We start from the raw sequence: 72089 nt of genomic DNA on the forward strand, positions 1-72089 counted from the left end.
TGGCAGGTAAGCGCCCGGCCCGGATCACATTAACAACAAGGCTCTCAGAAACCTAGAGGACGCATCGATCGAGTTTCTCACAGATGAGATAAATCGGATTTGGGAGGAGGGAATTGTACCGGAAGAATGGAAGTTGGCGAAGGTCATACTAATCCCAAAGCCTGGTAAACCGCCGAGATTGGACAACCTCCGCCCCATCTCACTGACGTCATGTGTAGGGAAGGTGGCCGAGCACGCCGTCCATAACAGAATTGCCGAGTATATCGAGACCAACGACCTTTTCCCTCACAACATGATAGGCTTCAGGACAGGCCTCTCCACCCAGGACGCCATGAAGCTTATCAAGATACAAATCCTGGAACGCTGCACCTGGGACACGAGAGCCATCCTTGGTTTGGACCTGGAGAAGGCCTTTGATAACATCCGTCACGAGTTCGTTCTCGACGCCATCTACAAACTCGACCTAGGCTCGTCCTTCCATGCCTTCGTCAGTTCTTTCTTGAGCAAACGATGCGCCATCCTCAAGGCTGGAGATTTGGAATCGGAGAAAATGGAGCTGAGCAGAAGAGGCACCCCCTCAGGGTTCAGTCATCTCACCGCTCCTCTTTAACATCGCAATGGTCGACCTCTCAAGATACCCAGGCAAGGTCCAGGGCATCGGTCACACGATCTACGCAGACGACATCACTGTCTGGTGCGCGGGTGGCAGTGACGGACAAGTCGAAGCCGCTCTCCAGGAAGCTGTCGAAACTACAGAGCGCTTTCTAACCGACACGGGACTCCGGTGCTCCCCAAAGAAATCGGAGCTCCTTCTCTACAGCCCAACTAGAAAGCGCCGCAAGCCACATAACTGGGAACCCCCCCACTGAAATTGACATTAATCTCTACACCAAGTGCGGAGATCCCATTCCCAAAGTCGCGTCCATTTGAATCTTGGGAATGACACTCGAAGGGGCGGGCACGAATAGCATCACCATTCACAAACTAGCAAAGAAGACGGATAGCGTCATCGGTCTAATCAGGCGGGTGGCTAACAGAAGGAGAGGCCTGAGCGAAGAGAATCTGATAAGACTAGTCCACGCTTTCTTGTTATGCCATTTCACGTACGTAGCGGCCATGCACGTCTGGAAGAGGGCCGAGCGAGACAAGCTAAATGCCATGATAAGGAGGGGGATCAAGAGCGCGCTCGGACTACCAAACTACACACGCACCGGCCGACTCCTGCAGTTTGGTATTCATAATACCCTGGAAGAAAATTGCAGAAGCACAAGAAAGGGCACAGATTCTCAGGCTCTCCGGCACCAGGGCAGGCAGACGACTCCTAACAGAGATGGGCGTCCCCCCCGGCCACTGTCGAAGACGCCTATCAGGGCCTTCCGAAAGAGCAGAAAGATAACATCATCATATCGCCCGCCCCGCGCAATATGCATCCCAAGCGCAGCGTAGAAAGAAGGAAGGCCAGGGCGGTGGCGCTCCTACGCCGCGCGACAGACCTCCCTGGCGGCAGCTGCTTCGTTACGCGGCCCAGTATGGCAACAGCCACAATTTCACGGTAGTGTCGATCAACCACAGGGGTTCGACCGTTAACGCCGCTTCGGTACGAAGCACGTCGTCGCGTGCGGCCGAGCAAGTGGCCATTGCCTTGGCCCTCCTGGACGACAAACATGCCCATATCTTAAGCGACTCCAGGGCAGCCATCCGCGCCTTCAGCGTTGGCGCTGTGTGTAAGGAAGCCTGTCGCATCCTCGACGGCAAAAGCATCGCTACCCACACCCTCACGTGGTTCCCCACTCACATGGGATCGATCGTGGGAGGCCCCACAAACCTCAACGAGCTGGCCCACTCCAAGGCGCGAGGTCTCGCTTTCCGCGACCATGGAGAACTCCAACGCCGGCCCGCAGTGGTGGAGAACAGAGATCAACCGACCAAATCCAATGAAATTGCGCAGCACCTTCATCTCGGCAGGAGAGACTTTCCCCTTCCACACAAGAAGTTAAATAGAGCGCAGGCATTGACCCTCAGATTATTGCAAACAGACTCGTATCCCAGCCCAGCTTTATTCCACAAGCTTTATCCCGACACCTATGCCACTGATTCTTGCAGGCACTGCAATGGCATCGCTAGCCTAGACCATATGCTCTGGCGTTGCCCCTCGTTACGAGGCACAGAACAAATTAATGAGGACAAGTGGCTCTCCGCTATAAAGAGCCCCGATGCCGGGGCGCAACTATGGGCTGTCCAGAGGGCCCACGATGCGGCGGTCGGGTATGGCCTGACTGTCCCAACGTGGGAGCGGCCCGCAGCGCGCTGAGTCCCGTACCTCAGGACCTTCATTAAAGTTTTGCATCCATCCATCCCATTACTACCATTTGTGTAAATTACTACTACTACCATTGCTACCATTACCTTAAAGCAATAAAGTATTGTAAAACCCCCTCAGCATTATAGTGGTGGTTTTCAGCAGCTTCGCTGGACATCCACTTTGGTGAGTCATACTTTCTTTCTCGCCTCGAACAAAATTTACTCCAATTTAAGTTTCTAGATCACAAGCTCAGAAGTTGGTGCGTAGAATTAGCTATCTCATGTATTCTTTAACTAGGGAGTCTTAATTCCTAATTCAGGCCTGAACAACGTCGAAAAGTGACTTTCTGCCAAGTTTGGACTTTCCTGGAAATCTACCTGATTTCATGGTCGAACATTGTTTTTAGCATAAAATATAGTACTGGCATAAACATTAGCATAATCTATAGCAAGAATCGATAAAGATTCTTTTGCGAAAACTGTCTGAAAAAACATCCTGTTTTGCTTTTTCACTGATCGAAATAAGCGCGGAAAATTCATAAATGTTTCATCTATTACATCAAAAATGAAATTTAGATTATCAGCTTCCTGCGAAAACCACGACCTGATTATGACTCACGACGTAGTGGGAGACTCCGGAAATTTCGACCACCCGGGATTCTTTAACGTGCACCTAAATTTAAGTACACGAGCGTGTTCGCCCCCTATCGGAATGAGGCCGCCGTGGCCGCGATTCGATCCCGTGACCTTGTGCTTAGCAGCCTAACAACATAGCCACTAAGCAACGACGGCGGGTATCTAGCACATCAAATAATAGAAGGACAAACAAGATTTGTCATTGTACTTAGTTGCAAACAATATTAGAAATAAAGATCCAACCAACTTTTGTTACTTTCAGTAAAGCTCAAAGAGGGCCTATGTCACCAAAAAAATTTTTTTTTCGAAAGATATACCTTGGTGATACGACACTCACGAATTCACCAACTAGCCTTTTCTTTTTTCCGAGAGAATCGGCGATTTTTTTTCGAGAGAGAATCGGAGTGCTGCGACTCACTAAGAAGACGGACAATGCCATCAGGCTAATCAGAAGAGTGGCCAACCGGCAGCAAGGCCTCGGAGAAGATAACCTCGTGAGATTGGTACATGCGTTCGTAATGTGTCATTTCACTTACGTCGCGGCTATGCACAACTGGCAAAGATCGGAGCGGGATAAGCTCAACGCATTAATCAGAAAAGGAATAAAGAGAGCTCTTGGCCTCCCCATATACACTCACACAGAACGCTTACTTCAACTTGGCATGCATAACACGCTAGAGGAAATAGCGGAAGCACAGGAGAGGGCCCAGTTCGTCAGGCTATCTACCACACAAGCTGGAAGACACATCTTACAGGAGCTGGGCGTTTCCCCCACAGTAATCAAAACAAAATTCTGTAGCATCCCTCGAGAGCAGCGGGACCGCATCATTGTCGCCCCGATCCCACGAAACGTCCATCCAGAGCACAACGTGGGAAGACGTCGGGCGCGCGCGAAGGCTCTCCTGGAAAAGGCTCGTGAACGGGCTTCGGAGAACAGTTTCGTAGACGCAGCGCGCTACGTCGACGGACAGGCCTTCGCTGTAGTTAGCGTAGATCATGAAAGGCAAATAACAAACGCAATCTCGATTCGGACGACGTCCTCTGAGATCGCAGAGCAGGCTGCAATAGCGATGGCCTTATTGGACGACAAGAGGACATCAATCTACAGTGACTCCATATCAGCTGTTAGGGCGTTTGCCAAAGGAACCATATCCGAGCTGGCCCTAAGGATACTAGGAAGCAAGGAGATCAAGCCACACACATTGATATGGTTTCCAGCCCACATGGGACAGATCGAGGGTGCCCCGCCCAACCTCAACGAGTCGGCACACGGAGCTGCGCGAGGGATCATCAACCGCGTAGCTACCGGGCAGCGTGACGCTGGGGCTACTGACAATCGGGACTCTCCTTCCTCCTACACGGAAATTACTAAGCACTTTTATTTGGCTCGGAGGATCTACCCCCTCCCACATTGCAAACTCAATAGACCTCAAGCTTTGACACTAAGGCTTCTACAGACGGGGGCTTACCCAAACCCCCTACTTCTTCACAAGGTGTACCCCGAAATTCAGACAACAAATGCATGTGCACTATGCAATGATTTAGCGAATTTACCTCACATGCTCTGGCGATGTCCCGCGTTACACAGCGATAAAAACAACACTTCTTCACGTCGGGATGCGGTCCTACACAGCCCCAACCTCGAAGAACAGTTATGGGCTGTCCAACGGGCCCGCGACGCGGCGGAGAGACTCGGCCTCTCTGTCCCGACGTGGGAGCGGCCCGCTGCGCGCTAGTGCGCGCCCTAAAGGACCCTAATAAAGTTTTTCATCCATCCATCCATCCATCGGCGATAGTCACTTTCGGGGTCTAGAACGTTGTAAGACAGCAGATCAAATGATTTCATTTAGTTTTACTTGGGAAAGCATTTAGAACACCTGCAGTTACCACAACAGTTAGCTTCAGAATAAAGCAGCTAGTACAGTTGCCACAACAATTAACTATATCATATAGTTAGTGCAGAAAGCAAGCAGACCACTACAGTTGCCGCAAAGAGTAATGAATTAAGACTAATCAAGATTAATTAAACATACTTAATATTAATTAATCCTAATTTCAGTTTAGTAACATTCCATTGATTAATGTTACTCGGAATTAAGTAAGGGTAAGACGAATTAAGCCTAATGCTAATCGGGATTAATTGAAGCTAAGTAGGATGGCCTGCGCCTAATTAATTACAATTACATTATTTATACCCAATCAAGGTTAATGAGGCTTATGAACATTAATTCCCATTACATTACATGACCCAATCAAGGTTAATAAGGCTTATGAAAATTAATTTCCATTACATTACTTGACCCCAAATCAGATTAGTTACGTACGTTAATTTCGTCGAGTGAGATGAATTCCGACTAATTAGGTTCACTAATTAGATAATTGCGACAGGTCATTGCAATAACTGCAGCACATTGCGTCATCCTTGGCGCAATGAGCCGCGGCGTGCGTAACTATCGGCTATTCAATTCATCATTTGTTGCATCAGTGCACAATAAGCGAGTGTAAATCATGCTTACGCATTATCGACGAGTGCAGCTATAGGGAATTTCCGTAAGTATTTCTCGTTCGTTTTTTTTTATTTGACGAATATTGTCATCCTCAAACAGGCTATTGCAGGAAGTGGGTTTCGAAGTGCACACGGAAGTGCAGGTGCTATAATCATTTACACACTACAAAAGAAGTACAAGAAACAATCCATTCTGCTTCGTGAACAGAAAATTTTACGCCAAACGGCTACAAAATACAAACGGTCACAGTCACGCTTTAACAAGCAGACAAGTAAAACGGTGCATATCAGCACTCTTAGAGTATGGGCGAGGATGCACTACTTTACGTTGGCCGCAAAGTTATCTACACAGTCCGTTTCGATAACTTCCGTGTAGATAACTACCCGCAACAACGCGTTTCATACCTCTGTGGACTTAAGAAAAAAAAAGAATTTTTTAATGTGGCTCAGTGTGTGGAGTAAGCCCTGAGGTACTTGACACATCTTTACAGTCATTGTATCTTGTCAAGATGTCAGTGTCGAAACCCGCTGTATCTTGACAGCTATCATTGTCATGGTGCACAAGATAATTGAAAGCTCAGTTGTTCATCATTCACGTAGCGCTTAGGTTACCGGACTTCCACTTGTGAACAGCATCACATTAATGTATCAAATAGTGCTAATACGCGCGTTGATTTTATTTTTTATTTTTTTGCTAGACGGACTCCACGCAATATTTAGTGTACGTCACTTTGTTTATAAATGAGAAAATATCCAGTGTACGCGTTACGACCGGATACCGAATACGCACACGGTCGATGCAGTCGTATGCAATGTGGAGAAATATAAACACTGTGATTCGTCGTTCTAGTGGAAATCAGCACATTGACAATAACTTATATAACGGAGAAAGTTTCTTTGTGTGTGTGTGTGTGTGTGTGTGTGTGTGTGTGTGTGTGTGTGTGTGTGTGTGTGTGTGTGTGTGTGTGTGTGTGTGTGTGTGTGTGTGTGTGTGTGTGTGTGTGTGTGTGTGTGTGTGTGCGTGTGTGTGTGTGTGTGTGTGTGTGTGTGTGTGTTTGCGTGTGTGTGTGTGTGTGTGTATGGCAGGATAATTTAGTCAACTTCTTCAATAAATCTGTCTCATCATAATTTCCATGTTCACAAAATAATGTTATTAAACACGTACTGGCAAACATAATCTAATCCCAATTCTATATTTTTTGTGGTCCAAGACAAACAAGAAGTATCTTCCTCAATTTTAAACCTAAAAAGGAGCAACGTCTGCGATATCACTAACACACAAGTTAAGCCTATTAAATATGTTGTTGATCTGATTGCAACTCCTCTTGCCCACACATTTAATGTAATCTTATCCACTGGAATATTTCCAGCGAACTTGACAGTTGCAGAAGTGATTTCCTTCTATAAAAGTGGCGATAAAGCGAATTAAAGGTATTATAGACCGATATCTATTTAACCAACGTATTCTAACACGAGTGAAAAAAAAAATGTGCTTTCCAAGATGTCTGCTTTTTTTTTTTTTTTCAGAACCTCGCTACTAAAGAATTTTCACCAAGGGTTGCGGAGACATTGTTCCACAGGAACGTCATTGTGAATTAATGTGTATTTCATTGTCATAAATTGTGCCTGAGAGCTCTGTATAGACCGCGAGTGTACAGGAGAGCAGTTATTCATTTTTTTGGTAATATCTTTGAAAAATACGTAGTAATTATCTTCTTTTTCATTGTGCATAATTTATATCCTTATTCTCAATCTTGATGTTCCTCGTTGTTACCAACGAAACCTTTATTCTTTATGTGCACGTTGTACACTTACTTTCTTTATCCATAAGTTGTGCTCTTACATTCCATTTTGCTACTTGTTAAAACATTATTTCTTATTACGTTCTCTGCCCACCCACTGTTCCCATTTAGGGGACGGCTGCCACGTCAAGCTAATCGGGGTAGCAGTTTTCTGTGCGCGCGCCTATTCTTGTATTGAAGGCAAATAAATATTCATTTGATTCGATATTCAAAGGTCGTTTTTCTCGAAAATTCGTATTCGATTCCGAAGTTGCAGCCCTATTCGAAGACCCCCCCCCCCTTTCTCCTAATTATTTTTTATCATCTTTTGCCCACGCTTAATTGTCATTGCAACACCGGCTTAGACCTAAAGTTTTTCCTTACTGTATTTGCCCGGTCGACACGAGTGATTGCGAGTGATGCGCATGACTAAGCTCGTTCACTAAATGACTTACTAGATGGACTAATCGAATCCTAATTGTCGTGTGCCAGCATCGCTCCGACATCGCTAACAGCTAGAGGAAGCTTCCCTAGTAGCAATTGTGTGTCGCTCACAACAACACTATTTTCACGCCGTCTATAAAAGAGGCAGGAAGGCCGTCACATACGTTAATTATGCTGAATGGAAATTCGCACTATATCGCAGGAAAACAAAGAATAAATTGTAAAAGAATTCCTTCGCAGATGTTTGCTAATCTGAGCAATTAGCTGACGCATCAAAGACAGCGAAGACATATGAGCGGCTTCTCGTACGTACTTTATTATTATTATTATTTTAACTCCTAGGGGTCTGCTCGCTGGCTGCGATGATCCATCCCCGACGCTACTTCATCGCTAGCTTTCGCCGCCGCTGACATACAAATTAGTTGTTCACTGACCTCCAACGCGGAGCCGCCAGAACGTGACGTGAGAAATAAAAATTACGGGTTTCTGGCCAAAACAACAGCTCACAAAATTGTTGTCTATGTTATTGATTTAGAGGCAACGTAACTTTTATTTTACGATCACTCATAATTAAGTTCCAAAGCGATCTTTTGGGACTCGGATGGAGGTTGCATTGCTGGCTGTTTTGCGCCGAGCCCGCAGCCTCACACCGGCCCTCGGCGACGAACGAAAATGACTGCGAAGCTCCGCGTGACTGCAAAGGACCTTTCGAGTGCGCCGCTGTCGAAAGGTCTTTTGTTCGCCCGGTCACGTGGCAGCGAGAGACTTGAGTGACGGCACCAAAGCTGTGCAATGTGGAAGAACTGGCACCGAGCCACACGATGGCAACGTGATTTGGTAACGTGTCGATCAACTTCCTTGCGAAACAAACTTCTGTGTTACTGAGATACCCGGAGAAGAAAACTGAGAGTTAGTCACAGAGATGCCCACAGAAAAAGAATGCACGCGCGTCTTTGTTTAAAAGACATACGTAACTGTTGCCTGCAGGCACACTTATGCGAATCGCAATGGGAGCATGCACTTTATTGAAGGCTGCCCGCTACACATGACATATGAAAACTATCGACGTGTGGTAAGTAACTGAAACAAATAAATAAATGTAAACGAATAAATAAACCTCGAAATAAGGATTAATGGGACGACTGACTTCGTTCGGGTGTTTTTCTCGTTCTTCTTACAGATATTGGTTCAGTGCTGTCATAGAAAGACAAAAGAAAGAGAGCGCTTTTTGGAAGTCTCACTTGTACGCCTACATGTCTTAAAATAAAGATCACGTTGTCGATACGTTCCAGCGTACGCGAAAGGAGCGGCCGCGTGCGAGCTTTCGTGCTGTGCATTTGTGCCCAGTCTTCGCGTACGTTGTTGCAAACGAGTTCCGAGCCGATCGCGCAGTCTCTCCCACAACGAGGCGGAAAGTGGCGCCGACAAAAACAAACTCGTTCGCTTTCACGCCACATTGGCCGTGCTGGCCATGCGTTGCTATCGCCGCGTTGCGCTTCATTAGCGATGCGCGCGCCCCCGCTGCATGTTTCGATCGTTCGAAAGTGCAGGCGCACGCTGTTTTGATCAACGGCGGCCGAGCAAGCGAAGCCTTGAAACGTCAATAAAGACGCACGCAAAAAGAAAAAAAAAAAAAGGAAGCCTTGCAACCAACGTTTCGACAAGGGGACCTGACGAAGGCAAGAAGCCTCGTCGCAACGTTGGTGCCGTGTGGCAACAACGTTGGCTCGGCCAGTGTTATCTGCCCGCGACCGTTTCGGGTGTGTGTTACTGTTCTTTCTTAATGTGTTTCAGTCTAGCAACGTTGGCGCTTTTAATTGGCGCCGGCTACTTCTTTTCACATAGAAGTGCAAATGGGAAAAGTTGAGAGTATGAAAAAAGGAAATCGTAAACACACACTCCAGCTTAAAGTCAAGCACACGTAAACTATAACGATCGAGCCATACAAATAAGCGAAACACGCTCAGTCCCAGTCACATAAATACACCAATGTTACGGCGCATAGAAAAACACGGAACAAGTTAACAACAAGTCAGGCACACAAAGTCAGAAAAGTAGGGCCAAATAAAACGCGCACAGTGGGCTTACAGTAGATGACGTATACTCGACTCAATACTTTTAAAGAGTATCGCTCGCTTCCAGAAATATTTGGCATACATATCACCCGCAGAGCCTGCGGTATATCACACAGACAATCGATTTCGAAGTCGGTTTCTAATGCCAACTCGTATGAATTACCAACGTTAAAATACATTTTTGTTTTGTTTACTGACACATATTTTCAAAGTTGTACAAACGCCTCGATGCGTTTCTATAACCTATGGTCGGATACAACTCAAGTCTGCAGTGAAGCCCCGCCCACGCCCTCATAACCCCCAGCCACTGTTCCTCCGCGAGGCTGCAAATAGTTCGCACTTCAAACATTCCCTGTTACATAAGTAAGATGGTAACCACAAAATTAAAAGCGATTAATGTGATATATGATGGCGTTGCTCATCAAAAAATTAATAACTAGACGGATTCTTGCGTTTCTTCAGACAGAGCTCGCTTGTAGCAGCTGCATCAATCATGGGAAGGAGCCAGTGCATGGTGACTTCATGACGCATCCACCTCTTCTGTGCGGACACCGGAACTGCTTCATAGAAACAACTATCCTAGTAAATTATTTACGGCGCTCGGGCGTTTACCAGTGTAATATTTCGATCGCTTAGAGAGCTTCGAATCGTTACTGATTGACAAAGGATTCTTTTCAAAGCTCTGGTTTCGTCGACTTAGCGGTAAAACGTTGGTTGTTAGAAGAGAAAATCGAGGTCAATGTTTCCATTTTTTTTTACTTCGAGCCGAAACCGCAGTGACGATACGTCAATGGGACGTCATGAATTTCAATGCACTTTTTTTTTCTTAATTGGGCGCCTTCTGTCTCAGTCAATTAATTATTGAAGATCGGTAGGTTCAGAATCTGGCTCCTTTAGAATGAAACGTACTACTCATTTGCCGACAAATAAACCGGAAGCCCCAGAAAACGTCCTCGAAATCAATGACGTCACAGCGCGCGCTGCTTGGTGCGAGAACTTCAAGACGGTGTTTACGTTCGTGTTTACGTTCTTTCTGGCTTATACCACGCGTCTTCTCGCGGTAATTAGAGTGTCCTTTTTTTGGCATTAATCGTAGAAGGGTAATTTACTAATATAGCTATAATATTCCCTTTCTTATTGTCATTTTAGGTTACGCAGTTAAATGCGGAAGGCGACAACTCCACGTACGTGGAGAAAGTGACCATCTCCTCGCTATTCTAGTCGTTAAGACCAATTTTCCTTACTTAATCAGGAAGACGTACGAATATGCAACATCGTGCTGATGCTACACGCAATGTGCCTCGAGCAGCGGTTGCGTGCATTTGCGGGCTACTTTCACGCTCGGAAAAACACATTTATTTAGCACGTATTGAGCAACAGAAAACTGTATCGGAAGTTTTTCATGTCGCTCTACAATTTTCTCATTTGCACTTTTCATCTATTAAAGATATTTTAGAAAATGATGAATTAATTAACACTAGTAATGTAATTAGGCGAAATGAACAAAATAATTTGAGTATCTTCAACGGACGGTAAACAACATTACGTTGCTTCTTTCGAGGTGCGTGGCATTCGCGTATTTTTTTTAAAACTCTGGCTAAAGTTAGCTGGGACAGCCTGTATAGTATACAGTGTTGGTGCCCGTCGAAAGATCTACACGAAGAAATCATAGAGCCATCCAAACGTGGTGTGATATTGGCCAAATAATAGAACTGCTTCGTCTGAATAGAGACAGCAGCGAATCAGCAGGCTATAATCTATGAGACGAGACGTGGCTTGACGAGACGCGCGGGTTGACTAAAAGCCTCCCTGTCGACAGAAGAGCCGTGCTGGACAGCAGGGCTCAGCAAGATCGAGATGTCGTCGGGCGCGCTGCGCTTCCCCGAATATTGCGCGCCTGGCCACCGTTGCTCAGCCACGGCGACGATGCGGCCTTCGCTGACGCCTTTTTCCGAGGAAGCAGCGCAAGTGGCGACGCTCATCCTTTTTTTCATATTTAAAACAGCGCCAAAAAACACGGACAACGGAGGACACAGGACGAGCGCTGTCCTGTGTCCTCCCTTGTCCGTGTTTTTTGGCGCTGTTTTAAATATGAATGATCCGTACCAACTAGCTCGCACCCAAACCCTTCTGAGTCATCCTTTTTGGTTTGAACACAGCGGTCGCGCAGGTGGAGAGTAGCGATCGGCACAACGTCACGAGGCGCGGCGGCGCATGCGCGATGCGGGATGGGTGTGACGTCACATCACTATTACTCGCAGGTTCGTTTTGTCTGGGATTTTTTTTTTTTTAGCCGCTGTCACTGCGAAACTTTAGAGAGTATTAGTTTAGGGGACGCAAGCGGCTTGCGTACGCAAGAACTAGGGGCGATGGCACTGCACATGCGCAGACGCCGACGTAAAGGTCTGCGCATGCGCAGTACCGTCGCCCCTAGTTCTTGCGTACGCAAGCCGTTTGCGTCCCCTAAACTAAACCTCTCTTTTAACCCCGCCGCGTCGACGTCTCACGCTGTGCATGCACCTGTGGATTTGATGCTTCCATTTCGGCATCGCCTGTGAACGTTGTTGGGCTTTATTAAGAAAGAACGCTGCACGAGGTTGCACGTTGTATATGAGACGAAAATTAAGCACGACTGTACATATTGCACTTATAGCTGCTTGTAATGACATTTAAGTCACGGCTTCACTAAAGCTTCGCTTAACATGGATTCCAGCATGTGCGCACGGTCATAATACTACTACTACTACTACTACTACTACTACTACTACTACTAATAATAATAATAATAATAATAATAATAATAGTAATAATAATAATAAGGAAATGGCCTGCGACTGTAGATTGCATTTCCCGCCTTCCCACATGAATTCCTGGATGAATCAGAAACTACCTTCGTGAGAAATTCCAATTTGTGGATAGCTAAATTAAAAAGATTTGCCGATAAACTTTTCTTCTTTCTAATTATTCACCTTAAAGCACACGTTTCAATTGCGCACTCATCTCTTCATTGTTAGTAGAAGTATTTCGAGTAGTGTACTTTCATTATATGGTATCCGTGCTTGAAATGGGCCCCGAACACGTCGGCGTTCCAATTAACGGTTACCCACAAAGCACATCCTTGTATAGCAGTTTGGAACTTAGCTGGAACGCCAATGTATCTTTTTTTTTTTTAGTATACGAAATTTCTGCGCACAGATATCTCGAAGTTGCTTGGTTGTCTGCGTGCCAAGCTATGACTTAAATTCTGCTCGGTTTCAATTTCACCATCGCAACATGTCCCCGAAGGGAACTCACTTAGTGAATTTAGGTTAATCAATCCTAACAGGCGGAATTACGCCGTGCGCGGCCTGCATTTTTTTTTTTAGTATCGATTATTTCTAGTGACGAAAAACGCGAAGGATATGCGTCTTAAATATTTGTTCGAATAAAAAAAAAATTCAAGTCAGCAAAACAAATCTGAAAGAGTGCGCTTGAGGCAGAATATATACTATAAGTATGATAGTCATTAGCAGTTCCACGTGCGACAAATTGCCTTTTGTAGGGAGAAAATGAGCTGCGTTCTTCGATGCGTTAGACGTATATACGAAATTTCGGATATATCTGCGTAGTCCACCTCGATCACGATAAGGAGGTAATATCGTAGCCTGGCTTGCGTTATGTGCACTACAAGCTGCGGTCACATCAAATTCCAGATAAGGATTTTTAATTTTATGCGGATCTACTTGCACACAGCTGTGTGTCGCGCAGCTTCACCTCCACATACAAGTGACTAAATGCTGTTGTTTCGCGTGGGAGATTCCATATTTCAAAAGGGTGTATATCGCTGGCTTACCTTTTCTTCAGAAATGTCGTATATGGCACCTCTACACACCACCGCCTCTTCACGTAAATTGCTTGATCAGCGAACATATTACTTGTATCATGTAGTAATTGGTTGTTTACTGAAATAAATAAATAGGTAACGTAAGTAACTAAATAAAGACAAAGGAAGCAAATTACGGCTGACCGCACTGTAACTGTCTACATTGGTTGGCAAATCGCAGATGCAGGGCTTCCTGGGGCTAAAAAGAAACTCCGAATTGACTTAGATAACCTGGGGTTATTCAACGTGCACCTAAATCAAAGTGCACGTGCAAGCGATTTTGCATTTCGCCCCCATCAAAATGCGGCCGCCAAAGCCAGCATCGAGCCCACACGACAAGCCTCTCTCGCGGAGGAAAGCGAAGCGGAACGCCAGTATTCTTTTGCGGGAGATTTTGTGGATCGATATGTATCTCGTAATGGTAGCTATAGTCCCCAGGATTTAAGCTAAATGGACATGGCATCAACCAAAACGGTCCCGACGTCAGTGTAGCAATTGCTGCACGTGCCCTGAATAATTAAATGACATCTTAATTTATGGAGCGCTGAAATGTATTATCTGCTCGGTCATTGCAATTTGTTGCGCAAGCCGTGTCCTCCTCATCAAGTGTTAACTGCATGGAGGAACTGAGTGCGCTGCCTGTGACAGGAAACTTTAAAGACAGCGTTCACAGAACTTAACACCGTCTACACTTACGTCAGAGAAAAGCTCCTTCAATTACAGCGCTCGCGGTTGACAATTTTTTCAAAACAGCGAGCCCGAGTTGCGAAAGTTCTCGTGAAAGTAGCGCAATTTTTGCGGTTTTGAAAGCATTGCGTGCGTGGCGTAGCTGTGCTGCGGCAGCGAGCAACATCTAATTTTTCGTCCTTGGAAATTAACGGAATCGCGAGCTGTTTCTAGCCCGCAACCGCGGAGGGTTCAGGCTCTGGGGTAAGCAACTGTGCCTCGAGCCGCTCCGGCAACAGCAGCCGGCGGCTGCTTTGCACAGAATCAAAACACAGCAAACAACAGGGGAGAACCGCGCTCCCGTGGTTGCTAGGCGCTCGCCATTGGGCGCTACTGCAACGTCACGCGGCAAGGCAAGCCCCTCAGTGGTCTGAATGGCCCTAGCGTCTGTGTCGTCACATGGACAGCGGAGGCACATAGTGCCGCCTACGTTGTCAGTGGTGGAGACAAATGGTGCCAAACTTTAGCATTGCGCGGAAGCCAAAACATAGTTGCGCTCGTAGCGCCGCTGCAAAGTGTCACGCGTCGAGCAGGTGCTTTTGGTTTCCTGTAATCTCTACCAAGTGGCGCTAAGAGCGTTATAGTCGCTCTTTGCGTTGGGCTTTGTCGGGCGCCTGTGCATTTTTTTCCGCGCTAGCGGACTTCGCCGGGAGCTACTCTCGCTTGTTCCACTAAGGAATTTGTGGAAAATCGTTCTCGAGGTCACATGCTGGCCCGCGCAGCAGCTTGCCTCGCCAGCTGAGCATCCGTTCAATATTCGGTGTACGCTCGAGCGGTGCGGTGCTGTGCGAGTGTTGCGTCGTGTCGTTGGCTGATTGTCCGATAGTGGTGGTGTGACGGTCGTCGATGCCTGCGTCTTCAGCACAGTGCGGATAGACTCACACTTTCGCAGTGTTCGCTGACAAGGTAGGATGTCTCCCGTGGCGCCCGCGGACGCTGTTTTCTCTCTACTCTTCGGGCTCGGGTGGGGAGAAGGAGATCGTGGGAGGCTTCTTTTTTTCGCAGCCGCCTCTTTGGAAAGAAAGAACGCGACCTGCGGTTCCTCGAGAGCGGGAGAGACAAGCAAACAAAGTATAATAAACCTTCTTGGTTGGCGATGGGCGGGCGTGGGGTGTGGGGAGGGAATGACGGAAATAAAAGAATTAAACGAAAGGAAGTGAACGGCGCAGCCCCTCTCAATTCTTCCTGGAAATCACTGCAGCAGCAGCAAGAACAACATCGGCTCTGTAGGCATCTCTCGGGTCACGCGGTGTTTTTCCACGGCGTCGGCTCTCCCTCCAGTGGCGTCGAGCGGTCTGCTGCGTAGGCTTCCCCCACGGCAACCCCCACAAGGTGTGTGCACACGCGTTGTGATCTCTCGTGTGAGTATCAATGCACACGGTAGCGTCTACTGGTGCTGCTTGTCTCTCTCGTGCGAGGCACGTTCTCAAGGCTGCTTTCACCGTTCGTATGATGCAACGGCGTCGCTCGATTGGTTTACGCGAGCCGACGGCTCGCTTCCCTCACGTTTCACACTTCTGCTCCAGTGGCAGTGACCCGCTGATGGGGCTTGGCGACGGCGCGCTCTGTTCGCGTGCCGATGTGGCCTCGCAGAGGCGCGACCCAGATGATAGTGCGCTGTGTGTGTAGCGTACGCGTGCGGCAGCAGATAAGATCCACGGTCTTGCGCGGATTAACCAGCGGAGCGCGAATCAGCTGTCCGTGTCATTTCTCACGTACTTGAAAACGGTGATGATAAAGCTCTCGAGATTATCGTTTCCATTTAGTATTTAAGTGATCAGCTGTGGAGGTACAGCGAGTAGCTTAAACGAGATCGGCTTGAATTCATATGTAAACGTAACGTAGCTCACTACACAAATTAGCAGGCCTATACTGCTATATCTACTATATCTATACTACTATATCTGTGCATATATAAAAAAGACATGCGCCTCAATAGGCATTCGAACTGGTAGTTACATAGCGAACATGACACCGCCTACTTCGCAGAAGTCTGAGCAAAAATTTGTGCCCGCAGGAATCTTCAAATTACTTGATAATTATGCCACTGCGTTGCTCGAACTACTGTAGTAACCGCAGTAAATACTCGCTCATATCTTCGTATTCAGCCGTCACCCCCTTTTGACACCTACTACCAACGCCTTTGCTACTACTTTGTCTGAAGTGGGCGTACGATTATCAGCGGAAACGGATGTGCCCGCTGAAGAACGAAACCATGTATTGGCCTAGCACGACACAAGGCCACGTGTGCTGCCAAGACCCTCCTTCTGCAAGAGCGCATATATTACAACAGCATGTTTCGTTTTCAGCGTTTAGTTTCATAGGTTTGACTGGGGATTTGTGATGTGACAGCACATTGGGAGTATTCTTTTACATTTGTATAGCTGCCTTTTTGTTTGAAAGGTGTGGCAGAGAGCTTAGATCACTTTAACAAGGATAACACAGATTATGATTATCATTTTGCAGAGTTCGACATACATATGTTCGGATTGCTCATTATCCCAAAAGGAATGCTCAAGGAACAGCGTGCCCCAGCAGCACTCTGAAAGACCTTGCAAGAGAGCATTGCGTACATAGCACAGCACTGCTGAAACATCTAAAAAAAAGATGTCATCATGCTTCACGCTCTGAGAACGAAAGGAAGTCGTTATAACGCTGGTGCTGACGGGGCAACATTTCACCTAGGATGTGTTGTCATCTCTGACTGCATACTGAGCAAGGAAATAGCAGGCTTCCAGTTTGTGCTGATATCTGCATACCAACACGAGTGTCTGACTCATTGCTTTGACGAAAGAGATTGTGGAGGCGAGCTGCCTTCTGTACATGGCATTTGCGGGTAAAGAAAGAAATGCAAGATGCGTCATTAGAAAATAACAAGTACAGCAATCTTCTTGATGGTTGGACTTGGATGCTGTGTTGCTTTTCAAGTGTCAGGATATAGTGCAATCAGAGAGTGTCTTTTTTTTCTAATCATTTGGTAACATTATAGTTAGCCTATTATGAATGACATTGTGGTACTTTTGTAGTTGGGGGTATTGGAGGGACATCTGTGACCATGTACAGGGCAATGGAAAAATGTCTGGAAAAGGTCGTAACTTGCCTCAAGGTGCAACACAGGACTCTAATGCTGATACTAGGGGATAATTTTCATATCTGTATTGCAACAAGCACCAGGAAAATGGGAGAGGAGGAAGGAAATATTCACAAGTGACCATTTATGTGATCTAAATCATAGGCAAACAGATCATCTGTATACTTATTAGATTTATAAGTTATTCAGGAATGCACAAACCATCACATTAATGTGAATACAAAGTTACAAGTGCATTTTCCAGCTTCTGTGGCCGCATTTTGGTCCCCATGGAAGCGAAATACGAAGGCGCTCATGTAGCGAGATATTGTTGCGCACCAAAAAGCCTCGGACGGTAAAAAAAGAAAGAATAATTCCAGAGCCCCTCACTATGCTGTTCTTAATAGCCAAGCTCTGGTTTTGCTATGCTAGTTATTATTCTGACATAGCAGAAAGCAAATTTTAGTAGAAAAATATACAGCAACAGAAGCCCTCACTTTCCATAGGGCCCGCACGGACTTGACGTACGGACTGATACTGTGAGTTGCTAAAATTTCTTTTTAAAGGGTTTTCACATTCGGTGTGCAGTTCACAAGGCTCAAACCTAATCTGTAATTCGAATGCACCATAGTACCATGGTAGCAAAAAAGTTCTGTCTTTGCCACATCTATGAAAGGGCCTTGATTCTCTGATATGCTGTAAATTCTTGCTTCAGTAAACCCATCTGTATTGAAATATAGAGATGTCTTAGATAAAAAAAGCCTTACAGAATGTCCCAAAAGAATTGTGATAGATATAGGTAATAATGATCTATTCTAAAATCTGAATTTCTGTAATCCACAAAGCACAGACATTCTGCATTATTCAGTGAAGTTCTGCAAGTCCTCAGATACATCGTTTCATTTAAAGGGGAAAAAAATTGGAATCCACCTAACTGCCACAAAATGCTACAAAGGGACCCATTTTGTTGTCCTTGAGAAAGCACACTTCACAGTTGATGAAAAATTCATCCTGCTCTGGTGATGGAGCCCTTCGGACCAATGCCTTTTCAGGGCAGTCACTTTACCATCTGAGCCAACTAGCGGGCTAACAGAGGTCCGATTGAGGCCGAACCTGTTTACAGCCCAAAGTGCTGGAAGTTTGAATAAATAAGTTACTTCAGCTTGCAGATTTCTGCCAAACATAGTATTTGAGCAATTTGTTCATGCTTGCAGCATTTCTTGTATTGAGGTGCATGTTTCTTTCTAGGTCAAATAACTACTGTCTTCTTTATTCTGCGTCTGTACGCAAACATGTTTTTCAAGCAACTCTGCGAAATATTGTGGCTATATAATGACAAAAAGGCTTTGTCCTGACTTCCATGTGCAAGGTACAATGGCAACTATTGTGAGCTGTAGGTTACAGGCTTTCGTATGTTAATGCTTCAATGCCCAGAAGTGTTTCTGAAATGCACCCTCATAATTTGAACCTCTGCCACATAGTTCAGCTCTTGGAACTCTGCGGAGTTGGCTGGAAGTGTAATGTCGTTAAAGGAGTGCTGAAACGCTTTTTGAACATAGTAAGAAAACTTTGCAGATCTTTCGTAGAGGCTTCTGTGAACATGTGAGCCAACTGTTATTGCACAGTATGCAGCAGGGACAATCTTGTGTCAAACATAGCGAAAAATTGCTTGCTCTTGGTTCCACGATGTTGTGATGCAGCTTTAACGCAATGAGCTGGACCCACCAAAGCTATTAGCTGATTTTGTGATCGCGAGGGCATCTTCAATAATGCATAATTGCTAATTTCTGGTCAAATAAGTGAAACGTGAATGTCTGCAATCTCAAAAATACAGAAAAGTCGCTTCATCTCTGCGCTATCTACAAACTACAATTGCATGTAGACGACTGTGGACGACTTTCCGAGGACAGTACAGTATATTCAGAACATGGGGAGAAAGTAACTTGTAAGCAAGTGCGCGGAGTGGCGGAAGTTTCACTAGGAAAAAATAATCATGGTGTGGTGCATCATACCTACCACAGTTGCATTCCCTTGTGGGTTTCTGCAGAACTTATTTGAATAATTCATTTGTTTTACGCTTCCTGTGGCCATCTGCTAGCCTTCTGGTTAGTTCAGGTGGTAGGAGAGATTACCCTGAAGACATGCGTAATGTCAGTGAGAAACATATTTTGTCCTTTTTGCTGTAATATCGCCTCTTGCTGTAATATTGCCAGACATTTGAGGATCCATTTCAAATAGCCTAATAGCTGCCATGTTATTATTATGGCTGAAATGCATTCCTATGGTATTGACTAACGTAGCCATCTGAATGATTTTAGACTTACACTCACAGCCTTTAGTCAATTTTTGAGTTTTACCTTGTAATTGGTGTGCATTTGCCTGTTTTTCACTGTCTTCATGCATTGTAAGGAGATTCCTTTTTAAATAAAGTTAAACAAAAGACAACCTGAAATGGACCAATGAGACTTTTCACCCATGAAACCCCAATATTGGCAAAAATGCAAGCCCATCGTGTTGCCCGTAGCTTTTGTATGGCAATGTCACCTTCTGGTGATGCACTTTCCCATTGTATGTCAGTACAACTTTCCTTTTTTTCTTCTTCACTGCACGCGACCTTTTGACAATAAACCTAGCGATACATCACCCCTCCCCTTTGTTAGTTCTTGTGTTGCAATATAGGTAGAAATGTTGGTACTGACTTTGGCCCACAACAACCTGAAACACATGTTGGCTGTGGTTGAAGTATGGTTTTCAAGCATCAAGGGATAAACACTAATGCTAGAAGTGAGGCCAAGCCAAAAGTGAAGAGTGTTTCAAATAGAAGTATCTCCCTGGTTGTCTCATCAATACACCACAGCACAGCAGAAACAATATTAATGTCTTTATATTCTCCAAAGAGCCTGTTGCCTTTGCATTAATTGTGTCACAATGTGTAGGCACCCATTAGGTGGTAGCTCTCACTTGACGGAGACAGTCGACTCCCCGCTCTATTTTCAATGCCTGGACTGCCGATGCACAGGTGACATTTTGCTGGGACATGAGAAAAAACACCTGAAAAATGTTTCCACATTGTCGAGGTGTCAAACGTAGAGTCTTTCATCTGAGGAAACAAATATCAAAGGCACATAGTTGCATGTGCGAACCGAACACACTACACACATTGCAGGGCCTTAAGCAACTACGGAGCACAGCATGCATGAAGTACTGACCTGTTCCTGCATGCTGCAATTGCTTGCGCCATTGCCTACGGTGATGTGTTGTGCTAGATTTAGGTGTGTGCCAATGTGCTAATGTTTGAACAAACCAAGAATAATTTGTATGAATGGGGAAATCCTGCCATATTTCATACAGGGCATCAGCGCAACCTCTTGGGGCAGTTTGTGCATGATGAACTCGGAAAAAGGGGGTAACAGCGAGACACAAAGGACACCTTTTCCTTGTGTACGCGTCCTCTGTGTCTCGCTGGTGCCCCCTTTTTTTCGAGTCCATATAGGGCACCAGTGCTCTCATCTTGGCATGCCTTAGTGTTCTATAGATTTCCTCTTCTCGTGCAGTTTACACTTGTTTGCGTGTGTATGCGGGCATGCTCGTGCCTGCATGTATGTACGCAATATGCTAATATGCTGCAAATAACTTGGCCACACCTCAATGGAACACAAACACTCTTTGTTTTGTCATAGTATGCCATATGCTTTTAATGTATGACACACTAGTAATTTGTGGGGTTTTAAATCTTAAAACTGTATTAAGGCTATGAAGGATACCCTAATCCTTCTGATGGAGTATATTTAGCCATTGTGGACTCTGACTTGCTGCAAGGTTGCCAGAGCTAGTGCTCTGCTTCGTCCAGCCAGTGCTACAAGAACGAAAAAAGTTTAAGTTACAGGTTGGCTGAAGGTGTATGCCTCTGGGCCTGCTACTCAACACTGGGGCAAATGAGAAAGGGTAGACATAATAATTTAAAGGATGAGGGTTTATGATGATGCAGTACCCCTTTTTTACAAAAGAATGAGGTAAGCAGCTGTTATCCAATGTCATACTTGCACAGTGTAGCCAGATGTAATACCCACCTGACTTAACTACAGTGCCGCTTGGTGGTGGTCTGGACTTCGCATCGATCACGCATGGCACAACCTTGGACAGAAAACGTGTGTATATGAATTCACTAGTGACTCTGGAACACTTCCTGCTAATACATTTCTTTCTTTCCTTTTTTTTTTTTAATTTCAAGTGCATGCAATGTCTGTAACACTTGGTCTGTCCTTGCTGCCTCTTCTTATTTCTTACTAGTACTCTAGTTGAGACTGTAATGAAGATCTTTGTTTTTATAATCCTGATGTGCTTTGTCAATTTAGGTAGCCAAAGAAAGTGTTGTGATCATGCTTTGCTTTCAAAAATTCATGGACATTAACAAGTTCATTCTGACAAGGGTAACCATGGTGGCGGAATGGCTATATGGCAAAGTTTCTAATTTTTGCTGACTCGCAGTTTCAGCGAAGGAGCTTGAGTTGAAAGAATTGGGAGAATATCGCGTGAAGGTGGAAGGGCTGTCTGGGCAGGTGCAGGGAACAGCATTTTGTAATAGGCTCTTCTGGGCAGGTGGGTGTTGCCCACTGGTTGATGATTGTTTATCATCTAATGGCAGTGCCTGGCACACCTTCAGCTGTGATCACCCGTTTGTTGTAAAGAATGTGATGAAAAAAATTCAGAACAGTGTGGGTGGTGACGCCCTCTGGTGGTAGTGGACAAGTGATAGAATGCGGCTCATCGCCTGTGAGATAGGGCAGCGCACGGTGTCCTTGCCAGGCTGTCCCACTTGACATATGCTCCCCAACTAGCACATAGTGCATGCTACTTCAACTGAGAGTTGCTATGTGCACTGTCCCCCAAAGCGTCGTTTTCGGAAGGAGGACCTCGGTTTCGGCAAATGAATTATTTACACGCACAAATCACACACAAATGTCTACATATGATGTATGAGCATTTTGAGCTCAGAAAGATGACCCATGCTGCCCATTCTCGGAGGAGATATGTGGTTACCCTACTTGGGGTCGGCAATGGAAGAAGTAATGATTACAAGCACCAGGACGAATGGGGACGTGGTTAGTAAGAGGCGTTGGGGTAGTCGGCAAAAAAATAAATATATATTGCTGAGACCTACACAACTTTTAGCAGCTACATAGTAACAGAGAGCTGCCTATATTTGCTGACTGACTTCTGTGTGCCCATTGCTGGTTTATGACTGCCTCATGCAACACAGTTCAGTGCAGCAAGGGTGAGAGCTCCACTGTACAATGCATTCATTGAGCATGTTGAAAGCCTTCAGGCTTGCTACACTTTTCCACGCTGTGAGAAGTTTCACGGCACTTAGAGGATGGGATGGACACTGAAATGCGCAAACGCAGCAGGTTGATATTTTAAATAACACTCCACGTTTAAACATTAGTATATGTCTCTGTACTGGTGCATTCAGTGCAAGCTGCAATGTATGAGGCATGATGGGAGCAGTCTTCAGGTCAAGTTCATGGCAATAACATGCAATGTACCTGAGAAGAAAGCAGGAATAGTTCTGCCTTTTTGTGTGCCAACAGCTGTGTTTTCCTGCATCTACCTTCTCTGGATGATCAGTGCCTATATCATGAAGCAATAGTACACTAACCCATTGAGAAACAGTAGCATCTTGTGATGAAGCTCTTCGTGGCAAGCCAGTGTATTATTGCTTTATGATATAGGCATAATGTATCTGAAGAAACAAGACGATGGTAAATTCAGCGTGTTATAAGCTTAAAGGTTAAATTTGTGTTAGAGATAAAGCCACTTCAGCAAGACCAACCACTACTTTTCAGCAGTTCTGAAACTTCCATTCACCTTGACTTTCCTCAAGGAACAAGAAGTTGCTAGAGTACTAACACGAGTGTAATGAAATATTTTTATATAGCAGCGATGAAGAAAATGCAAGGTCAGATAGGACAGTGCTGGGTCTTCTATCACAGCATCAGACCCAACCACATGTTGGAAAGAGTTTTTGGCCGTGAAATCGATGCCATCTGTTCCCCAGCCTTCATACTTTCATAGTCTTAGCATTATTTTATTCATCAAAGCAAAAGCCACTGTGAAGACTACGGTTTCAGTCCATTGACACCACTAAGAAAACCCTTGCAAGCAGGAGACTTAGGTGGGCTAGTTAGTTGCTGGCTTGGTGGAACATGGTTATAACGGCGCGTTTGAGTACAGGAAACGGAAAGAATGCACAGAAGATGATTGCCAAAAGAAAGAATGCACAGAGGATTGGTGATTGTCCTGGCTGCATTCTTCTTGTGTGCCGTCCTCAAACGTACTGTTATAACCACGTTCCACTAAATCTTGCAAGCAGAGCCGGGCTACATTACAAATCAAGCATTCCAGGATTGCACCTGTCTTCGACTTGTATGCTTTGTCTCACATTATGCGCTGGTCATAAGTGGACTGGAACATTAGGCAAAATTCTTATTCTTTTTCTTACGTCCTTATCGTGCCTATTTAGTATAAGCACGAACTACATATAGGTCTAGAAACATTTTAGTGGCACTTAAATTGTGCCTATAAATGCCTCTTTCGGTGTTGGTGCCTCTGTTGGATTTACAGAGCCTAAAAGTTCCTTTTTCCATGTTTTGTCCTAGCCTTATTTTGTTTATAATGTTATCACTCACCGGAGAAATTGGATGAAGGCAGCCAGTTATTACCACAAACACTTTGCAGGTGTGGAGGCTGCTATTGACAGCTCTGCAGCAGACAAGAGCATCAATGTGAGATCTCAAGCTGCGCTACATTACAATACGCTTAAGGTTACTTAGCATACTTGTGAGCTCACTTCACATATTTAGCTGATATCATCGAGAAACTTGAATGCTCGTACGAAACTCTGGACCCAAATTTAAGATTTTCAGAAAAGGTTTGCCGCCATCCCCAACGGACCTGTTGCTTATAGAGCTTGAAACTTCCATCAGCCCGAGTCCAAAATCCCGGATTATTGGTACTGAGAGAACTCAAAGGTTCTGACATGCGAACACTGGCATTTCAGAGGGTATTGGATCATTGAATGTTCCGGAGGACATGTACATTCCCCTCGCTTCAGTAGATGTTGAGCGTCCCTTTTCTGTATACAAACCAATACTGAGTGAAAAAAAAAGATGCAACATGAACCCCGCAAAACCTTCATGTGGTGCTAGTTTGTCACTGCTTTCACAACTTTTCTCGTGACGTCTAGGCACACTAAATTTAAGATAACTTGTGTGCTCACGTCTTGCATTCAGACTTGGAAGTGGTTCACTAGCGAAACAGCCTTTGTGGAAGGGGAGAACAGTGCGGCACTGCAGAAGTGCCCATGATGTTGGCATCGGTTTCGATAGTGAACCACTGCACAGTCTAAATGCAAGACGCAAGCTTTTTAGAATCTTCACAAAGCGAAACTTGCCAAAATCCAGAGTTAGCTTCCAGTTTGGAGAGCACTTTGGCCCGTGAAGAAGTCAGAGAGCGTGCTCCACGGATGGAATAGGATGCCATTCTCTCAGAACGTGGCGGTTTAGTTCTTTGAAGTCCACGCCAATTCTCGCGTCTTCAAATGGCTTTGGGATGACTACCATTGGTGCACACCACTCGGTCGGCTCGTCAACAGGTGATATGGTGCCAATTTTCTGCGTTATTTGCAGTTCCAACTTTGCCTTATAAACAAGTGGGGCTGCACCTCGGAGAGCTGAACGTGAAAGGTTTCGCTCCTGCTTGCAGCTGAATACGGTTTTCTTTGTGCAGCTTGCCGAGTCCCTGGAACAATGCTGAAAATCGTGGTGTCTAGGCATACAAAATTTCAGATGAACCTTGTAAACTACACAACGTGCCTCATTTTGTTTTATCGAGGAAGTAAAGTGAATTCCATTAAACAGGGGTTTAGTGAACGGTGTTCCTCAGAAAACAATAATTTATCCTCGGTTGTGCCGTGGAAGTTCTTGTTATTTGTGCCTATATATCAGTGCCTACATATATTTGCCTCTATAGAAGTACATTCGTTTGTTTTGGTGGGGCAGTTGTCGGCACCTTCTTTATTTTTCAGTAACTTTTTACCACATGACCTCACAGAATTCGTCAAAGCGTGTAATGGTGCATGCGCATACAGTGTTTAAATATTACTGTGTGAATACACTTAATTCCCACTTTGATATATCACCTCACTTAATGTTTTTGCTCAGCCCAGCCCAGCGTAAGCGTGTAACTCTTCAAAGTGGTGATTTACAAAGCGCATCAGTGACTGTTCTCTCCAAGCATTGAAGAACCTGAGACGTGAGGCGAAACAATATTTTTTTGTTGCCGAGATTTATGGGAACCTTGAGAAGGGGCAAACGACCTCATAACGAGCAGTGGCACGAAAAAAATACTTAAAGGGGCGATAGAGAGAAAAATATACTGGGCTGTAGTAATAAATCATGCTTCTCCAATACCAAAACAACCACGCGTACCGTGTGAAGAGGCCCGATAAGCCAGAAAAGATGCGAAAATGAAAGCACTGCAGTGACGCTGCCTTGATGTTTCTGCGCCAGCTCTCCCCGATGTCATGAATTTGCCGGTGCCTGCTCGGGCCTAGTTAGTTAAACATCGGCAAGGATGGACCACATTGTATTCTAATTGAGCCAAAGATTTAACTTAGTTTGAGAACCTTTATTGCACCACAATGGCTCAATAACAAACATCGAAATCCAGCATCACACTGACGTACTGCCGCTAAGGCCTGCGGTGTAAAAAGTTTTCCTGAATTGTAGTTCGGCTGTTATTTTCTCTTCAAATAACAACCTGCTACCGCAGAGTTAAACAAAATAACGCATTAGAATGAATGCCTCATCAGTTTAAACAATATAAGCTTCTGTGCAAGGTTTAGGACAGGTGTTAGCGGTATATACTGAAAGGCAAATGTTTTTAGTCTATGTTTTAGTTGAAATTAAGAATTCAACAGGTCTTGTCAGGCCATGCAATGTGTAGGGCAAGTAACTGGAGCTTTCCTAGGGGGGCCAGTGGGAGGGAAACATGGTCGAGAACAGCAGAGAATCAGTTCGTGGGATCACAATTGCAGGCATAGAATGAAGCCTGCCTACGCAAAACAAGGGTAATTGAAGATCGCCGAGCAGCCTGTGTTCTGCAGTGCACATGAAGTAGGCTAATGATGATGATGGCCTAAAAGAGCCACAGTAATGATGATTGACATAAAACGTAAAAAAAAAGTCTGCTGTGTAGCATGCAACTTGCTTCCTGTTCTAGTTATGTTGCAGATATTCCACTGAACCAAGGAGAGAGGAAGGGACAAATTTGTCTTTTTTTGTCCATATGGGGAGAGGGGGATGCTTTTCAGGATTTTGCTGTGGTCTCAAAATTAACTTTGAGATATTTTTATGCTATGTTGAGAGGTAATCGTTGGCACTTTCCTCCTGTTTTTAGTTAAGCTGTGTTGTATGCATGGCAAAATGACTTAAGTAATTTAGTTTGCTAACTTAAAGTACACTTTGCACATTAAAGGTAGTGCTGTTACATGACGAATACGTTGAAGAATCTTTGCAAGATATATTGTAATTGTTTTTATGTTCCAATTTACCGTGTTTCTTTTTGTCTCGGAGGTTTTTTCAAAGCAGCGTAAAGGGGCATGGCCAATCAGTTCTGCAGAAATTTGCAAGGTGGAGGTAGTTTCATGGAAGCGAAAAATTGTCATTCACCAATTCACCAGAGAGTAGCACAAACTTGCAAAGTAAGCTCACTGTGGGGTTCTGTGAAAGAAAGATCTGCAGTAGAAGATGACTTCGTCCTTGCCCAGGGATTTAATCTGGAACCAACACTTTTCCAGAGCAGTCGTTCTGCAATCTGTAGTTTCTCATCTGGATGACAGTTTTTCCTTTCATGGAACTTCCTCTACAAAGTGGGAGTCCGCAGAACTGATTGGCCACATCGAGTGACCCTGTGCTTAGAGTTCTGAATCAATGCGGCCTCACTCTGCAATCTCCTAGCTTCCTGTTTAGCTTGGATGGTAGAGAAGCCACCCCAGAAAGATGTTGGTCTCTGCTTCAACATGACCAGGACTGCAAAACTTTCTTTCCGAGAAACCCGGATGGGTTTTCTTTGTAGCTTCATGCTACAGTCGGGTGGATGACAATTTTCTCTTTCAGGCAGCATAAACTGCATCTCAAACAGGGTGCTCTTTAAAAGCCTGCTTTGGTGCCTTGGCTCTATACAGAAATGTTCCTTATTTAGCAAAGCTGACCTGGAAGGATATGTACAAGATGACCCAGCTATCATGCACTGAGCTTTAAAATGCAGCACAGCATTCCACACAGATAAAATCAATTATATTGTGTTAGCAAGACCCTCAAGATGCCTCCTATATATTTTTTTGTATACTTTTTGCTAACTATATTTAAGGAAGATTTCTGAATACTAGGTTTTAACACTTCCAAAAACCTAACTTAGCATGCACTATTCTCTGTGTGGCTCACTTTTTGTTTTCCTGGTGTTTAAAAGAAAGCTTGCGAAATATAAAAAAGTTGGCCTAGCTTCCTGCTTGCGCTTTGTGGCACTGCTACTCTCAAGCACACTGCAAAAGAGCCAATTCTCACCGTGTAATTGCTAATCTTGCTCGTAAATGGGAATCGTTGCCAAGGTGCCCGCTGCACTCGCACCGTTTCTGCTATCAGACTAGATGCACGGCTCGCCACTACCAGGAATTGTGCCACCATACTAAGACAGATGTCCTGGCAAGCCAATGCAACCATTGGTTCAGGCATCGGGCACACTGAATTTGTTTGCAGTGTGCTTGAGAGCAGCACCTCTGTGGCGTGCAAGCTAGAGGCTGCCACATTTTTCAGTGGCACGAGCACTGAGTGACACTCTTGTTTGTTGCCCAGTACTTGTGGTTCACCTCCCGAGACGACTGGGCACAAAATTCAATATAAATGAGAAAAAAAATAGGAAAAAATAAATAGTACAGTGCAAGATTTATGGGTTTCATTATATATATGATATGAGAGCATAAGTTTAGTTAAAACTTGAGTTACTGAAATGTCTGGAATAATTAGAATTAACACTGATTACCGCACAGCAAAGCACAATCGTGTGAGCATGACTTTTGCGAAATTCCTGGAAACCCGTAAGTAAAAAGCGGAAGTAATGACGTCACTAATGATGTCACACACAAGGAGGTGGCGTGATATTTAAGCGGATAATTAATGGAAAGCTGTTGCCTCTGATTTTGGTTTGTGCATTGTGTTTGCCTAAAGTTAACCGAAAGAGCACCAATGCCACTGTGTAATTGCCACTAATAGACACCCAAGCCAAAGGTTAGGGTCACCTACCATTTCCTGATGTCCACTTTGTGCTTTTTTTTTTCTTTCTTTTTTTCCCCCCAAGTTCGGCAGGTTTCCATTCAGATGAAAAAAAGAGCCTCGCAAAAGATGACTGCCACAATGAAGTGGAATTTGTATTTTCGTGTTCTACGGCATTGTATCGGTATATTTGCCATAAATGAAACATTGAAGGTGCTCATTCACTGTCACAACCTCCAGTCAACGCTACCACTGTGTGGGTGCGTGGCATTGCTGAGGAGATGCACCGCAAAAGAGAAGCACTTTCCTCTGCATTCTTGTCCTGTCGTTACAGGCTGCAGTTAACTTTTGAACAGTGACAACTGCATACGCAACTGGACGTTCTTAAAATACAAATATTTGCGATCACTTGCCGAGTTTCAGTGATAACTTCAAGCCTGATGTCAACCTTAAAATTTCTGCAAAGCTTCAGGTTTGTTGAAGTATTTTCATTTTCCAGAGTTTGGTACCTGGAAACTCAAGTAGTCATTCTCCATCAGTTGAGCTGACAGATAAAGATTTGCATTCGATGCATGCCTTTTGTTATGCGCGGGAAGGAAGAACAAACTAAAGGAAATGGGAAAGGTTATGCCAAGTCAGCTGTTTCTTTTTATTCAAAAATTCTATAGCTTTGTAGTGTTACGAGGGAAATGTGGTAGTTCCTGGAGAAGATTAATGTGAGGGAAGTTACGAGATAGGAAACTTACTTCACTTAGTGCTTATCTTTGTAATCTGTGTGAAGGATTTGGGCAACTTGTGCATGAATCGATGCAGTAGCTTTATTCAATGCACGGATCAGTGCAGCAGCTTGACTAAAATAAAGTAAGCTACGCACTGCCAAGCATTAGTGCAAAAGGATACTCTGGGTTCTGAATTTAATTTCGTCGTGATTACTGTGCCTTAACGACTATCACTACACACAGAAAGATTGTCAAAAGGAGGGGAGCATTAAAAAGCAAAGGTTTTGCTTTCTCGTAAGCTTACAGCAGCAACTGGCAGCCAGTTCCATTTATTTCTTGTGCCAGAAAACATAGCAAATGTTGCATTTATATTCCCGCACCTTGAACTTGTGGTCTGTTTGTTATGGTGCATAAGGTGGCTGGAAAACGTGCCTAATTTTTTTCAATACCAGTTTGCCATCAAAAAATATTGTGAAATAACTTTTCATGTAAGCTTCGCCTACGGTGCTTGAGTTTTATTATTCATGTGTATGGAGGGATTTTGTTCAAGTAAAAAAAAAATTTGTCTGGACCTGCCTGTGACTGTTATGATCTGAATACACCCTCATCTTTCTCTCAAATTCTTGGTCATAAATTATGATTTCTTGCAAATTACAGGCACAAGGTTTTTATTGATGTTACAATTGTAACACCTGCGTTTAGTTGCAGTGTTTGAATTGATGCTGGTGCTTACTGGTCTCCTTTAGTAAGTTAATCAGTTGTGCCTTAAAATTTCGTTTAAATTCCTTTAAAATGTGACCATGTCGACACATTTGGTTTCAGGCACAATTTCAAAAATCTGGCAAATAGTATTCCTTGAATGTAAGACCAGGGCCGGCATAATGTAAGGATCTTTCTCCGCTTTATTCTATTTGTTATGAAATAAGAGCAGTGCGAAAGACAAGGACAAACATAGGAGACATTGCCTTTATTCCTCCTTGTCTGTTTTGCGCTACCCTTGTTTCGTAACGAATCCTTAGAAACTCTCCCAGAAAGAGAGAGATAAGCTATTTATTGGAAGACAGAGGTTCTTGCTGGTATTCTCATGACTACTGACATGCTACTCTGCATGGAGAGAGGGAGGGGGATTAAGAGATTCCCAAGGAGAGTGGAAAAAAAGGAAATAAAAAAAAAACATATTTCAGTGCATGAGTATATAAGCCTGATAACGATATTTACGGGGGAGACAGTGGTAAAAAAATTCTGTCATAAAGTGAACTTTGGCTAAAGTTTTCTGAGAAAATCAATTTTCAAACATTGTTGAGCAATGAGTCCAAGGCCCACTGCCCATCTACAGGCTGATCCTGGTGAAAATGTAGTCAAAGCGCCAATCGGACCACTGAGCAAAGCACAAGAAGGAAAAGAGTTGGAGTAGAATTGTTACATTATCCCAGCCCTCTTCACATGATACTTGCCCTGTCTTTATCTGTGGGTGCTATCGCTGTCTCTTGAGCAGTGAGAAAAGCTAACAGATAAAGAGTCTACTAGTCCTCAGTAAACCTACTCTGGTTTGTTGTCCTTGTGTGATCTTCTGATGTATCTCGTGTCTTGTCTTTTCTATTCTTTCTTGCTTTGACATATGCTATCATTGCATTATAAAATATTTTCTAAACTTGGGAGAAGTTGAATGTAGCTAATTTCTGCCAGAAGGTCTTGGTCAACAGGTGTAGCTCACAGCATTTTCCAAAAGGAAGAGAAGAGCCTGCTATAGCCTTTAGACCTGCAAGCAGTTGACCTTCTTTTCCCAGCTGCAGAATATCCTGGGAGTGTCCTCCTCTTAATATCTTAGAAGGACACCTAAAATAATTTTATTATAGTACAGTATTCTTTAAAAACTATTGCTTTCATTCATTTATCAAAAAAGCTTTATGACAAGAGCAATGTAAAGGTTGACCTAGAAAAGAAAAGGTTTATGAATACTTTGTGCATTTGGTGATAGCTCATTCCATCACAAGAGCCAAGTGCCTCTTCATGGCATTCGCCATAGGAAAGTTAATTTCAGTATTTTATTACAGAATTTTAGCATTATTTCTCCTTGCCCCTAATATTTCGAAAGTTAAGGATTGGGTTGTCTAAATAATGCAGTGGCTTAGTAGGAGGGGAAATATTACTTGCAATGTAAAAGAATAAACAAATATTGTTCGATAGTCATTGTTAATAACTTTAACGACACTTTGATGATTGAGCTCCTACTTGCTTTAGGGCACTTGTGAAGTTGACACCAATTGGTCCCAGTAGCATGTTAACTGGGTGAAAGTCTTGAGACAAGTGCCATTTTTGAGGTAGTTGCACCACGAAATTTACCATAAATAGATTGGTGTTTCACATAGCCAAGGAAGTGAATAAGAGGGTAAATTGTCATCCACCCGACAGTGCCGCTGGCCACCTATCTATCTGCCAGAGTGAACGGCAACACTCCCTTTCACAGAGCCTTGTGCGGCGCTGCATAAAAAAAAAAAACGCTTCCGCTGAAGGTAATGCGTGGATTGCCAATGTATTACACCGCTACATTGGGAATATTTATCTTGAAAGATTCGCTAGTCTTAGAATTTCTACTCAATGCACATAACTTGAGCACTGACCAGACTAGATCTAGACTTTAACCTCTTTCTTCGCCATATGAAGTAAAGCTGGGCAGTCCTGCCTCTCAACTTTCCTGGTGGCTGTACTATGTAAGGCTCCCGAGTGATTCCTGTGATAAAACACTATGACCAGGTACTTCCAATATCTGCTCCAAGGCAATGGGAGTGTACAGGTGCTCCTCAAGCAGCTATGTACAACTTATCACTGCAGGAATTTACAGTAAAACCTTGTTAATACGTATTTGGTAGAGAATAAGGATAAGGTACACACAAAGCGATGTACTAATTAACCGACAACGGCAGATAAGCGGCTATTGGCTTTCCAGCGAGAAAAGAAGTGCATCTTAATTCTCACTCAAACACACATCCAGACAAGTTTTATTTGCGAGCAGGCAGCAAGAAAAATCGGCAATTTTCATTGGCTGTCATGGCAGCTTTGCAGCGATTGCGACATCGTCGAACTCGGCAAGGTCGTGAGACAGTTTCTCCATTGCGCCCCACTTCTCTGCAGATGCCTTCACAACGATTAATGGTCACGCCACGTTGCGTACAGAAAGGCCATCATGCACTCACCCGTCGTCGCCATGGACGACATGGAAGCGCCATAACCTATGGAAGCAGGAAACGTACCACAGCCCCCATGTTTCGGCGTCGCTGTCGATGGCGACTGCAGTCCGCGAACGATCCCTGCGCTACAATTTCACTGTATATAGCCTGCGCGCATTATATTTGCAGATTTCATCCTTGCGCGCGCCGAAAGTTGAAGTAAATACCACACACAAACCATTTGTCATGTGGTAAGCGACTACAGCTTAAGCAGTCTGCGAATATATCAAGTTCAATGGTGGCAGAGTGGTGGCTTCATCACGACTATGTTTAAACCGGAGTTACTTATTAGGTGAGTATACATTGAGGTTTTACTGTACCTAGGAAGATTATTAATAGTTTAACGGCCAAGCTGAACTGTTCCTGCCATTTTTATTGCAACAGCAATTGTAACAACAGTCGCGGCATGTTTTCGCCTTCGCTGTTGTCGCCGCTAGGCTGTCACGTTATCATCGACGCACACGCAGCCCATGCCCAGAAGCTTAGACGGGCCTCCAGAGACAGCAGCAACCTGCAGTGCACTTGGCTGCAAAAGCGACAAAGCCGAGAGGATTCGCCTTCAGGCTCGGCTCAGTCATCTCTTACAGCGAGGCCAGGGCAGCGTTCTGCCTGGTGCGGCCTGGCATGAGCATCGATCGCACGAACACTAGCGTTCCTGCTGCGCAGCTATGTGCACACCACACCGCTGTGCATACACCAGTCTGAGCAGAACAGACAGCATAAGTCGAGGTAAAACAAAACTATCTTTATCCTTTCATTCAACTCTAACACCAAAGCCTTCCCTTTGGCCTGGTTTCATGTGCCATCGAGGTGCGACACCGCAGATGCCATTTGTTGGGCTTGTCATCGCGTCAGCGTTGCAGTAGGCCTGGGTGCTGTTCCTTCTGCGCAGCGCCAGTTATCTCGCATGCTCCGTAGCGCCAACATGTCCCATCGTGCTGTTAGAACACTGTCGTGTTCTGCACTTCACCGCTCGGGCGAAAGTGCCAATTTTTGTTAACATTGCCAAGGACAAATCCTACTCATCCGCACAATGAGTCATGCATGTCTTGCTCATTTCACTGCCTACTGTGGAGTGTGGGCACTTACTTGTGCTACATATTATTTTGCAGTTTACTATTTCTTTTGCTGTCATACATTGAGAGAGTATTTAACCCTTTCATTGTCAGGGTTTTTTTTTCTCGGATTTCGTAAAACAAACGCAACGGTCTATTTTGGGTTGTGGTCCTCGCATTCCTATTTGACAAAAGGAGTATCAAAAGGAACATGGCAGGACAGAAACGCGCAAGAGTTCCGATACGTCAGTGACACTGAAAAGTGTTTATAATACATTTACATATTGTTGGAAAAGCTGCCTTTCTTGCACGTTGTGTTATTCAATGTCTTCATTGAGTACATGAAATAAGCCGTGCAGTTAATATTTCTTCACATCATCATCGAACGAACATCATCGAACAACATCATCGAACGAAAAAAATAAAAAAATTGGGCATATTTGGTTCATTTTTGCAGGAAAGTACTTGGGTGGTAAAGGGCTAAAAAAACACTAAAGAGGAATTCTTGTACAGGATAGAAAGGAAAAGTGGGTTGCTGATGTGATATTTAAAATTTTGAGGAAGTGGACAGATATATGGTGGTGCATAGAACAGCTGACCAGGGGATTTGTATCGGACTGGGTGCCAAGGGAAGTCCTACAGTCAAATCTCATTAATTCAGCCCTTGCAGAAGTGCAAAATTTTTTCAAATTATCCAAAGGTCAAGTTAAGAAATGGCAGCAAAATTGACTAATTCAAATATTTTTTGTAGGTTAAAATGGTCTGTAACGTCCTTTTGTTTCTCGCTCTTGAAGCACGACTCAACATGCACGAAGCGAACAGCGCTGACATGTTTAAGTGCTAAAGAGTGCACCTGTCGGGAAACTCCAATAAACAGTGTCATCACCTTTTCTTCAAGGTAATGTAAGAAAAACTCTCTGGTAACAATTGTGAAACTAAGGAAATGTATAGGTACAAGGGGACATCGCGCTAGTGTATAAAAAAGGACACGGACAGGAACATGAAAAAAGACGCATCGAACACACTGAATGTTCCTGTCCGTGCCCTTTTTTACCCGCTAGTGCGATGTCGCCTTATACGAATAAGCCCAGCTTTCTGCCTTAAAAATAAATGTGTAAGAAATGGTGTCTTTTTAATTGAACAGTAAAGTTGAAAAGGAAAATGGAAATGACTGTGGAAGGATAGACAACTTGCTGCCAGTGGGAGCCAAACACACAGCCTTCGCACGACATGGGCCATGCTCCGTCACTTGAGCTACGATGGCAGCTGTACCCTCCTTTTCACTTTCTTCGGTATTTGTGTATGCACTAAACCTATCCCTGGGAGTATTAGCCAGGACCATTCACAGCCATGGTGATGGATGGGGAGCATCCTTCGAACTGCCTGCATCACATAGTACATGGACTTGGGAGCACGCAAATGGCTAGTAAACCCTTCTACACTATCTCAAATCATCAAGGCTGCCCGAGTCAAGTCACTATGCAGCGAGCCAGGTTCTGTTGGCTTCATGTGGTTGTTACACTTATGTATCAAAATTGTCGGTTGCACTCTTGAATGCAAAATGTCATTGTCGTTGTAGTCCACTGGTCCCTGCAGATACTACAGAGATATTCTCTGTTTTGATGCACTCCTAAGGTTGTTCTTTCTTTCCCCTGTACATAGCTGTTTCGGGCACGAGCGGATTGTTTAGGTCGTTTAGAGGCCACTGAACAATCTGAATCCCTGCCGGCAAGACATGCTTGGAACGGCTACACAGGTTAGCCGAGCTCACACTTCATGGAAGCAGGCAAATATTTTACAGTGCCTCTAAACAAACAAAGGAACAAAAGGAAAACAATGCCGCCACGTGTTAGCAACTGACACTGTACTGCAGAAGTGACACACTTGCAGGGCAACAGCTGTTTGTAGGATGCAGGTTTGATAATGTGATCAAAACAGTCATAACATGAACACTGAAGAACAAGAAAGTAACAAGGAATCCGCAGTTCCACAAGCGCCTATGCCATCATCCAAAGCTTAAATAGACAGCTGGCTTACGCATACGCTCCTGGCTTCTATAATTTTTGTTGTTAATGGATATCTGTGCCCGCTCAGTACATGTGCTCAGTTCAGTTCAGTTTATTACCTTAAAGTCCCCCGTAGGGGCATTGCATAAGGGGTGGGTTTTTATAAATATAGCGAAAACATTGTGAGGAGTAATTTAACATAATAGTTGGTTACAAGTTCTGTGAACGAAGATGGACAAGTGGTATTAGCGATGTTGGCGGGAAGGCCGTTCCAGTCTGAGGCGATACGGAAGAAAAAGGAGGCTGCGAAGGCGGCTGTCCCTGCACATGCGCGCGCTACTTGAAGTGGATGGCTGGTGCGATGAGATATGCATGCTGCTGCTGTGATGTAAGGCTCTTGATTAAGGGAAAAAAAGAACTTGTGGTACAGGGAAAGACTGGAAATGCGACGTCGACATGAAAGCATTGCCAAGCCGGATTTTGATTTCAGAGATGAAACGCTGACGTCATATGAGTATGAGGTATAAATGAATTTAACTGCATGATTTTGAACTGATTCTACTGCGTCGGTGAGATATGCTTGATGCGGGTTCCAGATGGCTGACGCGTATTCCAGTTTAGGCCTGACAAGTGACTTATATGCTAGTAATCTTACATGCGGTGGGACATGCCGTAGATTCAGTTTTAGAAAACCTAAGGTTTAGTTAGCTGCGGAGATAATGCTAGTGACATATGCACGCCAAGATAAATCGTGAGATAGGGTTACACCTAGATATTTGTAGGATTGTACCAATTCTAATGGTGCGTTATTGTATATGGGAAGAAGAAAGGGTTGCGATGGCGGGAGAAGGACACGAATTTACATTTGTTGGCGTTATGCACCATTCTAAAACACTGTTAAGATCATTTTGGAGAGCAGTATGGTCAGAGGAGTTATTGATAGAGCGGTAGATGACGCAGTCGTCTGCAAACATGCGGATATTACAGGAGACACACTGTAGTAAATCGTTAATGTATATTAAAAATAACAGGGAACCACGGAACAGATCCTTGTGGCACGCCAGAGGTTACTGGGAGGGGACTTGACAGGTTATTATTGCCTAATACCATTTGTGTGCGACTAGACAAAAATTCCTTTATCCAGATTAGAACATTAGGGTCCAAGTTCAACAGTTAAAGTTTTAGTTGCAAATGTCGGTGGGATACTTTATCAAATGCTTTTGCAAAATCCAAAAAGATCGCGTCAGTTTGTACATTGATGTCAAGGTTAGTATGCAAGTCATAAACGAAAAGAGCTAATTGAGTTTCGCAAGAGAAACCTTTGTGAAAACCATGTGAAGGGTGAAAAAAGTGATTACTGTCCAAGAAGGCCAATGATTTGAGAGTAGATAATATGTTCCATGATTTTGCACGGCATGCTTGTTAGTGAGATTGGTCGATCATTTAATGGAGGATTCCTGTTACCTGTCTTGTAGACTGAAACAACCTTTCTCACTTTCCAATCACCTGGCATGTTTCCTGAAGAGAGTGACTGTGAGAACAGTAAGGACAAGTATGATGCAGCCATGTGTCTTGTGTTTCTTAGAAGTTTAGAGTTAATTTCATCAATGCTAACTGAAGATGATAGCTTAGTCTTCTGGATTATGGATGAAATTCCATCAGCACAAAATGTGATGCATGGCATGTGACCTTCAATATTGTACAAAGCTAAAGAAATATTTCTTTGGATTTCTTTCGTGAATGCTGTTGCAAATGCAGAATCAAAAGTGTCGGTGCATTCAGTATCGGTGATTGTCTCGTGTGAGTCATTAGTGAGCATAATAGTGCGAACAGGATGAGGGTTTATTACTTGCCAAAATTGCCTTTGGGTAGTGCGCATCAAATTTGGGAGTTGGGTGCCATAAAAGGAACACTTTGCACTGCGTATAGCAGTCAGATATTCGTTTTCAGCTTTGTAGTAGATTTCTCATCGATGTGAGTTCCCATTATTTTTAGCCGCTCAGTAAAGACATTTCTTTTTATTTTCTAGTTTCTTTAAGGCGTTAGTAAACCATGTTTCTTTTATTACTGGGGTGAATGTGAACTTTATATTTGTTAGCCAGATCTGTTAACTTGAACATCGAGCAGTTATCAAATATTGACTGATTGCGATACGCGGCTTCAAATGTGGGGAAGGAGGCCTCAAGTTCGCGGTTAATTGCGTCATAGTCACCCTTTTCGTAAAGTCTTATAGTTTTCTTATGTGTCTTATTTGGTGTTACAGGAAAAGAGAAAGTAGCATGAATGGCATTATGGTCACTAATTCCACGAAGGTGTGTAATTGATGAGAGGGTACTGAGATTATTAGTCAGGATTAGATCCAGAATGGTTGTGGATTCTGGTGCGATGCGCATTGGCTCTGAAACTAATTGTGTCAGATTAAAATTCAAACAGATGTAGATAAAATTCCTTGCCTCTGGGCGACCTACTATTGAAGAATGTGGTAAGTTGCTCCAGTCTATGTTTGGGAAATTAAAGTTCCCGAAAAGTAGGATGGAGGCATTAGGGTAGGTTATCGTAAGTTGTATTAAGTTATTGACCTCCCCACAGAATTCAGGAGTGGTATGGGGAGGCCTGTAGCAAACCCCCAGCAGCACTGTAAGTGGTGATGTGTGATATAGTAGCCATAGTATTTCGAGTTTAGATGCGATGTTAATAAATGAACACAAAAGTTGCCAGTGAACTGCTACAAGAACACTGCCGCCCCTTGTGCCTACACGGTCAGTTCAATAAACTTGGAAGTCAGGTAGCTCGTCCAAAACTTCGGTATCAGTGACGTCATTGTGTAGCCAGGCTTCTGTTAAAATGACCAAGTTGGTGCCTGTTGATGATATGATGTCAGATACAAGCTCGCGCTTCGGAAGATAACTGCGTGCGTTAGTAAAGACTGCGGAAAACGAAAGATCATTTCTGGGTGCAAGTTATGATTGATCTGTTTTTTTTTTTTTTTTTTTTTTTTTTGTAAAGGACGGGATGATTGCTACGCAATTTTTTTCACAGATTTAGATGATTCATCAAAAATATATTGTTTAGGACCAATGTACAAGGTTTTATAGTGTAGAGAGTATGCAAGTGATATCGATTTGGCGAAATGCAAAAGGGCTTTCCGGTGCTTTCTGAGTCAGGCAAGAGAAATATGCACCTCCACTATAATTTGTTCCTTTCAGCATTCGGGCTCTTGACAGAAGGGAGTCTTTCATTTTTCAATGTGCGAATTTTACTATTATTGGACGATTCCAATCTTTGGTGTGTTTTCCTAAGCGATGTGTCCATTCTATATCTGTGGGGTTGATTTCGGTTTGTAAGTGATTACAGCAGATATGAATGATTAATTCTTCAGACTTGGTAAGTGTTCCATTTGTAGTGGGGTCAGTAATTCCATAGAAGATCAGGTTATTGCGGCGGGATCGGTTTTTGGGGTCGGCAAAACGAGCCTCTAACGCTGTGACCAGGCGACTTGTTTCAGTTGATGTTGTTTGTAGTATTTCTGTCTTGGCGTAGAGGCATGAGGGACTGATAATGGGCCTCTAAGTCGGTCATGTGCGTATTCAGGTCGCTGATTGTTTTGTCTGTGGTGGTCAGCTGCAGTTTCAGGCCCTTTAGCTCGTGCACAAGTGTTGTTTGGCCTGTGGTTAGTTTCTGCAATTCAGCCAGTACAGTGTCTAGGCTGGCAGGACCAGGGTTAGTCTCGACGTCGCCAGATATGATTAGTAGCATATGGATGAAATAAATGCACTCAGTGGCAATCAGGCAATCATGATGCAGCACCGTGGGCTTGGGAGCTGTACCAGAAAATTGCTTGATTTTTTAGCAAGAAGTGCATATGTTTGACCAACCTGCATGGCGAGAGCAAAGCGGTTAACGAACTGCGCCAGAGTACAATCACTGGGCCCACAGAGCTGCGTCGACGGTGGTGGTTCCTTTGTAGCTGGTAGGGCTGTCGATGGCAATGATTCTTTTCAAGTTGTCTCCAGGACCCCAGGACCGGTAGCTCACGTTCAAACGGTGACGCCGATGAAAATTGTGATAAGTTGAAACCGGGCAAAGGATGGCACGTGGCCTTCGTGATAAGGGGAAGCCTGCACTGGCGAGGCATCTGAGTGTGCGCATGCCAGAACAGGAAGCAGCAAGTTGGAGATGAGATAGACTTCCATCTGCATGGCGAGAGCAAAGCAGTTAGCGAACTGCACCAGGGTACAGTCACCACGCTCTGTTGGACTATGGCTGACACGAGCAGCCCACACAGTGCACTGCCAAATGTGTCTGGGACTACTGTTCTCAGAATGAACTATTCAGTGCACCGTGTATGTCCAGTACCAATCTGGATGCACAATGGAGAATACATAAGAGAAATGACATAGAAGGGACAGCGCTGCACATTTTCCCCATTTACCTTTCCTTCGTTCATGAATTCTTTGTCTTGTGTCATGTGCCCGACACCTGGCCACAGTGGGGCGAGTCACCCTGCTCTAGTGTCCCACTGCACAACACAAGGTTAAGGGTTAGCTTTCATCTCTGTCATAGCTGCTACATTTCTTAGTGAGGGGGGGTATTTAAATATGTTGATGTGCTGCGCTGGGGTGGGGGAGGGGTGGGGGAGGGTGCAAGTCAAGGAACCCCAGGCAGTCAACTTAATCCAGTCAACTTAATCCATGCACTATGGCATTTCTTGTAGCTTACGTGCTGCTGTGGAATGTTAAACTGAATCGAGTAATCAATTAGTCACTGCTGTACGTTCCAAGAAATTAGGAAATTCGCGGGTGCTAGTTGGAGTCGGTTGGCGCAGGACAGGGGTAATTGGAGATCGCAGGGAGAGGCCTTCGTCCTGCAGTGGACATAAAGCAGGCTGATGATGATGTATGTTCCAAAATGACACCTTAATATTATGAGGATGGTAAGTACTCAAAAATTGTGAGGGTGCATTTCTCAGTTTCTCAGTCCAGGGCTCTTTTCTTCAGCAACCACTGATGATATCTGCCCTGGTTGCTGTACATAGTTGTCTTAGTTAATCATGCAGCAGTCAGTGCGCAAGGGGTAAAACAAGTCCTTTTGAGCAGGGTGGAAGTGTGGGCTATTTGGTTTACATCAGGAGCGCTAAACCATTGTGAAATATGTGGATGAAAGATGACATCCAAGACGCTGTACTATCAACTACGCTTTATTTGCTGACATGTGCATATCACATATATAAATGCACAATTAAACAGAAAAGGCAGAAAAAGGCAAAAGAATTCGGACAGGAAATCAATATTGTTCATGCCGGAACGGAATTCCAGAGTACCGGAATGGAATTGTAGGATTAATGCACTTCCTGTATTTCTATTTGTTGCTTTTGTGCTAATTATTATGCATTTGTTTGTATTGCACAATAATTTGTGGACTAATTGTTGTGTGTAGCAATTGTTTGTATTTACTACTAGTGACAGTTTATTCAGTATTCCTAGTCATTGTTTGTATTGGACCATTTAGGCTCACTTCAAATATTTATGTATGAACCTTCTCTAATCGCATAAGTTTCCTTTAATAATGATTATTTCTTTATGGACTTTAGCACAATACAAGAGCTGGCCTGCTCAATCCACAATGGCTTACAGGGCAGCACTTCGCAGCTGACAATGCCCCCATTTAGCCATGGGGCGGCTCACTGAGCACATGCCCTCCCTTCCAAAATTTGTGTGTTACTATGCAGCCTTCCAAGCGCCCCTCCCCCCTTTCTCCCCCTCCCCATCCCTAGTCAAATGGGTGTCACCCCTGAAAAAAATTTCTGGCTACACCCCTGTTGAGTGTCACTCATGTACAGAAATATAAATAGGAATAGGGAAAAAAAAGTAAAAAGGCAAGAGGAACATCAATATCGGAAATGTCTGAAAAAAAAAAGGCTTGAGCAATATACATCTTCCACGACAATAGTCCCTGTGGCGCTTTGTTAAAGCAGCAGTCACCTAATTGTTTTGAGACGATTGATTTGATTGGGTGTTTGAATTGAATACAACGGGGTGTTTGCCTAGCAGCACTAGTTCTAGGTTGTAACGGTAGGCTTAAACAGGTCGGTACTATGGTGAAACGGAGAAGCAAGCAATTTTCGTCGTCTTCTCTTTCACAAGCACTATGCCCACTGCCCAGTGCCTTCAGTACAGATCGGTTATCTTGCAACTACCAACCCTGTGTGCGCATTCTATCATGTGCAGGGAGTGATGGTGGTGCACATGGCCAGTGGGGGCCGTGGGGACACAGAAGCCGTGCTGCTGCCATTCGCCCACCAGGTGGGGGGACACAGCCGCATGTTGCTGCTGGACCCGGGCACCCTGTGCAAGCCGCTCATTCCACGAGAGCTCCACTTCTACCTGCATGTGCCGCGTGAGATGCGACCCTTCGTGCCCGCCTACAAGGGCGTCATCCAGGTGCACCATGGGCACGCCAGCGAGGATGAGGACGACGAAGACGATGAGTCGTGGTGCCCGGGGAAGCCCTCCAGTAGCGAAGCCTCACAACTCAGGTGTGTGTTTGGGGGCTTCGAGTCTTGAAGGGACTCGGCAACGTGTCTGAAACACTGCAAATAAGTGTGCCTAGCCACAACGTACCGCTCTCGTGAGAACATGAACCAGGTCATATCAGTACGCACTGCAGGGAAACTACAGTTTTACTAAAGAAGACTACCTGACCTTTCCTTCAATTTCCTGAAATTTCCGCCGCTCTTCATGCTTATTGTGATGCACCACAGTAAAAACTGTTGTCCATATATGGTTAGATGTGACTAAGCAGTGCTTACAAGAGGAGCAAAATTTGAGAAGTCTCAAGACTGACAGGGTGAAGATGGTAGCTTTTCCTACATTATGTGAGAGTCGTTGCATCCTTTAGAAGCTAACAAATTTTACAGTGACAACAAGCAGTATTATTGCAAGGCCACGGCTTTTGTTTTGGAGGCTCAGGTGTTCATGAAAACAAATGAAACAATGTTTCATTTGTTTTCATGCTGGCTTTCATTTTCATGCTGGCTTTCACAAGCTGGCTTTCATTCATCATTGGGCAGTTCCTGCAGTGAATTCTCCTGCTAATTTTTTTCTCCGTGGATTTCATGTCGTCTGGTTTCTCCCTGTAATTGTCACTTCCCTTTTATTGTGGTGCTTTGTGTCATGTGTGTATGGAGCTGCTAGACTAGGGAACAGGCGATCAAGACAGGGACAGCAGAACAGATGCAGACGAAGGCAACCATTACAGTGCACACAGAACCACACTCTACTACACAGCACACGTAGCACCCAGGCTCGGGGAGAAGGTTAATTCTGTCTGAAATGCCAGGTGAGTAAACAGCAAACCAGCATACCGAATATGAGCACTTCAGATCTTTGCCAGTTTCTGTAATTTCTCTCATCCACCGACATTGATATCAGTGCCCAGTCATCCACTCATCAAATTGTGGTTTCCAGTCACACATGCTGCAATGGTAGGTGTTGGAAACCAGGAAGCGGAGCCGAAGTAGGGAATGTCTTGTTTATTTGACGCTTGCAAATACAACTAAAAAGGATATGGGTGCGCGCTTGTGTCCTCACTCGTTTGTATCTTCTCTTCTTTCCCAAAACACTGCACTGCAACTGCTATTTTTGTCGCATGCAGCAGAAATCGCATCATGTGAGACTGGTGTATTTTTGAACAATGTGCGTGTGCTTGCTTCTTTTCAAGACAAATGCTTCTGAAGTATCGGAGCTCATCCAGCAGGTTCTAGGTGGTTCAGCATCTGTACTGCCCTCTGCAACGTGGTGCCACTAGAATCTGCTGGACAAGCTCCGATACTTCAGAAACATTCGTCTTTAAAAAGCAAGCACATGCAAATTTTTTGGCTGGAAGTTGTGAGATATTATGCTCTGGGAAAGAAGAGAGGAAGATACAAGCGAGCGAGGACACAGGCGTGCTCCCGCAGTCTCTTTAGTCGTTTTTGCGGGCATCAAATAAACAAGACATTCTCTACTTTGGTTCTGCTTCCTGGTACTCAACAGTAGGTTACCAAGTGGGGGTCAGGGCCCCAGTTAGCTTTATTCATATGTTGGTGCAATTGAATATTAATTCGCCCACATCTCCCCTGCTGTCCCAGTCCTGATCTTGTGCTTCAACTGTAATTAATGATCATGAAATACCAATGAGCCCTGGTAAATTGTGAGTCCCTTGTTAAATGTAAAACAAGTTAAATGAAATAAGGGACAGTCTGCACCTTACCAAAATGCAACAGCAGGTGTAAAACTAGTCAAGTGAAAATTAAGCATGGTTAAAAAGATAAAAATCGTGCTATACTACGGAACTGAAAGAATGGAACAAGACACAGGAGTGCTAAGCTGCAGATAGGGCTCTTCGGGCTTGTGTACTGCGTGCAGTTTCCTGTAAATTGTTTTTCATGCATGCTTGAGGTTCCTTTCCCTTTTTTGTTTCATCTTACATAATTTTATGCTTTCAGTGTATTATTTTATCGTCATGTACCTTTATAGCATTGGGAGTGGTTGTGGCTGGGCTTGTGCATGCGCTGTAGTCCACTGGATGGAGGGTGTCCATCAGATTGCCAGTTTGAAGGTAGTAAGCATGTGTCTCCTATTTCTTCAGTCCTGTGTGTGTCATGCTATTTTAACTCTTTAGCGATTTTTAAGTGATACCCAAGTAATACTAGGCTGCTCTCATGCCTTGGTGTATGATGTGAGAGTCAAAGTAAGGTCTTCTGTGTATTACAAAGGCAATGTCTTTATTCTGTGTTGCCGCGATTGCCTTACTGTCTCATACATTTTCTCTTCCTTCCTTCAAGTTTAATAGTAATAAGTTATAACTAGCACAGTCGTGGCCTCGCAGTAAAGTGCCCATCTCGGCTACGGAAGGTCGCATGTTTGTTTCTCGCTGCTGCCAGTCACGCACCAGTTCACCGCAATGGGCACAAGTGTCCGCAACCTGGCACTTCGCTTTCTTCAGGGGCGATACGCTTGGGAAAGGAGCTTGCGCCTTGAAAGCCCATGGAAATCCTTTGAGCACAAACATAACCACTTTATGAGGGGCCAGCTCTGGGCTGCTTCCATGGCGGCAATTTCCCATGTATTGTCCCAAAGCACGTACTAGGTGGGGATGCCCTTAAGTTGGGGAGGAACACCCCTTTCCAAATGTCAAGGCCCTGTAATGACCAAACACAGGCCAAGAGTACACTCATGCCTATTTTACTGGTGTGTACTCGGTGGTGGCTCTCATCTGCCTCCTCACAGCCGTGGCAGATCCTCCCTTCTTTCTTTGATCTTACTATTCAAGTAGCTGTGGTAATAACTAGCCCAGTTTGAGCTGTAGTAAATGACAGTAATGTTTGATGGTGGTAGCAGGTGACAAGGGAGTTGGTGAAGGAGATGAACAGAAAGAGGGAAGTGGTAGAAGTGCCCCTGCAATGAATGGCACACACTTCTTTCTTGCAGGGTGCAAATCTGCAGCTGCAACGAGGAACGCCTGCTGCTGCGTGAGTCTTCATCTTGGAGTGGAAGTCAATGTATCCTTGCCACCGTGGACTAGCCACACAAATTCATTGATGTATGATGGAGCCACAGTTCTCAAGTCTCCAAGACATTTGTAGCTTACAATGCAAAGCCACTGCTCTTGCTTAAACGAACCTGGCTTGCAACACTTCCGGAACATGTGAGCCTATTTAGTTGCTTGACAATGGTGTAATTAACATACATGATAAGTATCATCCCTGTATGCTCAGCAGAGAGCCTACTTTCTTTCTCAGAACACCATCTGCTCTTCCCCTTGTAGGAGGAGGATGTTGTAGGCTGTAGGAGGATTGGGAACTGTGGGACATGAATACAAAGGTGGAAAAAGCAGCACAAGCAGCCACTCACACTTGAACTTGGTTGTTCCCAACTTCGTGTCCTACTGTTGGCACTCTATTTACTTTTTATTTGTGTATGCATATATATATATATATATATATATATATATATATATATATATATATATATATATATATATATATATAATATGTATGTATGTGCTGAAGGTTTAGGCATGAGAAGCTTAATTCGATACTGATAAAGATATTTTGACATGCTGAAGCAGTTTCAGTTGTGAACAGCATACCAAACCTATTACTCATTAATTTATAGCTCAAATAACACTTCAATTGTTCTTTTTCTTTATGTGAATATACCCTCCATGGCCAGGCATAAAGGTGAAGTAGTTGTTTTAATTACATTTGGTGTGGAATGGCATTTGGGTTTTGCAAGGTTAAAATGATTAGAATCCAACCAGACCCAACAAGTGGTTCTTGTGCCTTTTTTACGGGGGCTCGAAGCTCAAGCTTTTCACAGATCTCTAGCTGTTTGTGCACCAGTGCTAGCAAGCTTTGGTTTCCTTAGCCCTGCACGACCCAGACTTGCTGTTGCTGGAGAATGTTGTGTCGCACTTCCGCCGGCCGTGCATTCTGGACTTGAAGATGGGCACGCGACAGCACGGTGACGATGCCACAGAGGAGAAACGCCATCGCCAGATGGCCAAGTGTGCCGCCAGCACCTCTGCTTCCTTGGGTGTCCGCATCTGCGGCATGCAGGTCAGTGATCTGCATGCTATATTTAGGGGCTTAGTGTTTTTGGTCTGCGCGCAGAAGGGCTTGCACATGAGGTTGGTGATGCAGTAGCAGCATTAACATTGGCAATCATGTGCAGAGTCAAATAATGGGCTGTTTAAATGTCCCAAAGCAAACCACAGACTATGAAGGACACTGCAGTGGGGAGCATGGGTTCGGCCACCTGGGCTGCACGTACGTGCCCTGAATCTAAGTAAATATGCGTTTTTGCTTTCTGCCCCTATTGCACTGCGGCCTCTGTGGCCAGGAGCCAAACCCATGACCTTGTGCTCAGCAGAAGAGCACCATAGCAACTATGGCAGATAATTTTGCACTAAGCAATGAGTCTACATGTGCATTTCTGTTCTGCATTTAAGAGAAATGTTAAATTCATGTTATTATGTGATTCTGATTCCTTCCTTCTTTATGGTTATAAGGCTTTGCATGTCCCTATAACAAAAAGGTGAGCTGTGCACTCAAATACATGCAACACTATTTATATACATCTTTGCCTTTTCATGCATTAGAATTTCGAACCATTTCTAACAGCCGTTTGCTGCTTGGCAATCTGATCAGTTCGCTCTCAGTGGAGATCGTTCACATTCACTTTACTTGCACATTTAATGAGTAGGAAACACTGGCAAAGGTGCTGATAAAATTTTACCTTGTAGAATTTATGATGCCCGACAAGCATTTAGTTTGTCATGCTGCTCCAAGTTTGTTAGAAGGTTGAAGACAAAGCTGCCAATCAATTACGAAAATTGCATTGAAAAGTGAAAGTGGTTGTACCGTGAAGCAGTGGTTAAAGCTACAGCTTGAAAAGAAGGCAAGGAAGGAATTTGATTGCAGTGTTTGACAACGTGATATCGTCAAGTGGAAGCTCAAGAATGACTTCTTTATGGTTGTCTGCAGTGTTTGTGTATGACCTACTTCCCGAGGTCCACTTCAAATATGCAGTGCTGGTCAGCATGTTAGGTTACCGGCATTGTTTAGCATGTGTAGGCTGTAGTTGTTTTTACACGCTTTGCGCGTGTTTCTGATGTGCTTAACACATGTGCGGCCTTCCTTGGCTCGTCCATACACAGGTGTACCAGTCGGGCAGCTTCATGTGCCGGGACAAGTACTACGGCCGGAGGCTGGACGACCGGGGCCTGCGCCACTGTCTGCGGCAGTTCTTCCACGACGGCTACAGGCTGCGTGCTGACCTGGCGGCGCTGGTCACGCAGCGACTACTTGGGCTGCGCCGTGCCGTTGAGCGGCAGAACTCATTCCGTTTTTATTCATCCTCGCTGCTTGTGATCTACGAAGGCTCCTCGCCATCTTCTTCCTCACATGAAGACGACGAGGCCAGTCACTCCAGCAGTACAGCAGGGACTGCCGCCGAGTCTGAAGAGGACGACGTGCCATCACCACCACGTGTGGATGTGCGAATGATCGACTTTGCACACACGACGCACGAGGGCTACGAGGGGGACACCACGCGACACTGTGGGCCAGATGCGGGGTACCTGCTCGGACTAGACAATCTTGTGCGACTGCTGAGCGAGGTGCAGGCATCAGCCGTCGACATGTAGATTGGATGCCCCATGCATCGCGCTGTTTCGTTACGTGCCCGCCCACTGGGAAAAGCGGCGGTGTTACCGTGCCAGTGACTGGTTGCATTTTGGGATGCTGCAAGTGCGAGGCAGAGAAACTTGTATGTACATAACAGCCCTGCCAGTTTGTCGGCAAGGGGCCTTACCTCACTGCCAGCTTTCACAACTTCGACTGTGGACAGGCTGGGTGGAGACACTGCTGAATGTGTTTGGGACAACAACACATGTAAAAATACATTTGTTTTGTTTACATCTATGTTGCTGTACGTCATGGATACTGTGGCAGCTGCACAGCTTGGGTTGTCAGAAATGTTGTTCTGGCTACAATCTCGTGGATACATGATGATGTTGACATCGAGCATCTTTACTTTATTGCTGCAGATTTTTTTCTTTCTTTTTTGCGATGGCAGAATCATGAACTGACAAAAGGCTGTAATTGTTACTTGTTGAAGAGGAAAGAGGGAGGAGGGAGGAGGGGGGATCGCTGAGGTGTTTCCTCTTACACAAGCACTGCCCAAATCCCACAGTTGTCTTTACCACACCTGCTGTAACCCCTCTGTTGGAACTTCTAAGTTCAGTCATCCCCGGTGATTTCAGCAATCACTTTTTTTGCATTGTGTTGACTTTCTTCCAGACCACATGGCACAGATGCTGGTAGCTTTGTGGTGAAAGTTGTTGTGGTTCTTTTGTTTTGGCGCTTATATTCGGTGGTCTAACCAGATGCATCGTGTGATTGCAGCCCAGCGATAAGACCAGTTGAATTGTCCTGTGTCTGGTGCAACATCAATGTAAAAAAATATTGCAGTAGGTGCATGCTTGACCTGTACGTATGTGGTACGTGGAAATCAATGACATTGTATTCTGTAATTATTAGCCCTGCTTTAAGGAAGTGTAAAGGTTGCGGACACTTCCTAACCAATGGGCACTTGTTGACTGTGCTGTTTACAACATTTGGCTCATTGTCTTGTGGTTAGCAGATGCATATGAAAAGATTGTCTATATCTACAAAGTTGTAAGATGTTAGGAGTTTCAGCAAGTGAGTTCCTTTCAGCCTAAATAGCAGTGCTTAATGAGCTGAGTGCATGAATCACTTCCTGTCTTTTTTTTTACATTTTTCTTGCCTAAAAAGAAAAAAGATTGGTAGCAATAAGCGCTATCCAATTAATGAATCAAAGCACTATCCGGTTGTGCGTCTGTGCAGTACTTCGTTGGTGTGGCATATAGCCTAACATGTACTGCCGTTACTATGGAGGGCGGAGTTAATGTTCTGGTGCTACCTGGTGATCTAGGTAAACTATGTGCTCATGTTGTCCAGTCAGTGAATGTAGCATGCGTTGGTTTGTGTTAGTTCTTTTGTTAGGTACCCACCGCTTGCGCTTGCGAGGTCACCGTTTTGGCTCCATTTCTCTGGCCTCTTCAAGATTACGTGACTGCACTTGGCACGTGTACTGACACAGTGTACTTTGGCTCGCTACTAGCACTGCCCTGAACCCAAGTGCAGCAAAGGGACTCAGTGATGGCCTTCTCCCAGCAACAGTTGCAGTCTTGCTCAACAGAATGTACAATAGAACATGTGCAGAAGTTGTGTGCTTACTCTGCTGTTTTTGATTTTCTGGCGAAGTTACGTGAAGAGAAAGAATGGTGAGCCACAACTCCTGCACCATGCTCTGCCTGACGTCCAACTAGGCACTGCAGCACTGGTTTGAACGAAAGCGGCATATTGGCAGTGCCCTTCCCCACTGATTGTCTCCTATGCTAGGGGATTATACTTTGCCAAACGACCTTGCCAGCGGGGTCACCACGTTCTTTGTATTGAATATTTTGCGCCTTTATTAACTTTGCATCAGTGATTCAAGATCTGTCACGCCAGGGAAAAACCATTAAAGTGAAGACAGCTTCTACAACTCGGTGTGCCAAAAATGCGGTCCAAGTTGTCGTTAGAAATATCTGTGGCTCCCTCTTCCGAATTGTTGTGGCCTTTGTTAAACTATGCCCTCATCGTGTGTTGCATGAACACTGCACTACAATGTTGCCTCTTTTAAAGACTGCAGCCCAAACTTGGCTCTCATGACTTTAGTATGTGACACACTCTCACAGTGTTCACTTTGTATGCAGCACCAGCCGGTTTCGAAACACTTGTGAAAGTATGGAGCATCATATTTTGCCTCGAAGACAGGCGTGTCGGTGCAACCTGGATGCAAGATCTCACATTATGACCATTAATTTTGATGGCAACAGTGATCACGGAAGTCAGTCAAGAAAAGAGTGATGGTGCACTAGTGCTGGTTTGAGGATGAAGTAGCACGGGTGTCGCAGCAGCACTAGTTTTTCAATCAAGGAGCGCAAGCAGTTTAAATCTTTTGTCATCGCTGTTGTTGTTGTGGTTGCTAGTGGGTTTTAGCAGTACACCGGTGCCTGCCATTCAGCTGATGCACACTGATGGTGTCCGTGAACTGCGCAAGTGAGATGTAATGGCAGCTTTACAAAAAGCGTTAGCATTGTGCTGGTGCAAATTACAAAAAGTGTTTACTTGCAATCTCAAAGCCAGATGTTGCTCATTTAATATATATATATATATATATATTTATCGACCTGTTTTGTCTACTGTGTGGAAACGTGTTACGTTTTTTTTCCCTGGCTGTGAACTGTTTGGTGTATTGTGTGGAGTTAGGCAACTTTTTTTTTTTGTGCGAGTTTTTGCTATTGTCTGTTAATATTGTTTACCTTTCTTTTCCTGGATTTCTTATTGATGTGTTTGTTGCGAGGTGTAGTGTATTCTCGTGCTGCAAATTTTGTGTGTTCCCTTATATAGAGTGTTGTCAAGTGGAGATGTGGAGTGTGCGGACATTTTGGCCTCGCCTAAGCAATAGTGCAACACTGGACTTTCATCTCGAAAGGGGCAGACTGCCTGGACTAGAAACGTCGCTTCTTCCGTAGACTGTGTCTTGCGTGCACGATTGCCCACAGATGGCGATTGGAAGTTGCAAAATGATGAGCCGAACACTATGCATAACTCATGTTGTGGTTGTATCTCATGATATAGTTTTAAACTAAATTTGGGGAGACCTCGATTGTGCCTCTTGCTTCGACATTCCTTGCTCTGCTGACAAGGATGCCTGCTTGGCCTTGCAGAGCATCCATTTGGGCGATGTTCTGCTATGGCAGAACACAAACTGGTACCACTCAGCAAGTTAACTACACTAAGGGTCTTTGACCATCTGACCAGAAATATTTTGGTGTTTGTTTGTGTTATCGTATGTAAAACTTGTAGACATATGAATTTTATGCGGTTATATTGAATAGGAGGTCCATTTTTGTTTACCATCACTTAGTTTTAATTTTATGCTAGTTGTCCTTTCCTAATTTTTTTTATTAGTCCCTCAGATATCAATAAAGAGGGTAGCAATGACTTTTGCATGATTTGAGAAATACAGTAAAACAAGCCTTTTGCTCTACCTTAGAACAAGAGTTGCGAACTTGACACTCACAGGAGTGTATTCCAGTTTGTCAACTCTGAAGTCAGTCTTGCAACTGGTGTCCCATGGTGAACAGCAGTACGGTTGGAATTATTCAGAAGTCATCGATACCCCGTATAAAGAAATCCAAGGAACCAATTTTTTTCCGGAAAATTATGCAAACTTTGAGGGTCAATGACATAAATATACGACGATGCAAACAAGTCCGAAAATGGTCGATGCTGTATATTTATGGCACCGTCTGTACGTTTAAAAAGCATGTCAATTTCCTAACTTTCTCTTTTCTGTCATGTGCTGTCACTATGTGGGAATACAGGGCAATTTTTTCGCAAGCCTCCCTCTCTGTTTTTGTTGCACGGTTTGGTTTTAACTCTCGAAGGGTTAAAACCAAATGAGAACAAAGATGTTTATAGTAACCTCATAAAATTACATATATCTATTAGTTTAAAAATGTTTGTCTAAGACCCAACTTTCCTCTATAAAGGGACACTAAATAGAATGATAAAGTATCCTTTATAACTTCTATTTTTATTAACCTTGCAATAATTAGTTGGTTATTAGAAAAGACAGATGAAGGTCAAGCATTCATTTTTTTTTTTTAATTTTGCACCGAAACCCCAGCACCAATGTGTCAGTGTAACGTAGTGGATTTCAAAGTATTTCTTTGTGTCTGGGCTGTTGTGTTGCAGTGGAAGTTCGCGAAGCTTGCCAAGTTCATTCTTTGGCTCCTTTAGAATACAATGCCAGTCCATCTTTGCGGATAAAACATTTGCTAAGCCCAAGTAGATGCAGTCTAATTAATGACGTCACAGCGACTTAGTGCTGGAACTTAAAATTGTCATCACCACTGGCCTTTCCTTCTTGCACTTTTTATGGCTTAGCCAGCCTTCTTTCATGGTTCCAGTGCATGTTTCTGGGTATTGTAGAAAGGTAATTTGCTATATAATACACATCTTTCTCTTTATGGGGACCTGACTTTCTTCGGGGGCAAATTGCTTGGCAGAGGCTCTGCTAACCGTGCTGGCCCGTTCGTTGGATTAGTTTTGAACGAATGCAACCGGCAAAGGTGTTATCACTGCAGGTGCGAGTGTTGTGGGCACATCCTCGCATGCTGGTGTTGCGGTACCCTCACGCACTGGCAAGCTGCTGTGAAGTCAAACACACAGACACTCCAAGCATTCACGGTGGCCTTGGGCCGTGCCACATGTTGGGCAACCGAAAACAGAGGCCTACTCTGACAATGCGCATGCCATATGTGGGCATATATTTATTTAAAAATACCATTCAGGCCTTTGCAGGCATTGCATAAGAGAGGGATGCACAGCAAATTCCATGGCACTAATATACAAAGTGAATACACTGACGGTAGCAATAGCACACAAGTTACATTAGTGGCTAATGTATAACTTGCGTGCAAGTTCAACCTGCAGTACAAAAATTTATTAACGCTAACCCCTTTGCAAGAATCAAAGAATGTGAGGATGTACTAAAAGAATTCCGAGACAATTATTGAGCTAATCAAGGCTATTGGCAAGATATGAGACCTGCAAGAGCAGCTTCCTCATGTATGCCACAGGCCAGGATCATGCATATGATCAATCATTAGAACAGGACTCGGAAACCATGTCATCCCGCTAGGAAAGAGCATAAATAAAGGACTCCCGTTCCCTGCCCCGCTTCATTTGCTTTTGCTGCCCGTGGCCCTTGTCTGTTAGCTCCTAATCAAGAGCCTCATTAAAAAGTTTTTCTACATCTCTATAGCATATCTTTAAAGGAACGACAGTGTACAGATGAAAGCAAGCAGTCTCTTTATGTTGCAAGTAGCAAGGTTGCTACAAATATAGCAGTTTCGTTTGCTCTCTTCAGAAGTGACAACGTTGCATACTGATTTTGAATTGTGTTTCAAAAATGTTGCGATATTGTGATGGTGAGGAAGCGGAATGGCAACCGGAAAGTGTGATTACAGCTCTTTATTGGACGAATTTATGCCGAGAATGAAAAGCAACATCCAAACAACGATAGTGGAGAGCACGGCCATCAGTTGTAGAATCTGATCTTCCATAGTAATGGCTGGTGCTCCTGCAGATTCGAAGATGGTGCAGCATGCATACAATTCAATTAGATGTGCCTCTCTCTCACTACAGATGTGACAATGTGAGAAATTTCAGATACAGTAGGCTACAGTAATGCTGGGTACAGTAGAGTAGGATACAGTAGTATTGATACAATTTCTTGATAACTTGCCAACAGTGAAAATCTTTGTGAACGGTCACAGGCCAAAAAATAAAGCAACATACACGAGGTAGTAAGGAACCATGGAAAAAAGAAAAAAACTGTTAGAACCAGCTTTGTTTGGCTGACTTTTTGTCTTTGCATGTTTAAAACTATGGTCAAGTGCTTGTGTTACACATTTCTGCTTCAGTGAACACATGTTAGGCATTCATTATGAAATTTGTAGCCTTTCCCATGTATGTGTAATCGATATCACTGCTTTGAGAATTGGCCCACCACATTGCCTGCAAGACCGTACATGATGGAATGAGATTAGTTTCCACGAATGTGCCTTGTCAAAGTTTTCGCTTTTTAAGCTGCTTACAAGTAGAAAAAAAATGTGGCATACTTCAGCACACTGCCCTAAGGCGCCTCAAAGATGGTTGCACAGCACTGTGGTAAGCCCAGCACAAGATTGCACACAACTGCTCAGGATTTGGAGGTAAAACAGTTACATATTTGCTATGCACGACTCTGCAAGCACCCAGAGAGATCTGGTGCCATATATTTCAACTGTTCATTCCAACTTCTCAGGCGTACTGAGTGTCATTGTCCCAAGTGTCCCAAGCCAATTACGAAGCAACAAAAGAATGGAAAGTGAAGTCGTTACAAAAAACACAGCCCCTTCAAATTTTTCGATTATCAATATTTCATGGTGCTGGGAAGCCTGATGCAGCCTTGGGCCAACAAGCGAAGGTCTAGTGAGATGTGTCTGTGGCACAATCGCCAATTTGGCGCATAACATGGGACAGGCCACCAGCATGGGGCCCAATGAAATGCCATGATTATTGCCTGAGAGGTACCGTGTCTCTAGGGGGGGGGGGGGGGGGCAAGGACTGTGGAAGAAAAGTTCAAGGGATCAGGTTGCATTGTACGAGACAACAGAAAAGTTTTAGCTGAATATGTGCTTGATCTCGCATTCTACAGGGCAACAGAGTACACCATGTGAAGTCACTCGTGGTGGCAGGCTGCAAGAGACTATTGGTACGCTCAACCACTCAATTCAGAATGCTCGCTCCAAGTAATCCTTGCCTCTCCTGACGTGCAAAATACGCTATAACCAGCTGTACTGTGCACAATTCTCAATGACTACTAGCAGGCAGCTGAGAAAGTTGACACACTTATTTAACTGTTGCAAGGTTACGAATTACCACACTTGAACATAAGAACTGGTGCAGCTAATGACTCGGCAACTCAATGGCACAGACTTGCTTCATCATTTCATGATGTTATCACTCCTTAATGTTCTGTCAGCCAGAGGAGTAAGAGGACTTTCCTTTCGTCAACATAATTTACAGCACGTAAGCGCTACATACATAATTCCAATAAAAAGCATCAGCTAGTTGTGAAATTTACATAGGACCAATATATTCCTGTTGATAATGCAATGAAATGGCTCAACCAGAAATTTGAGCGTATAAGAAAGCACTTCCATGTTTCTGTCAAACTTTTACCTTTCATATTTTATTTTGAATGAGAAGGGGAACCCAGGGGCTCGGTTTCTGATAGTCACAATAAGCATAGGGCAGTTAGTTGAAATTTTAATTGAAAAGTAAAAATGATAAGGTAAAGGGAAATAAAAATGGACAAAAGGAAAGTGGGTAATGCCGTACTGTGGAGGATGAGGGTTCAGCTCCCACGGGCGGAAAGTATTCTTGTTCTTTCATTTTCCTTTACCTTGTCGTTTATACAGTTCAATTAAAAGCAAATAATTTCCCTTATGCTTTCCTCGGCTTCACATGGACATCTATTGTGAATGCCTCTACAGTGACGATCACAATGAATTTGCATGCATGATGAAGGAACTTGACAGAGGTGGGACTCTTGCATCTTGTTGATACAAATGCAAATTCCGGTACCAAATGCAGAAAACGCGTTGAAATTACACCACACTGTGTCAGAGTGGCTTCGGCATGTGTGTTCCAGCAGTGGCAGTGAACAACAAGCGATTCATGTTCAAAAAAAGAGTGCAGTCGTTCACATTCCGCATACCATGCAGGCCGCACCCAAGCATTCAGGGAACACAAACTTTGCAGTGGGCAATTTGTGCTCTTTTGTGTTCACTTTGGGTTCTTTTGTACACCCAGCAGTTTGCGTCCCCCAACACTCGCATCCCCTACCCTAAGACTCTATTAAAAGTGCCGACTCTAAATGTGTGTGCTAGAGTAAAATGGTGTGGTCTATACACACTGCACACAGTCACTGCAAGCCTTCATTTTTGCTCCACACAAGACCAGCCATAGGCAGAGGTCTTGTAGTGCCATCTGGCTTCAGTTGTAGAAACTGCTAGATAAAGAGTGTTCATAAGAGTGTTAATATCACGCCCTGAACAATCATACACTTTGGAGATGGCACAATGCACTCGTCACGCAAAGTGGTAACCATCAGCTTCCTTACGGTTACCATCTGACAAAGCTGCAAGAGCGAGACACAGACACGAGGGCGAGAACATAGGGAAGTGAGACTTCATCGTTTATTGAAGCTCCTTTTTCCACCTCTGCTCGTCGGCTTCGGCAAACTGCCTGTGCGAGCGCTTTACAGCCTTCTTGGGCTTGTACTTGACCACCTTCTTCTGCTGCTGGCGTGTTTCGATCACGTTTCGACGCTGTAGACTTTTATAGCGGTCCTCAAGCACGTTTATCTCGGGCCGCAACTCGCGCAGCGAATCCCGCAGTTCGCTAGACAGCTTCAACGGCAAGTCTGGTTCCTCGTATTTGTACGCGCTCAGCCGCCGCGCGCCGTACAACTTGTCCACCTCGCGCTGCTGGCGGCGCTTCTGACGCGCCTCGGACGCCTCGGCGTTGCGCCGAAGCTCCGCCTTCAGTGTCCGTATCCGGTACACGTCGTTGGCTAGCACACGCGCCTTCTTGCGCTCCGCGGCCTCTCGACGCAACCTCTTTTGTTCCGCAGCACGACGTCTCTGCTGCCGAGTCTTACGAGCGGCAGTCGGTGCCGGTAACGTGGGCGCTTCGGCCGTTGCTTCGCCGTCAGAAGCTGTCAGCTCACTGGCCTCGTCGTCATCCTCTTCCTGGTCGTAAAGTCCCTGCGACATCTCGGCGAGCCTGTCCTGCTCGGTGGGCCAGTCGCGCTTATTCGGCATCGCAAGGCAGCGGTCGAGCCGGCGCTCCTCGTGCAGCTTTCGCTGCTCGACCTCCACCGCCCGCCGCAAAAGGTCCTGATGGTCGGCGTGCGACGGGTTGTACGACGTTCCCGGGTGCGGCGGCTCCACTGCTGGAAGCAGCGATGGTTTCTGGTGTCGATGGGACGGCACGCGATGTTTACCATCCGCAGCCAATGGTGACACCTCTTCACTGTCTTTGCTCCAGAGGTCGCTAAGTCCTGTCAAGTCAAAACGGCTCGTCGTCACTTTTGCTTTTCGCGCAACGCTGCGCAGGCGGTCGACGGTGCCTTGTTCAAGCCGCTTTGCGAGACGCTGCCTCTGCGTTTCGCGAACTTCGGCGGGCTTGCGGGCATCAGGATCCCGCACACGGCGCGGCTGCACCGGTGCCTTCACCTTGGAGCTTGGCTCGAGGTTTCTGAAGCATGTCAGCTTGCGGCTGCGGCGCAGCTTCCTGCTCGCAGCACTAGCATGAGCCGAGGCCTTAGGCGCTGCGGGTAGCTTATCCACGAAGAACAATTGCTCGTCCGGCTTACTGGCCACAGAGCCGCCGATACGCTCGTCAAAGCGCTGGTCCTCAAGGAACTCTTCCACATCGTTGATGTCGCAATGCTTCTTCCACGCTTTTTTGCGGTTCTTACTGACTCCCACACGTTTGCGCTTCGTGGTCGCTGCCATTTTGACGTGAAAAAGGAAGGTTGACTTCGGTTATGGCTGGATTTGACTACAAATCCGACTAGCTTTTGAGGGTTGCCAGTCTGCACAGTCACAGCAGCTTCTTTCATCAAGGCACCGCCTGGGCCAGCACTGCGAAGAGAGAAAGGGAGAGAGGAACAAGGAAAAAAGGGAAGTTAACACGGATGTCCGGTTTGTTACCCTACACGGGGAAGAACCGCGTGAACAGTCAAAGCCGGCCTAAGTGACCACGGAGACCCACATAGGTACCACGACACAACGACCTCCTCGTGGAGGTGTGGACGTGACAGGAGAACAGGATAAGTTAGTTATTTATTCTGTGGGAGAACTGGGCAACTTATGGGTCAAAAGGGTGTCAACGGTCGCTGTGGCTAGCGAACGCGCGACGTAGCACCGATACCGAAGCCGTGGCTCCTTGCTGGGAACCGCTGCTCCCGAGAACGTCGTACGACCCGTCGGACGCCGACCACTAGAGCGTGCCACGTCCTGCAGTGGTCGGTGGAGTTTGATGCAGCGAAAGCTTAACGATGAACGCTGCCTCGATCGCTGTCTCACGATGCTGAACAAGCGGGACTAGCGCCTTCCGGCGAAGGAAGGAAGGAAGGAAAAATTTTATTGCTCTATTTACAGCTTTCAGCGGCTAACAGAAGTCTTCATGTTTTGCTGAAGTGTCTGTCGTCTTGAGTGGTCGGCGCCCCTATTCCAGAGCACCGTTGAGCCTGGCCACTTTGAGAGCGTGTTGCACCAATCCTTTTTGGACTGTGAGCACGCCGCTGGTGAGCAGGCCCTCCCACTGTTCCGCACTGGGTTTTTTTTCTTTGTGGAAAGAGAAGTTATTTCTGCACTTCCATGCGACGTGATATAGTGTTGGGATGGCTCCACACCATGGGCATGTGTCCTTGTATTGACTGGGAAACATTTTATGTAGGATGTGTAGATTGGAGAATGTTCCTGTCGGCATCCTTCGCCAGCCGACTGCTTCGTGTTGTGTTATAAGATGGGTGGGGTGGTGGATATATTATCCTTTTGCCTCTGTGATGGTTTAGTATTCCCGCACAACCGGGAGCACGCATGCGGATCGCGCATAGATGTAATTAGACCAGGCTGTGGGACTGGGGCCCACCGCACCCACCGAGCAAGGTAGGCTCACTGGTACGTCTCAGGGACTACGACCAGGCCAGTGAGCTGACAGCTTCTGACGGCGAGGCAACGGCCTAAACGACCGCGCTGCCTGCATCGACTGCCGTTTAATTGCAGGATTCATTACCAGAGGTGTCGCGCTGCGAAGCAGAAGGGGTTGCATCGTGAGGCTGCAGAGCGCAAGAAGGCGCGCCTGTTGGTTATGTGTACCCCATCCGGACACTGAAAGCAGAGCTTCGGCGCGACGTGACACCGAGGCATCCGAGACCCACGCTGCAGCGTGAGGTGGACAAGATGCACGCCGCGATACGGCTGAGTGCATACAAGTACGAGGAACGTGACTTGCTGCTGAAGTTGTCTCGGAACTGCGGGAGTCGCTGCGCGAGCTGTGGCACGAGGCAAACGTGTCAGAGGACCGATTTAAAGGAGTACTAATTGAACCACCCCTCGGGCTTGGTGGAAAGACAGTCCGCGGATAGCATGCGCTGCTGCAATGGCTGCTGTGAACATTTCAGCCAATCTTTGCTGTCATACGCAGCGCATGGAACCCACAAGTGGGCGCGAAGTCACTTTACTCTCAAACGCTCTCTTTTCGACAGAAGCCTGCTCCTCGCTCTCTCCTGGACACTTTATTTCATAATAAATTTAAGTGGATTCCCATGCGCGGCAGCTATTGGCCAATCTAGGTGACGTCATTCAAGAAGGGTGCTTGGATGAGTGCGCTTCATTCTACTGCTCCCATTCCTGCGGTGAGCGTCGCAGTAAGCGATCGAACGAGCACAGCGAAAAATGAGACACGAGGAGGAAAACAGAGGAGGAGGGTATGACGAAAGCATGAAAAGAAAAGTGCAGTGTGGCGACGATGGCGCCAGAGTAGCATACATCATCTGGGAGGTCTGTCTGCGGCGGCAGCTGTGAATCGCACCCATGCGCTGCCTCTTGCGATCTCCAGATTAGCGAGGCAGTGGCACCGTACTTTAATCCATTTGCGATGTACCGGACGAGACAGACTGTCCGCACCAGCCAATGTATTGCGAAATCAAAACATGTATATAGAGCTGCGCTCAAGTTTCACATTAGGGAGTATATCATAATTGTCAGTGAGTTTTTTTATTGGTGAACTTCAATGAACAGGCTAAAGTAAGCGAAAATGTGCTTTCAAATTTCAATAATAATTACATAAGTACATCCGGAAAAAGTAGACTATCATCTGGCCATGTGCGGCAACCCGCATAGGAACTTTGGCCACCCTGCTTATTGGTGTCATAGCCGGTGTGTATTGCTAATTTCGACTAGTTTTGAACACTCAACTAGCCTCAAACGACCCAACACTTAAGGTCAGACCACATGCACGCTTGCTGACACGCACCCACTCCTGGCCCGTCCTGTTAGGCACCTTGGCAGTCTAATCGATAGCGTTTCAAAAGTGTGAAAGTTGGATGTGGATACTATACAATGGTCAAGCTGGTGAAGGACAAAGCCAGTCTGCACCATGTAGCACACGAGTGCGAGCACGCACTCAAGCCCTGTTGTGCACAATGCAAACCCTGAGCGTAAGCACTACAGTTGCAAGTAGCTGCGGTCTACTATGTAGCATAAATACCGTGGCCACCGCGGGGTGCTGTGACAAGTCCACTGGCTAAGCACACTGCGGCTCACTGAGGACAACCGCGTTTGGCTTACGTTTGGCCTGTCGTAGGTCGTCAAAAGTAGTAGCATCTATGTTGCTATCCAAAATTAAATTTGAACTCGCGCCATGGTGAGATTCAGAGGGTGGACTGTTGTGGGAAAGCCCCGCTCTGCCATAGCCTTCACAGTGCAAGGCATTGAAGAAGGAGCAGAAGCACCGCGTAGGCCAAGTTTGATTGCCAATAATTCCACTTCTGCTGAACGCATTGAAGTACTTTTAGCGGTAAAGTATGTCTGAAACAGCCTAATTTAACTTCAAATGCATTTCTACTATTCAATAAGAAGTGGTTCAGAGCCCCTTTAAGAGCCTTCAGCAACGAGACATGGTAGGAACACATTGGCAACAAAAGAAGGTTCGCAAGTGCTCTCACAGGCTGTTTGCCAAGGCCTATGAGCAGAGGTGAAAAATAGAATTTCAATAAATGCTCAAGCAATCCCGACTTGTGCCTGTGCCTTGCTCTTGCGGCTTGTCAGATAGCTGACGGAACCCTAGGTGTGTATACATCGCAAGGCTTCCACTGTATGCAATCTCTAAAGCGCATGATTGTTCGCTGTTTAATAATAATAATAATAATTGGGGTTTTACGTGCCAAAACCACTTTCTGATTATGAGGCACGCCGTAGTGGAGGACTCCGGAAATTTTGACCACCTGGGGTTCTTTAACGTGCACCTAAATCTAAGCACACGGGTGTTTTCGCATTTCGCCCCCATCGAAATGCGGCCGTCGTGGCCGGGATTCGATCCCGCGACCTCGTGCTCAGCAGCCCAACACCATAGCCACTGAGCAACCACGGCGGGTTGTTCGCTGTTTGGTCATAATGACTGTAAGCACATATTGGCCTCGAGCTCCACCACTGGAAAAGCTGACGCCACCGTCGGCGTGACGTGCTAGGAGGGATCACGTGGACATAGCGGCCGCGTCGGCTGCTTCGGGCGCGCCGAAGCGAGCTGAAAACGAGTTTAAATTCCCTCGTACGCTGCGGTCCTCATTCAGTGGCGAAATTTTCCCGTTTCGAGTGTCTCCTTTACAACGCTTCAAAGCACTACAATAGGTAGTGGCTGCCTTTGAAGGCGCGCAACATGGTAGGCTACTGCTCGGTTTCGCAGGGCCGGACGCACGCAACGGAGCCCGGTGTCAGCCTTATTCACACGTAGCCGCAGGACAAGAAGCTGCGTGAAGCTTGGCTCGCGAAACATAAAACCGGCAAACAGTCATCGGCTACAACTTGGGTATGCAGGAAGCACAGACGCGACGAAGATTTCTGCTACGTCGCCCGGTCTGCGATGTTCTCAAAACGCGCACCGAGGCGCTCGCGCGACTCCGCTGCCCGACCAATGTCATGACGGTTTGGTCTATGAACTTGTCGATGCTATAGATACTCGCAAGTTCAGTGGAGTGGAAAGGCAGCGGTAAAAAGCACATTTAAAAAAAGCATGGCATATGGGCATGTTTGTGTTATGAATTAATGCACTGGATTACTAAACAGGAGCAGCGGGAAATTGCACGCTGAGAACACCGATAAACATACAGTGCGACTCAACTCGAGAAATAATATTGAAAGGTCAAAGAACTTAGAAAAAAAAAAAAAGATTGAATCGTCGCGACGTACGCGGGACATCACAGTCGCCGTAGGCGTCAAAGTCTCTACAATGAAATTATTTTTGAACAGCTCTGATAGCGCCCACGCAACAATGGTTGCTTGTATACTGTCAAATGTTCATATTATGCGGCCTAAAGCTCATGACACGGTGCGAAAACGCGCGCGCGGAGAAAGCGAAACAGTGCGCGGACAAGCGTGCAGACGCGCAGTCGGTCGCTGCGAATCTGCGCGATCGCTGCATTGAGGCTTCGTTCTATTACGCTCCATTTAGTTATACAAACACTATAAGAACATATTTCACATAGTTTGCTCTCAGCGTTTACCTACCTTTCACGCAAGAAGCCGGTTCGGGAGACTCCATCGCGGCGACCGCGCGCAATGGCGTTCACTGTACGTATTCGGTAAGGAGATAGCGTCTGTAAACGATTGTGTGCTTTCAGTTTGCCCAAGATTTTATTTAGACAGTAAGAAACTTCCCTCGTTTCAAAAGTACTTATAGAAATGTCCGGGAGAGCTCGCGCGTGGTGTTTTCAGTGAGCGCTGACAGCAAAACCTATGAGGAGCGCGCCGCATGATCCCTCATACTACGCCAGCGAGGCGCTTCCGATAGATGGCGACTCCGTAACTCCTCGCCGCCAATAAAAGCATACACTGGGGAGTTCATGCAACTGAAGCCAGATGACATGCCTATAGTCTGCATCTGGCCTCGGTACTTTACTGAAATTATGTGGAGAGCCAAAACGCAAGGGTAACAGTGACTGTGTGCACCGTTTCATAGCACTGGTTGGCAGCACAATGTTGCATACTTCAAAGATATGATAAGATAAAGGAAAGAAAACTATGTTGCAGTTAGCTCTATAGACATTGGTTGGCTCATAAGAAGCCTTTGTTGTCTCTACATCAAATACAAAAGTATGTGCTGCATAAACAAGCAGTGTGAGGGGGCTAGTTGGTGAGTATACCATAGCTGGGTGTAGCACAAATGGGAATGCAAGAAAGAGGAAAACAGGGTTGGGTGCAAGTACTTGTGTCTGCCCGTTCTTCAGCTTGTCTTATACGAGGATGAATCAGAAGGTCTTTGCCCCTAATTTTATTAGCCAAAATAAGGTACACACAGGTAATTACAAATATAACATACCATTTATGTATCTTACACTATTTTTCCACATAGTCCCCACACTGGTACAGACATTTGTCCTATCGCAGCACTAAGGAAAGCATTTGTCGCCTTGAAAAAAATAAGTCCACTTGTAGAAAGGTTGGTGCCCGCTTTTACCTTGTTCTCTCATTTTGCTCATCGTCTTATCTGGGTTAGTCACTCTTGCTTATTATAAGTCAAGTGCTCAAGTTAATCAATTTATGCTCCTCATCCCTCGGCAGCAGGTTCTGTTGTTATTTGCGACTGACTGCATGCGTATGATTAAGCTGCCTTCTATGAGTGGCATCTCTGAACTAAACCCTGGGCTGTCAGCGAGGTAACGAAAGTTAATGGCAACCAGCTTTTAATCTCTTGCAAAGACTGTGGGATCCCACCGTGCTGAGGTTACGATGTTGTTGCATGGCAATAATTTCGTCGGTCCTGTCAGGGTCAAAATAACGCATATCGACTGTAGTGTTATTAAGAGTGCTTGCCTGTCAGCCCAACTGATGTGCTCTGTTCTGCAGATGTTGTGGTATTAACTGAGACATGGCTGTAATATGACAATGTTGATTGCAGTTAACTTTTCACAAGCAAAAGTAAATTTTCTGCTTATAGAAGTGATCATAAAGGCCACAATAATGGTGATGTAATGATTGCGGTCTCTGAAGAATTAGTTTCATGTGATGCTGATTTATCATCATCTCTTGAGCTTAATTATAGTTGTATTAAAATGAACAACAAAATTGCAGTATTATTGTGTGATTGTTATTGTCCATCTGATGCAGAAACAACATTCAGAGATCACTTGCATGACTGTCCAAACCAGTTTTGTCACTAAGTTCCCAAAAGCTCCAATTTTTCTTCTTGGGGATTTGAACTATCCTGTTATCCCATGGAATAGTGAATATCCATATTAATTCTAGTTCTTCAGAATTGCAAAGATTTATTGATGTCACACACATTTAACCTTTCACAACTAGTTACAGAGCCTGGTGTTGCAGAACCTGGTTTATTCAAAAGGTTGACAGAACCTATTTTAGTACTGAAAAAGCCAAGATGAAAATTATGCAGATCCGACGCACATGTTCGAAATCTGTGTTAAGTAAAGCAGACACAACAAATAATGTTATTGTGAGCATAGTTAAGGCATGTGTGCAAGGTACCAATGTTTTTTGTTGAATAAGGACAGGGACCATTATGAAACAAAAAACCCGGATAGCTTGCAAGCATGCCTTGTTGACAACATTATCTGTTGTGTCTGCTTGTTATCTTGTTTTTTCAGTATATATTCTGCTAACCTTTTAATAAATGCCAGTTGGAAGTAGTGGCACATTTTTCATACCTGATTATTTGTCTCTGTCTCAATCGTCCCGCTGTGGTTGCTCAGTGGCTATGGTGTTAGGCTGCTGAGCACGAGGTCACGGGATCGAATCCCGGCCACGGCGGCCACATTTCGATGGGGGCGAAATGCGAAAACACCCGTGTACTTAGATTTAGGTGCACGTTAAAGAACCCCAGGTGGTCAAAATTTCCGGAGTCCTCCACTACGGCGTGCCTCATAATCAGAAAGTGGTTTTGGCACGTAAAACCCCATAATTTAATTTTTTCTGTCTCAATCGTAGCATGCTTTTGCAAGTTTACTACAAATGAGCAACTCCATCTTAGTTCACACCCCTATAAATTTTCCATCACAGTGCGAACCAAACAAACACACAGAGAAGGCATTTGACAGAGGTATCTTCTCTCACGCAAAGGAACAGGTGTCTTAATGTATGGCCAAGTGAACACACGTACATGTGAACCTAGAGTGGCGATACACTGGTTGCCCACAACAAAGAGTGTGGTTGCCACATTAAACTGCAGTAAATGTGCTATGCTCAAGCACATGTAAGCCAGTCTTCAAGGCACAACACGGCTTCTTTGATCAGACACCCAGCGTTTGGCGACAGGAGAATGTGTATGTGCTTACCTTTTCTGTTTTAAGCTCAGGTGGCACGATTGTATGGCAGAAGCCACACATTTTTTAAATTGACTAATTGTATAATGAAATGAAATAAGTCAGGTTTGAGTGAAAACTTTATGGTGTCCTTTTTACTTGGTTCACCTTTTTGTGCTTTTACCTCTTTTCTTGAAGGGGATGCAAACTATTTTATAGTCAAATGTTCAGTGTACACTAAAGAGAAAAAATTATTTCACCTGTGTCAGTAAATCAGCCGTCCACATTACCGAAAAAGCCTCTCCCACCGCTAGAAGATGTTTGGGAAGTCAGAAAAGACGTAAGAAAGAAAATGGGTGGCGAAAACGGCTTGAAATTCCTGCTCTGCGCGAGTCCATAGATTTTGATGCCACCTGGCTGGGCCCAGTTAAATTATCATCAGCAAAAATGTACTACATCATATTTTAAAAGAGCAAAGGACTGAACTTGGGAAGTTCCAAGAATATTACTGAACGACGATGACTGAAATGCGAAAAAAATGCTTTGAAATCTGTGATGTCATGCTGATATAGCAGCCGTGGGGTTTTGGTGCGATATTCAAAAAATGAAACTTTGACCACCATTTTCTCTTCTAGTTATCAACCTATTGCCACAAAATCACCGAAAGTAGAGTCTTTGAAAGATACTTTTAAAAATCTAAACTGACTGAGTCTTTCATTTTAGTGCCCCTTTAAAACTGCGAGGGTCGAGATACTTGCATCTTTAAAGCAAAGCTTTCCTAGTGAACCCTTTTGAACATTGCTGACTGTGGCTGCTGTTGTCTTGTCGGGTAGCTCACACAATAAACATAAAGAAATGTGTGCACTATGGTGGTATCAAACCTCAACCTCCCAGCACCAAACCCTGATGCTGTAACAATTGGGCCACGATTACACACATATTTGTCTCGTGCCAACTCCAAGTAGATCTTACACAAGACTGGCACATGCATTACATCAGTAACAGTATGCAAAACTGCCATCCACACACACCAGTTTCCATTTTGTCACATGCTCGAATGAAATGGACAAATGATTGTCAACCTGACTGCTGTCGTTCACTTCCTACTTTCTCAAGGCATGCACCTCTCCTCATTATTTATTACTTCACTTATTTATTTACATATACTGCAGCCCTGATTTAGGGCGATAGCAGGAGTCGGAAACATTACATAGCATCAGTAAAAGACAGCAAAGCAAACACAAGAAAATAATTGAACCAAGTGTCACTGGAAAGCAAACTTGCACACAAAAATGGCCACGTCTATTCCACCCTGTGAATGTGGATGTACAGTGAAGCTGGTGCAGATGTCAGACAAGTATCACCATCCCAACTGACATTAGACAACATTACGCAAGCACCACCACCACAAGCAACGTACGCTGTGCGCATTTGTGCGGAAGTGCAGCACACATCCTCATTCTTCTAGGCCATCCACCAAGCGCAAGTGCCCTATTGAACTAAATTAATGATTAAAAGTAAAATGTGCAAGAAGATTCAAAAAGTATGACTTACGCACTACCTACAGACAAGATGGCGTCAGATTGTAATTAGAGTATACAAGAAAACAATTCTGTTATGAGAAAAACCAAACACAAACACCTTTTCCAGCTGCCGAGGTGGTACTGCTGTTGTACATATGTCGATAATGGTTGCAGCACACACTATGCGACAGATGCAACAGGCAAAGCACCCACAAATCAAGGACAGATACATTGTATGCACACGGCACGTGTGTGGAAATCCAGCATACATCCTCGTAGGCCCTCCGCCTGGCATAAGTGCTTACTATCAACTATAATTATAATTTGAACTAATTAAATTTCGCAAAGTAATATGTGTGATAACATTCGTAAAGTATGACTTACACACAACCTACAGACATGATAGCATCGAACTACTGTAATTCGAATATACGAGAAAACATAATTCTGTTACGTGGAAACTGAAACACAAATCCCTTTTCAAGCTGCCAGTTTTGGGTGAGTGTGCTGCTAAAAATCCCAACCAACGAGATGCTGTAAAAGAACAATAATACAGATGAACATTGACTAACACCCATCGACAAACATCATGTTCATCTTTGTGATGTCACTGCGTTGACATCTTGCAGTGTGCATTTGCAGGAACTGCTGTATACATTTTGGCACAGCTTGTGGTGTAGTCCATAAACAGACATTGCATGAGATTGCATGTAGCATGGTATGGCAATTTACATGTTCCATCTAGTCTTATAGCATTTAACGAGTTGCCTAACAAAAGCTTATTCTGACGTGCGTTGTACCTGCATAATTTTTAAAGAGGGACATGCAAACTGATGGCAGACAAGAAAATGCAAATTGTTGGGAGCAAACAGAACAGGCAGACTTTGCTGTACTTTCAGCTCAGAAAACTGATTGTGTTTGGCGTTTGTAGTCTCAGTTGCTTCATAAAAATTCAGCAAACACGAACTCAATATGAGACATCAGGCAAGTGTTTGAAAGCTACAAAAGAGACTCGAGAACTGACAAATCTAACAGAATCAGTGTGGTCAAGGCACGTTTATTGCTAGTATATACATGCACGTTCAGCCTGTGCTACTGCGACTAGACTTATGAAATTTTGTAGGAACAACGGTAAACGCTCTTTATGCGATGGCGCAACGAAGACGGCTTATTACGCTGACGCGAGACTGTTTACAACCTTGGCGACGGCACTGATATCGTCCGGCCCAGTCCCGCAACAGCCGCCAATCCACCGCGCGTTGAGGTCAATCCATTCGGGGACGTATGCCGAAAGGGGCCTGCGCGGCGCTCGGTCGGCGGGAACCTTGCCGGACGAACTGAACATCTCGCCGCTATTTGGATAAGCAATAAAGGGGACCCGAAGGTGTCCGGTCGACCTCAAGGCGGCCGCCACATTTTCCGGAGGACAACAGTTTACGCCGATGGCGATAATCTGTCTACAGGCATCGGCGAGGAGGCACTCGTTCATGGCCTCTGCGAGCGGCTCTCCCTTGGCCGTGCAGTGCGGTGCATCCGGCGAAGTGCTAAAACTGAGCCACGCCTGGGTGCCGGGGAACTGGCGCAACAGCTGTACAAGCGCCACGGCCTCGCGCGCCGCCGGTATCGTCTCGAAGGCCAGCACGTCGCAGCCGGCCGCGACTAGACACCGAACACGGGGCCGGTGCCACTCGACGAGCTCTTCGACGCTCTTGACGTCTGCGTACCCGCCGGTGTATTCGGACAAGTCCGCCTGCGCGGCGCCGTACGGCCCGACGGAGCCAGCGACGATCACGCCTGGTCGTCCGCACTGTTCCCGCGCCGCGACGGCTGCCATGCAGCTGCGAGCTATGAGGGCCTCGGCCTCAGAAGCGCCGATGCCCAGATGAAACTGCAGGTTGTCGACATTCGCTTGGTAGCTGCACGTCGTGACGACGTCGGCGCCGCTCCTGATGTAACTCTTGTGCACGTCCACTATCGCCGGGAGGTCAGAGACGAGTACTCTGGCGCTCCAGAGAGCATCTGTCGGCGGTATCAAACCCCGGTCGCTCAGCTGCGACCCCATGCTCCCATCCACGACGCGCACCGGCCCGCCGGAGCCCGCTGGCGCCGCCATATTTAAAAGGCGTGGATATGGATTGGACTTCGCCACGGTGGCCAGGCCGCTTCGCGGCTTCCAGAGGTTCCAGACCTTCCAGACTGTAGAGTTCTTGTTCCGGAATGCGGCAGCCATGGCGGTATTATGAGTGGTACTAAACATGAGCTGGTTTGGTGGTACAATGTACTAATGGTGGATGAAACTGTTGCATACTTTTATTTGTAGGTATTATGTGCCAATCTTCAACGTGAGTAATTAATCTTTCCACTCATTATGCCTGTAGCATAAGGTTGGGGCTGGTTCAGGGAGTAATGCTTTAGTAGTAATGCCTGACAGAACGTGAACGGAAGAAAACGACAACGTGGTTAAACGGTTCTTCCATCAGATTGTGTTTTCGCGCTTTTTTCAACAACGTGTTTGAGCAGCAGCTCGGCTGCAGCTCATTGAATAATCTAATATGCATTGTTTTTAATAAGCCAAATAGCATTACTGCACGGTGGCATTCACGATTCCCTGCTGTAGCTCTCGTGCAAGTGTCTTTTGATGCTACGAAAAAAAAAAAAAAATTGCGTGTCCCACGCGCTGCTGGAATTTGTTTAGGCGAAGCTTTCATCGGTGTTTGGGAAGAACGCTGTTTCTGCGTAGCGACCATTTACAAATAGAGACCACACGATTTAGTTGGACATTTCACTGGGAAACACCTCGCGCACACTCGTTGAGAGCGGGTGTCACACGGCGCACTTTCGATCGCGATCAAGCCCGATCCGGATCGAATTTCTCGGTCGCGATTGGTTCCTTTGCGCGAGCTGCGCGAGGGAGCAAATCGTGGTCGGAAATTTCGATCCGGATCGGGCATGATCGCGATCGGAAGTAATCGTGTGACATCGGTATACAATTGTCACACGGCGCACTTTTGATCGCGATCATGCCCGATCCGAATCGAATTTCTCGGTCGTGATTTCATTGCTATCAACAGTGGTCGTGCGACGCCGGTATTACTACCGCTCTGCGAGTACGCAGCCAGGCTCCAGCCGCCGCGCCCAGCCGGGGGCCCCCAGAGTCCCCGGCGCGTCTACGGGTCGCCAGCTAGGAGTTCGTTCCGGCGGTCGTTGTACCCCGTCCCCCTTCGCCTCTACAACCAATCGCTGGCCCGCGGATCAGATACCTCGACCGCTTGCCATCCCAGATATGTAAATAGACCAAGACTGCCCAGGTAGGCGACGCCGGCAACGAGTGGCTCACGGTGAAGTACAAACAAAGGAAGGCAGCGCAAGCACTACCAGAAACAACCCCCAGTCCTCCCACCGAGACTCGCGACGTACACGTTCAACACCCACCCCCGCTTTTTAAGCACACCATAAAAGTCATAATCCGGCCACGAGATAAACCACACAAATCGCGGTGAGCATCAAGACTGCAAGCAGACACCCAGCACCTGACTACCTCAGCAATCTTGCCGTCATACTAGCCATTGAACAGAACACTGCAGTCGCGAGCACTCCTTAGGAAGGCCTGACAGTCAACATCCAATGCAACACATCTTTACAGTTCGGCACACAAGACTTCACACTCACGGCTTATATAGCCGCTCCTGACAACTTTGCCCAAGGCATTATACATGACATCACTCTGAGCCAAATTAATGCCAAACTAGATGCCCAACTTGAGGCTAGTCAACAATCCATCAGACAGCAAATTCAGGAAGCACTTGCCATGACACTGCCTGGTAAGGAACATCGCCGCAAATAACCTGCAAGTTTATGCCCACCGTGTAGCCTACCTCACGGTGCAATCTGAGCCATATACCAACCAAGATGAAGCCTAAAATACCAGCTCCGTAACTACACTCGTCACAATCTGGCAGTGGAATTGTCGGAGCTGCACTCCAACAGTACATATGTGGTGTGAGAATTCCAGCAGCAGTTCTAGCCCTACAGGAGATGGGAGAACGACCCTCTCTTTTTGGCTCAATATGATTTTACAGCTGAAATGATTTTGACTGTAAAATTCAGCACAAGATCACATATGCATTCTTAGGTTAGATAGAAACAAATGCTAAGAACTGTGTTTGCTGCCGTACAGCCAGCTATAATTCGATTTTCTTTGAATAATGAAAATTTCCAAATACCTAGTTTCCAAAGCGAATATGACTATTAAAGATATAATATTCTATAATATTGAACATTTTTTTAATATTCCCACAGCCTTATAAATAAGCTTTGGGATCCTGTATACACATCTTATGGATGAAAGAGCAATTTTTTTAAGTACAGTAAGAGTGCATAGTCTTACAATGACAGAGATTATGACTGGCTTCATTGATGAGGTAGTACTGAGGCATAGTAGTTCTTGTTACCAAAATACATGCAGTCTTGGAACACCTTGACATGCTTATTGTCAAATTGTGCAGGTTTCATCACGAGGCAGGCATCAGCAATATCTGTTTATTGCCATCGCATGAAACCAACATAACAGCAGGCCAACCTGCTAACACCGATAAATATATATATGACTTCCCATGCCCAGGGTGCAGAACATTACTCAACTATTCTGCTGAACTTAGCAGTCAGCTTCAGTACACAACGCTTATTATGTTCATCGTGCATATATCATTACATGAGAAACTGCAGGTGGCAATGTCCACAGTGAGACATATCCAAAAATGTAGCTTTCTTTTTTACACACGTTTACCGAGGAATTGCAATTTCTTTTCATGAGCAGAAAAAGAAACAGACAATATGTAAAAAACTTTTTTGCAGGTAACTGTGTGACTAATATTTGATGTTGGACGACATGGTCTACAATAAGCCTGAAATTAAGCAAAGATAACAGGAAAAGCTGAAAGAAAAAGTACAACACAGGAGATTATTAACAACTATAATTTTTATAAAGCAATGAAACTACATGTATCAAAATGAAACATGAACAAAGTGCAATAAAGATCATACTTTTCAGATCACTGGAATGTTGAAGTACCCAAACCTCACATTGTAGCCACAGTAAAGTTTTCTGTGCGCATGTCTTTTGCTTAGGCAACAGCATATGTAGCCTGGTAACTTTAGCTGCTCCTCTACAATGAGTTAACACCTCAATGTCTGGAAGTAAAAATCAGAGCCTCTCCTTGACGTGTGCACTCACTACAATGAAATACAGCTTTTTGGTGACATCTACGGGAAGGAATCACTTGCAAGAACTCCCTCCTTTGTATAGCCTTCATGAAAGAACTGAATATCCCTGAAAACACTATTATTGATCAGAAATAGTAAGGAAATGGCCCTGAGACGCAGTGATTGATGCCCAAGTGCAATGAAGCCTGCACGGCACCACTGGTGGAAGAGCATTGAGTAAAAGTTGTCACGTCTTGACCATATCTCCACTTCTGAACAACGCTCCATTCCCACAAGATTTCACTTCTTAAAGTCAAGGCAGTAATCCCAGTTGAAACAATATGCAG

At 45.1% G+C, this 72089-nt stretch overlaps 3 protein-coding genes across 8 annotated transcripts; 1 reads left to right on the forward strand and 2 right to left on the reverse strand.

Moving 5' to 3' along the window:
- Positions 1–15026: 15026 nt before the first annotated feature.
- On the forward strand, positions 15027–48198 carry LOC142573104 (inositol hexakisphosphate kinase 1-like). Of its 6 annotated transcripts, none has more exons than XM_075682628.1 (6): positions 15027–15237; positions 21487–21549; positions 41966–42273; positions 45209–45279; positions 46163–46338; positions 47439–48198. In XM_075682628.1, the coding sequence occupies exons 2-6, from the start codon at positions 21526–21528 to the stop codon at positions 47925–47927; spliced, it is 1068 nt and encodes a 355-aa protein (XP_075538743.1). In that variant the 5' UTR covers positions 15027–15237; positions 21487–21525; the 3' UTR covers positions 47928–48198. The 6 variants fall into 6 exon arrangements, with proteins under 6 accessions (XP_075538743.1, XP_075538745.1, XP_075538746.1 ...); XM_075682633.1 differs by lacking the exon at positions 15027–15237 and adding an exon at positions 15497–15692; XM_075682630.1 differs by lacking the exon at positions 21487–21549 and having other exon boundaries at positions 15030–15237.
- Positions 48199–56146: 7948 nt separating this feature from the next.
- LOC142573103 (ribosome biogenesis protein NOP53-like) lies at positions 56147–57519 on the reverse strand. Its single transcript, XM_075682627.1, has one exon. The coding sequence runs from the start codon at positions 57489–57491 to the stop codon at positions 56169–56171; it is 1323 nt and encodes a 440-aa protein (XP_075538742.1). The 5' UTR covers positions 57492–57519; the 3' UTR covers positions 56147–56168.
- Positions 57520–67569: 10050 nt separating this feature from the next.
- Positions 67570–68789, reverse strand: LOC142573105 (homocysteine S-methyltransferase YbgG-like). Its single transcript, XM_075682634.1, has one exon. It carries the CDS (start codon positions 68768–68770, stop codon positions 67712–67714), a length of 1059 nt encoding a protein of 352 aa, XP_075538749.1. The 5' UTR covers positions 68771–68789; the 3' UTR covers positions 67570–67711.
- Positions 68790–72089: the final 3300 nt, after the last annotated feature.

Source organism: Dermacentor variabilis, chromosome 2, assembly GCF_050947875.1.
Source record: "Dermacentor variabilis isolate Ectoservices chromosome 2, ASM5094787v1, whole genome shotgun sequence".
NCBI classification, from domain to species: domain Eukaryota; kingdom Metazoa; phylum Arthropoda; class Arachnida; order Ixodida; family Ixodidae; genus Dermacentor; species Dermacentor variabilis.

Excerpts from the sequence above, each read along its gene's own strand:
- LOC142573104 (XM_075682628.1), top strand. The coding sequence starts at position 21,526 with ATGGCACAACCTTGGACAGAAAAC. Across the intron at positions 21,550-41,965 it reads CACAACCTTGGACAGAAAAC|GGAGTGATGGTGGTGCACAT; the intron begins GTGTGTATATGA and ends TATCATGTGCAG. Across the intron at positions 42,274-45,208 it reads AGCGAAGCCTCACAACTCAG|GGTGCAAATCTGCAGCTGCA; the intron begins GTGTGTGTTTGG and ends TCTTTCTTGCAG.
- LOC142573103 (XM_075682627.1), bottom strand. The coding sequence starts at position 57,491 with ATGGCAGCGACCACGAAGCGCAAACGTGTGGGAGTCAGTAAGAACCGC.
- LOC142573105 (XM_075682634.1), bottom strand. The coding sequence starts at position 68,770 with ATGGCTGCCGCATTCCGGAACAAGAACTCTACAGTCTGGAAGGTCTGG.